This window comes from Boleophthalmus pectinirostris, unplaced genomic scaffold, assembly GCF_026225935.1.
Source record: "Boleophthalmus pectinirostris isolate CB_2022bp ecotype Guang Dong unplaced genomic scaffold, ASM2622593v1 HiC_scaffold_17, whole genome shotgun sequence".
Classification (NCBI taxonomy): Eukaryota; Metazoa; Chordata; class Actinopteri; order Gobiiformes; family Gobiidae; genus Boleophthalmus; species Boleophthalmus pectinirostris.
In genome coordinates this window covers 12,337,060-12,409,148 of record NW_026571115.1, presented here as the reverse complement: position 1 = coordinate 12,409,148, position 72,089 = coordinate 12,337,060, and the positions used below count along the sequence as shown (strand labels likewise).

Here is a 72,089-nt window from a genome sequence, read left to right as displayed (position 1 = left end):
CATGCTTTTCTTTAACATTACCTGTTCTTTTGATACGATCATGAACAATACATTTTGTGCCTTTTTCAAAAAAAAGTTATTGTGTTTCTGTTACAGGTGTTAAAAAAGAGTATAAAGTGTTATGTTTAGAAATAAATAGAGCTCTGGAATTAATAAATTACACATTCAATTTTGTTTGTTTTAAGTTATATTTTGTCTCTTATATACGTATACAGTAAGTCATAAGTGAAATTGTAAATGCAAACTTGCTGTTCATACAATGCCTTTCTTTCTTGGAATTCTGTCATTGTTTTAAAGGGTTTGGAGTTAGACGTACTTTTACTTCAGCCTAAACCCTTTCGGGTTGGAGTTTATGTTTTATTTTGTTTTGTTTTGTAATGACCAAATAAAAAACTACTAATACGTAGGGATGTAACAATAACCGAAATATCGTGATATTGTATCATCAAAGTTCTCACAATAACATCGTGGACCATCACAATATATCGAATTACAAGTCTCTTTGCTTAAATTAAGGGTTATGGTGCAGCAATAGCTAAAAAAAAGACAGAGGGAACTACACAGACCATGATCCTTTGCTCCATTTCAGTGCAGACTATAAGAAAAAATAACAATTCTAAGCACTTTTAAGTCTTAGTTCTTTGGATTAAGTCTTTTCAAGTCAATTTAAAAGGAAAAAGTAGCATATTAACAGTTTTGTTAGACTCCACAAAATATCACAATAAATATCATACCATGAGATGTGTATCATGAAAATATCAAACCAAGAGGTTTGAATATTGTTACATCCCTCATCGTGAACCTCCCAACCATATCCTGAGCTCCCCACGATATTGCAATAAATATCGCATTGTGAGGTTCATACCGTGACGATATGGTATCGTGAGACTTGGATATCGTTACACCCCTACTAACATGGCATGTTTTAGTTTGTACATATAGGCTATACTCTATTGTTTCAGTATTCCCCATAGAAAATAGTCCTACTTACTACACAGCCCTATGTTTACTCTCTCTAAGATGCTCTGTAACCTGTATCATAACTTATATATCATAACTTTTAGCCTTTTATTTACGTGGGGATCAGAATGAGAAATTAGGTCCGTCCGTTACCATAGGGATTACAAATTTTAAAATATAATTTCAAAGGGAAAACGCATATAAGAGGAAGCTGAACACCCCCGAACAGCAGCCTATAGCAGCGCCTCAAACTTCCTCCTCGCACGTGTACATCGGCTCGCCACATCAGGTGAGACCCGGGAGCGGCTTGAGAAGAGCAGCTCTCGTGCGCACCGCTAATCCACTGACAGGTCCGTGCACCGAGGCAGCGCCACACGCGTTTGGCCCGCGCCCAGGGAGAAGACGCGCGCGTTTCCCAACACCATATGACCATCACGCATCCTCACGCATCTCCAGAACCCAACTGACAACGGGTGTGGTCCGATTTCAACATTTTATCGGTCTATATCAAATTGTATGACAGCGTAGTTTTGCGTGCACTGTCAGTCAAACCCTACGTCCATCGGTGCGCAATTTAATAACGCGGATATTGTGCTGTTGTGTTTTCCGTTTGGGTAGCGGTAGCACCTCCTCGTGATACCGGCCCTCCCTGGCTCCCTCCCTCCTCTCTCCCGCATCATTCTGCAGTGCCACGCCGCGCTAACACGCGTGGCTACAGCTAGTCATAAAAACAAAACACTTAGCTGGTGGTGCAAGCGCGGACAGAAGACAAAATCCTTTACCTGCTCGCTCGGTCCGGTGTGTCGCACGTCGCTGCCCGTGTTTACAGCCTCTCCCGGGCGCAGGTCCTCGGTTCCTTGGCGCTGGTTCCTCCTTCCTTCGCTGGTTCCTCGCCGCTGTAGGGATGCCTCTTCAGCCCCATCCTCCCTCTCTCTCTCCCGGCCCCTCCCCTCCGCGCTCTCCTCTCCTGCGCTCTCAGTCTGCATCAGTGGAGGCTGATGGAGAGAATGAAATGAAATAAAATGAAATGAAATGAAATAAAATACAAATAAAGCCTTTGATTTCCAAAAGACCTTTGTAAAACTAACCTAAGTTAAAATGGGGGACGCTAGGCCCATGTTTGTACCTTTAATGAAATATTTATATATATATATACATTTCAAAGTTTTTGTATTTAAAGGGGCCATATTATGTTTCTGATATGTTTCTGATGTTATAATATTGATTCCTCATCAGAAATATACCTGGAGTTAGTTTTTGTTTCATTCACACATGTTTAACACACAAACCCTGCATGTTTAGGCTGAGTTCTTCTCTCAAACAGAAAACACTCTATTCCACTGTGTTTTTCACTGACTGTGCTGCCCTGTAGCATCAGTTGTATCTGCGGTCTGTTACCATTGTTGGTATCCTTATGTATTATTGCAATACAGTTATGTTACCAAACTATAACAGTGACTCTTTGTCCGCAGAGTAGTTTTTATTAAATATATAGTTTAATGTAAATGTCTGAAAAATGCAAAAGAAAGTTCATTCATGTGTGAGATTAGAAGAGGGGGGTGAGATTAAATACATTTTCTTCTGCCCACTCCTTTTTGGGCAAATTTTTTGTTGTTATTTCTGCTCCGATTTAAATAATGTTATATGTTCCATTTTAAAAGAATGTAAATTTATTACTTGCCCAAAATAAATATATAAATAAATAATAATAATAATAAAATCTTCAGAAAATTTATAATTATTTGGATTATTTCAGACCTGGAATTGCCAATCTCTACTGAACAAAAGGTCAAAGGAACTGTTAACTTGAAAACTACCACTTCGTGACATCACAAGGTGGAACAGAGCATTTGGATTTGCATTTGTAGACAAACAAATACTAAAAAATAATTTTAGTGAAACATGTGTGAATGAGGTATCCAGGAGGCAACATTATGGATTAAAGCTCACAAGAGTCAATTTTGCGTAATATAGGAACTCTAACTAATTTTCTATATCAACCAGCTCTTGTGACCATTACGTATAGCAATTTATATTTAACTATATATTTATACTTATTTATGTATTAGCCCATCTATTGTTTGTGTGTGTGTGTGTGGGGTTTTTTTTACCTCCTAAGTGCCTAAAAGCAGGATTTGGCCGCTCGCCTCTAAACAAATCTGCCTCTGTTTAAGTGCTCAGTGAGTCAGTGTGAGTTCACTCTTTTCAGTCAACTGCAGCCATCTGTCATAGAGAGGTTTGCTTATTACGTTTTGTTTTGTTTTTTATTCACCAAAAATGCACACACATCTTATGAACATTTTTAAAGGTGGTGCGCTAAGTTTTGAGAAGAGGATCTGCTAACTGTTTGTGTCATGAAGATGTTCTTGCTTTGCCTGGAATGTTCCCTAGTATGGCATTAAACACATTTATTTCTGTATTAATCATTTGTTTAATAACAGATGTTTTTATTGTTTCCAAAACAATTGAAAAACAGTTATTCTTACTGTGAGTGGGGTTGCCTCTCCACAGATACATGTAACATGTGACATGTAAGTTGGCCTGGTGGCATCACTTTTTTGCCTTCATGGAGATAGAGAAGTTAAATGCCATACATTGGAGCGTGCAGGAAAAGCAACAACATCTATAAGACAAAAAACCATGTTAGGCCACCAGTACAGTATTACAGGTTCTATATTACACAAAACTGACTCATGTGAACTTTTAGTCATGTTATGATGCTGTTACATCATCAAAAACATACCTGGAGTTGCATTTTGTTTCATCCACACATGTTTGAGTAATGCTGTATTATTGGTCTACATCAGGGGTCTCCAGCCTGTAGCTCAAGTACCACCAGTGGCTCTCCACCCCATTCCAAGTAGCTCGCCAAGGGAAGTCTAAATTATATGTATTGGGTTGAATAAGTAAAATTTGATTAATTACCATTGTAAATCTACCACATTAATGCCCAGTTCTGTGCACTCATAAATGGATAATGGTTTATATTTTATAGGCGTCTAACTGTTCCAAAACTGTGGCTCTTATACTCAATTTTTTGCAACTGCTAAAATAAATAGCTCTTTGGCATTTTTGTTTTGTAAAGGTAGGTCACCAGAGCAAAAAGGTTGGAGATCCCTGGTCTACATCTCCAAAGCTCAAAATGCTCTGTTCCACCTTGTGAAGTCATGAAGTGGTAGTTTTCAAGTTAACAGCTTCTTTTACTTTAGTTCAGTAGAGATTTGTGTACAATCCCTTAGTCGTCCAGGTAGAATTCATGGCCAATCCAATCCTACTGAAAGTGGCAAAAGAAGAAATTCAATTTATCAACTGCGAAACATATTCAACCAAAATAAAATTTTGTCTAGATTACAAATTGAATTTCTTCTTTTGCCACATTCAGTAGATACTGGCAAGGCAAAAATCATCCAAATGATTTTAGTGAAGGTGTGTGGAGTTTAAAAACACAGAGGAGCACTTCCTGTATTACCACATGGCATCATAAGGTGAGAAAGAGTGTTTTCAGTTTGCGAGAAGAGCTCAGCCTAAATATGCAGGGTTTGTGTGAATGAAACAAAACACAACTCCAGATCTGTTTGTGAAGAGGAAACAACATTACAGAAGATCAGAAAACAGCGTAACATGGGCCCTTTAAGCCTATTTCCATTTTCTTGCAACTTTTAGATGCTGTGTCAATTGGCAAGACACTTAAGTCATGAGAACATAACACCGCTCTCGTTTGTTACATTCAATAAGAGCTGCACATGTGAAGCTACTGTATGTATCTCCATTTCCCCTTTAGCCATTCTCAGGTCACACTTCAGTTGTTAATTCATTTTTCCTAATGCAGTGTGCAGTCACTGTGTGTACGTTTATCAAGGGTTTCCTGGCAGGCTGCAGTGTCAGTTTGCAGGTGCCAAAAGACATTGATAAAGTAAGGCCATTTAGCTAATAAGAAATGGGATCATATCTCAGCAGAATCATGCATCTATGGGTTTTAGAGTAATGAAAAACACTATAGTAATTAACCATTCAAAACTAAATATCTTTAAATCTTTTGAATGGTGAAAAGTACACAAAACGGCACCTACTTTATATGGAGAGGAGTAGAAACCTATGAATACAAATAATAATAATAGGACACATCTGAAAGGGGTTATGGCAGAGGAAGAACTAGTATTTTTATCCAAACTAAAGTCTTTAGTGTTGAATTTAATGGTGCATTGAGTGGAGAGTCTGCTTACTGCTTGTTTCCACTGAGATATCTTTGTTTTTTCTGGATTTTTCTACAGCACGGAGAAGAAACAAGCAAGAGACGCTACAAGGCCAAGTTACAGGTCAGATCTGTGGAGAGGCGACTACGCTGACAATGAGAATGCATGAGTTTAAGGCATTTTTGAGCAATAAAAATACCTGCAATTTACTTAACATAAGACAGATAGGTTTTATGGCATATTGTGGAACATTCAAGGCAAAGCAGTTTCTCCATTCGGTGGTGCACCCTCTACCTGAAAAGTTGCATAGTGCAGCTTTAACTTTTAAAGTGATAGTAGCTAGGGATGTAACAATGTCGTCTCGTCAAAGTTCTCACAATAATATCGTGGACCATCACAATATATCCAATTACAAGTTTCTTTGCTTAAATTAAGAATTATGGTGCAGCAATATCCAAAAAAATGACTACATAGGAACTACATAGACCATGATCCTTTGCTCCATTTCAGTGCAGACTACATGAAGAAATAACAGTTCTAAGCACTTTTAAGTCTTAGTTCTTTGGATTAAGTCTTGTCAAGGCATTTTAATCAGCATAACAGCTAACAGTTTTGTTACTCTCCACAAAACATCACGATAAACATTGTACCGTGAGATGTATATCGTGAAAATATCGTACTGAGAGATTTGGATATTGTTACATCCCTAATGGTGAGCTTTGCCATATCGTGAGCTTTCCCCACAAAATATTGCAATAAATATTGTACCGTGAGGTTCATACCGTGATGATATCGTATCGTGAGACTTGGATATCGTTACACCCCTAACAGTAGCTGGTCTTTAGTTCTTTTAGCCTTGAAATCAAATGTAGTCCACAGTTGGTTTTCAGTGCGTTTGTGTGGTTGTAGAGTGGACCCTGTTGAACTCCCAGAGGACCAAGTCACAGCTGCACCAGAATCTATTAACACACACAGAGTCACCAGAGCTGTCATGAAGGGCTTGTGATGTCCAACTGTTACACAACTGATCACTGCTCTGAACAATGTGATCTGGAATTGTGTACATATTATTAACATTCACGAGGAGGATCAAAAATGTGGGTGTGAACAGTGTGTAAACCAAATCAAAACACACAAAGTCAAAAGCAAAACAAAAACAGTAATACAAATCAGAACTGCAGATGATTTCATTCTGTAATATATTTGTTATTCTCACTGTTTTACCAAATCGGGAGTCACAGTCAAAACTTGATCTTCTTTGTAAAATTCTACAAACTTGTACTTGTTACTATGATGTTGTTGCTTTTGGATGTTCAACATTATGGCAATAAACATGTCCTTTTATTCAACAGTTTTATGGTTAGACACATGCATTCTTACTGTGTTTGGTCTCGCCTCTCCACAGATCTGACTTGTAACTTGACCTAGAGGTGTTGCCTGCTTGTCTAGGAGATAAATAAGTTGAATGCATAGACTGTATGGACAGAGTTTACATTGAAAAATTCACCTCTTTCTCTGTAACTGCTGCTGTCATTTGGTCTTAAAATGTCTGGATTAACCCGCTCTGTATCCTGGTGTTTTTATTTCACTATTTTGTCCAAAAATAAATTCTTATTCCTAATATGGAACCCAGCTCCAAATTCTCTCCTATAACTGCAAGCCTCGGTGAGCTTCATTTGACTGGAGTTGAACGCTATGGGTGACGTCACACTCCCTTAGTCCACTTACAGTCTATAGTTCAAACCAAATCAAGAGCCACAATAAAATGAGTTTTGCAGTGCATAACTTTTCTGATGGAGGCTCTGCCCCTTTGTAACTTGTAACCAGGTGGGACCAAGTCTCAAGTAAGTCTCAAGTCTTTGACCTCAAGTCCAAGTCAAGTCCCAAGGTAAATACAGGCAAGCCCAAGTCGAGTCTCGAGTCAGTGGCCTATAAGTCCAACTCAAGTTCAAGTCGTCTGCTTTGAGCTTCAAGTCATTTCAAGTCTTTAAACCAAAGTACCAAATATAGCTTAGACTTTTGACATTTATCTGAATTTTAAACTAAATTGTACTTAAAAAGTCGTGGTATATTTTTATATGAGTATTTATATGAGTTGTAGAAATGCTACTTTTTCCTTTTTAAATGTCTTGCCAAGATTTTAGTGTGAATCATTACGGTCAGAATAGAAAGAATTCAGAGTTAAAAGTGCTGAAGTTATTAGTTAACAGTAATTTTGTCATGTATAGTCTGTACTGAAATGGAAGGATCGTGTTCTATGTAGTTCCCTCTGTTACTGTATTGTACTGCATATTGCTGCAGTACATTTGAGGATATCACATCACAGTACTTCAGTTCCATCCAAAGTAACAAACAGAAGTGGGACGGACATGTTCCAGCTGTAAAATTAAGCACCACATTTAGCAACTGTACAGAGAAAAGTATTTTCTAAAAACATTTTTTCAGGAGAAGCATCTCAAGTCTTTTCAAGTCCCAGAGCTCAAGTCAGAGTCAAGTCCCAAGTCAAGTCCAAGTTGAGTAACACGTGTTAGTCCCTTTTAACAAATCAAGTCTCAAGTCCTAAAAATAGTGACTCAAATCTGACTCGGTCCATGTCACGACTTGCAAGTCTCCACCGCTGCTTGTAACTATGGAGGTGTTTTTGCTACTCCTGGAATTTTTGAACTGTTTGACAATAACTATCAGTCAGTCAGTCTTGCATTATTGGATTACAGATGTTTTTTATTGTTAGAGATTCAATAGACTTTCGCATTTTTACTGTGATTGGTCTCGTCTCTCCACAGATCCGACCTGTAACTTGACCAGAAGGCATCACCTGCTTGTCTAGGAGATAAATATGTTGAATGCCATACTGTCTGAGATGTATTGTTCACCAGAAAGGTTACACAGTGTATCTTTACATGTGCTTTAAAGTCTAAAATGCATGAACACAGTCTGAGGTATTACCAGATCAGTCAAACACGTTACTGGATAAATCGTGTTTTACGGTGGACTGTAATTACCACACAGACCATATGCTGCCCATTTGAACGCACTGAGTTCTGTTTGGACACTCCGATCGTTTTATTGTTTCTGTAGCCGAGTGAACACAAAGAGAGGGAGGAGAGAGGTCCCGGAGCAGATGGGGCTGTTCTGTGATTAGCATGAGAAAGAGGAGAAAGAGGAGGATGAGAGCGGTGAGGAGGGGCGCAGGGCTGTCCGGGGATGTTAAGATGCTGTCTGTGTGTAGTTACACTTCACAGGGCAAAGACAGGATCAGGAGAGGAGAGACGAGACCCAGAGAGGAGAGATGGACCGTTTGAACTCAGTCCCAGAGGGTTTGGGTGAAGGAGGGAGGGAGAGGGAGAGGGAGAGGGAGAGGGGGGTATCTGAGGACAACCACAGCTAAGTAGACCACCTGAAATTGTAGCAAAAGAGAGATGTGCTGTTATATAAAGTGTAATTTAAGATCATATTATGTTCTACTAAAAAGCTTCTCCCTCAACATCTCAGAATTTGTCATAAAGAGCCCAGATTACACTGTTTTCAGATCTGTTATAATGTTTCCTCATCAAAAACATTCTTGAAGTTGCCAACCCTGCATATTTAGGAGTTCTTTTCTCAAACTGAACTACACTAAGTTCCAATTTGTGATGTCACATGGTAATACGGGAAGTGCTCCACTGTGTTTTTAAACTCCACACACCTTTAATAGAGTAATTTGGATGATTTCAGCCCTGGAACTGCCGATCTGTACTGAACTAAAGATAAAACATCGCTATTGACTTGAAAACTACTGCTTCGCAAGGGGGAACTGAGCATTCTGAGCTTGGGAGATGGAGAAAGACGAATAATAAAGGGTCATTAAAACATGTGTGAATGAAACAAAACACAACTTAGGTTAGGTTAAAGATCACAAGAATCCATTTTGTCTAATGTAGGTCCTTTAAAATAATGTAATAACATCATATGATTTTTTTTGTTTTTATCAGATGTAACACTCAATACTCCTACAAATTCTTGATTTCTTTGCAGTCTCTCACTTTCTATTCATGATGCATCAATGAAAATTCTCTGCATAAGTGATATGAGGGACAGGGGCCTAAGTTTTGGAATAGTCTTCCATTCTCATCAAGAGAGACTCCAACACTGGCCACTTTTAAATCCCACTTGAAACAGTGGCTAAAGGAAAACCAGACTTGTGACACTTGTAGTGTAAACTGTCAATTCTTACTGTTTTTGTTGTGTTTTTGTTTTGTTTGTGGTCTCACCTACTGGCAAATTGGCATATTTACACTTCAGTGTTATAGATGTTCATTAATATGCACAGTCCCTATTAAATAAATAAATAAATTATTGTGCACGACAATCAAAAGAGGGTCAGGTGGTCACCCTAATCCCAGCCAATCACCACAACACGTCAAAATGAAACTAGTGTACTTTAAGAGTGCTTTGATTTTCTGCTTGTCCTAGTTTAGTCCTGATTTACACTTGGTTTGGCCCTGGTCTAATCCTAGTTTAATTTTGGTCCAGCCCAGATTACGTTTCTGGTCTACTCTTGGTCTATTCCAAATTTAGTCTCTGATCAAGTCCTGGTTTAGTCTTGGTCTAATACTGATTTAGTTCCTGCTTAAGTCCTAGTTTAGCCTGATATAGTTTCAGTTTTCTATTGTTTGTTGTACTGTTGTACTAACCCAGTCTTATAAAAGAAGTAAACTTGATTTAGGGTAGAGTTAAACCAGGATTAGGACTAAAGAAAGATCAACAATACTAATCCAGGCTAATACTAAACCAATTGTATACAGCTTTCGGTGCAGTATCGGCAGAATTGAATGGCTGATGTCTTTTCCTCTCCTCTCTGGTAGAGCACAGGACTCTGCTCTGTCCTGTGTCTGTGGTTCGATGCTTATTGGATTCCTGGTCCATTCCCACAGCAGCGTCTCAAATGACTGCGATGGAGAGACCTGCCATTAAAGCTCCATCAGTCTACAGTAAGGAGATGTATACGCTGCAGCGGACAGAGCATTTGACCAGAGATTTTGTCATAGAATCACTAATAATTTCTATTGTCACCCCATAAAATTATCAAGCATTTGGTGAGACTACAACTCAAAGAGGTTTAGAGGGTAGAGAGCAGAGGTTCCCTTTGAGTACTCGCAGTGTTTCTTTCTTCGTAGTGTCTCTTTACTAGTTATAAATCTGTTTCCTAGTACATTGTCAATCATAACTATTATATTTTCTTGTTTTAATAACATTTACGTCACAATTATTCTACCAAAATGTACTAAAAAGAATATTCCTCGTACCTCTGATTGGGAAATACTGCTCTAGAGTGGGCTAAGTATTAAAATAGAACTAAACTTATGCATTATCAAACAAAAATGATGTATATTTTTTGGTATTTTTATCCTCCTATAAATTTTTGCTAAGTGTTTAGCTGCTCTTTGTTCAGTGCACTTACAGTAGTGTACGGCTTTGTTATAATAAGACAGAGAGAGAGAGACAGAGACAGAGTGAGAGAAACTGAAAAAAAGAGAGACAGACAGAGAGAGAGAGACAGAGAGATAGAGAGAGAAAAAGAGAGAGAGAGACAGAGAGATAGAGAGAGATGAGAGCGAGAGAGACAGAGAGATAGAGAAAGAGATAGAGAGATAGAAAGAGACAGAGATAGAGACAAGAGTGAGAGAGAGAGAAAGAGAGAGAGAGTCACAGAGAAGGAGACAGAGAAACAGAGAGAGAGAATGAGACAAAGAGAGAGACAAGAGTGTGAGAGAGAGAGACAGAAAGAGAAAGAGAGAGACAGAGTGAGAGAGAGACACAGAGAGAGAGAGAGAAGAGTGTGAGAGAGAGAGAGAGGTATTTTTTCCTCTAGTGTTACTACATAATAAATTCTGCTAAGTTTGCAAAATGGTGTTGTGTCAGATTCCTTTTATTTTTCTGATTTTTAGTTAAACTGATCTACCAGTGGAATAAATGTGGTTTGTTTGTTTGTATGTTTGTTTTTAATTCAAGAAACATTCGGTTTTGTTTCTTATTTTAAGAGAGTTGTTGTTTTTCTTATTTTAGTTGTAACAAGATGTATTTTCATATGTTAAGTGCAAAAACTCCTGTTCCATTGGCAGATGGCAAATTTACTCAAGTCACTACCAGCTAAAAAACTAATGTTGGCAGCAGAGAAAGTGTTTGAAGCTGCGTGTGCCACTCTGCAGTGACCCAGTGCCCAAGATTAAACCCGGGCAAAGCCGGTTTAACCAAACGAAATCTGCTTTGAAGACAACTGCTCCTCCAAACGTAAGGAGACATGATTACAGGAGGTATACAGCCAAGACTCAGCCTAATAGTGATGAGAGAGGAGGACGCACAGGGAGGGGGAGAGAGATAGAGAGAGGGAAGGGGAGAGAAGAGAGAGAAGAGAGAGAGAGAAAAAAAGAGTAGTGGGAGAGTGGGAGGGGTGAAAGAATGGGGTAGGGAGAGAGAGAGGCAGAGACAGAGAGGAAGAGGAAAGGGGAGAAGAGAGAGAAGAAAGAGAAAAAGGGAAAGAAGGAGGGGGGAAGAGAAGAGAGAGAGCGTGGAGAGAACAAGAGAGAGAGAAGCGTATGCTCCAGGAAAAAGTAAATTGAAACTTTAGGATGCGATGAAACAAAACCCATCCATTGATGTTTTAGTTAACAGGCACATGAGTTTTTGTTTTTTTTTGCCATTTAATTTTTTTTTTTACACTGGATGCCCTTCCAATCAGAGACAAAGTAAACTTGTGTTTGAACCAGCTACCAGCTAAGTGAAAGATATACCTCATACTGCTTTGCAATTTCAGTAACATATTAAATTACGTGTATCGTGTGTAATTATATTAAAACTACCTTTTCTGTACATTGCTTTAACTTAATAACTTGATCTGAAAATAAATTCATACAAAATTATGAATAAAATAAATGAAATAAAATACAAAACAATACTATTTACTATTTTTATACAAAATAAAAGCATACAAATACAAAAAACATGATCTTATAGTTTTCATTTATTGCTTTTATTTGACACACACATATCCATAGTTATTTAATCTTATTTACAAAAACATTTCATCATGAGCATAAACACAAAGAAAATGAATGTACAAGTATCATTGGCACATGTGGACACACAGTAGGCTTCTTTTGAAATTCTGTAACATTTCACTTCAATCCCTTTAACAGCCCCAACAAGGGATCCAGCCCCTGTAGTCATTCAATAAAAATAATTATGAAAATACTCATAGCTCTATAACAACAATTTTCACTTTGCATTTGAGAGAGCTTTAGACAGTGATGAAGTAAACTTTGGACACACTTTAGTGCAATAATTTTAAAAAATACCTATTTAAAAACTCTCATGATTGTAGTATAAAAAAGGACTAGCTTAATTAGAAAATCAGAGTGAGCTACAGTGACATCTAGTGGTAAAAACAGCAACATTCAGCCTAAAGACATCATAAATTGCAAAAACATGACTTGTTTACTGTACACAGATCAAGTAAAACAATATGACCACCCAAGACACAAAATAGCCCATCTATAAATATAAAACAAACACAATTTTCACTACAGAGCCATTATAATGAACAATTCTATGTATTTAAGTATTTGTTTATATATGTATTATTATTTTTTTGGTGTTGTTTTGTTTTCTATGCAGACAAGAGACAAAACCAAACAATTCCATTTTAAAGGCGAACTATGTAACCTTTCTCGTGGATGGTCTGCTATGTGCTTGTCTCCACGGAGATCTGGCTGGAATGTTCGTCAGTAGGACGGTATTAAACTTATATAGCCATGGAAACAAGCAAGTGATGCCCCCCAGTACAAGTTATGAGTTACTCCAATCACAACAAGCCTATATTTTTTCACTGTATTTTTGAACAATAAAACACAAGTAATTACAAGTAATTAAAACTAAGCAAAATAAACCAGTTTAATGCCATAATGTGGAATATTCCCGATAACTTCAACTACATGGCCACAATTCAGGGAAAATTCATATTGTTATATTTGATCAATGTACAGTAACAATATAGCATAAATTAATCTCTCTGGTATAAGATGTCAGCTCAAAGTCCATATGCAAATTTCTTATTTTTAAACATAAAATGTGTAATAAATAAAAAAAATAAATCTTGCGAGGAAGATGAGGCTATAAGTTCATAGTGATCCTTTTTGATTGGCAGGTCTTATGATACAATCCATGTAAGTTTACTTTTTAGACTCATCTCCTGGTAGAAAGTACGGGTTTGCGTGTCCTTGGACTAGATACGAGTACCGTGAAGTATTTTTGCCTTTAAAAGTCTTCATATCTCCAGACTCAAGATCGTAGGAACCCGTCTAGAAAGAAACAAAGTTATAAATGTCGACTGTATCTTATTATGCATTTGCTCAAAAAACAAACAAACAAACAAACAAAAAACCCATGCAAACCTCTTTAAAACAGCAAAAAATTAACCCACAATTTAATCTGGAAAATCCACCTTTACCGGATTGCTTTATTCTCACACAGTAGAAATAAACCAAAGTTCAAACAGAATAGAAAAAAAAAAAGAAAAACACATAAAAGGTTTGCTGTCACCAAGAAACCCCAGGTCCAAATTACATGTCATGTCTAAATGTACCAGCAGGGGGTGCCAAGGCAAATCAAAAGTCTCAAAGCAAAGCTGAGCCTTACCTTTCTCCATCCTTTGGGGTTTAGCTGAAATCAATAAAGCAACACTGGGAGTCAGGCCAAGCAGGGGGCATGGGGGGAGGGGCTGTTAGCTAGTAGCTGTACTACAAATGTTAGTATGATTGGGTTCAGGGACTACTACGCACAAGTCAAAAGTTACATAACACATCACTGGAACACAAAGCACGGATATGATTGGGTTCATTCCATTGTAATATTAGTTTAGTTAGTACAGTATTAGTTAATTATTGTAGATTTTGGGGAAAACAAAGTAAATAAAAGTTACCATATTTCACTAACTTTACTCTTATGAGCTTTAAGCCATGTTATAATGTTATAATGTTGTTGTCTCAAAAACATACCCAGACTTCTGTTTTGTTTCATTCACACATGTTTGAGTAACCCTGCGTTATTAGTCTGTCTACGTCTCCAAAGCTCAAAATGCTCTATAAAGGGGTAGTTTTCAAGTTAACAGCTACCTTTTACCTTTTGTTCACTACAGAGCGGCAATTCCAGGGCTGAAATCATCCAAATGATTCTAGTGAAGTTGCATGGAATTTAAAAAACACAGTGGAGCACTTCTTGTATTACCACATGAAAAGTGTTTTCTGTTTGAGAGAAGAACTCAGTCTAAATATGCAGGGTTTGTGTGTTAAACATGTGTGAATGAAACAAAACACAACTTCAGATATGTTTTTGATGAGGAAACAACATTATAACATTGATCATAACATAGTGTAATATGGGTCCTTTATCTGAATGAATAGTCTTGCAAGAATACAAATTAGGTGTATGATGTAGGTTTTATAGCAGAGGCTCCATCACCTGCTTGTCTCATCAAAATTTATTGCTTTGCCTGAAATGTTCCAAATAATGGCATTAAACTTATTAATTTCCATGGTGACATCCAGAGCATTTTATAGCCTGGTCAGATCTGTGGATAGGCGGCTATGCTCACAGTGTAAATGAACAAAAGGAAAAAAAAGATGTTTGATGCCATACTTTAGAGCATTATAAGCAAAGCAAAAACATCACAATGGAGACAAGCGCTCTACCAGAAAAGTAACAGAGTGCTTTGAATGTAATTCTTATTCTGTAAAGCACTTTGAATTACTTTGTGTACGAACTGTGCTATACAAATAAACTTGCCTCACCTATTTGAATGAAACTATACCACAACTCACCAGACTGTTGGTTTGGTTGTTTTGTCTACCAGGGCTCTAGTGCTGCCCCCTTCTGTCAGCTCTATGGAAGGACCGGCCTTTACCAAATGCCTATACTAAAATATACAAATACCTATACCAAATACACAAACTAAAGTGTGAGTACATGGGACAGTACTAGTAGGATGCTAACTTTCAATTCTGTATCCCAGGTTTAGTAAGGCATCTCTTGTAAACTTCTATCTGAGTGAAACTATATCCCAACTCACCAGACCGTTGGTTTGGTTGTTTTTCTCTACCAGGGTTCTCGTGCTGGTCCCTTCTGTCAGCTCTATGGAAGGCCCGGGCTCCCAGTGGGTGGTGGCTCTGGGGATGGGGGTGATGTCTGTGGGCCAGGGCTGGTTTGTGTTGCTGACTGAGTACGGACTTTCAAAGTGGGGTACGCTCTTAGAAGAACAGCAGCATTTCCTGATGTCAAAATAAAGAAGATTTAATTAAATTTGTTTATACTTAAGGATACTTAGACATTTTACATTCATTTAAAATTATTTAGTCTAGATAGAAGATGCAAACACTACTAAGCTACTAAGTGTAGGTGGGTAATTATCAGGTAAGTACTTCAGTTTAGCTATTTGAGTACATTTTTGCTTCATATTGGTAGCATTACTTCAAAACAGTAAATAGTAGTACTAGTAGTGGTAGTAGTTGTAGTAGTCTAATGGGTTTTTAAATGGTTTATTAAATTATTGCTTATCTAGAATGAAGTAAATCACTACAAACTTTATAAACTAACTTAAATGTAACTTTTCGATAAAGGGTTCACCACCTGCTTGTTTCCATGGAGATGTTACTGCCTGAAATGTTACACAGTATGTCTTTAAAACTTGAGTAAAGTAGGCCACTCCACCAAGGCTAGTTACAGGTAAGTTCTGTGGAGATGCAAGTCATTTCGCTTGACAGTAAGTATGTTTTAATGTATTTTATTTACATATTTGCAATAAAAACATCTGTAATTGAATAAATGTAATACAGATTGAATTCCCTTGGGATCAATAAAGTATCTGTCTCTCTCTTAGATATGTTAAATGCCATGAGGTTGAACAGTCAGGGCATCTCCATGGAGACAACTTGGAGCGGACCCTCACCAAAGAAGTTACATAGAGCAGCTTTAAGTTTGGACACTAAAAACATCAGTTATACTAACCTTTGACCTCCAAAGCTCAGCCTGACACATTTTAACAAAACCACAGAATAATTAGCCAAGAAAAAACACCACTGAAGTACTGAAGTGCTTATGACAGGTTTTTATGATTCTGTCATTTTGACTTAAATAAGTGGGATAAAACCTGTTGTTAATCTAAATTATAGTTTTAGCCCAACCAAGAAGCAATTTGTGAAGAAAAGATGAAAGAACATGTTTACAGGAAGTGGCATCACAACAAAATAAAGGTGTTTTCTTTTTATTTTAGTTGCCAAATCATTATTTCAGTGTACATGAGAGAAGTCTGAAACCTATAAAAACTACCAAAACCAGGAAAAAGAATGAACATTTTCAGCTAAAACTTAAACATAATGATCTTAAGTGTGTTTGAGTAAAATGACCAGTCCAACCTGTCACAAGCACTTTAAAAGTAAGACTAGAACTCACCAGCAGCAGTACGCCAGCAGAGCCAGGATCAATAAGAGCAGGACCCCTCCTAACACACAGGAGATCACCACCACTGCCAAGAGTGAAGCTGAGGGCGCAGAGAGATTAACGTGGTTTAGCGGATCAATAGAAATGCATTAGTACTGCTGTTCCTGTGTACATACGCCTGTCACGACAACAACTTCTGAACTGTGATATAGCGTTGAAGAAAATATAGACAGTAAGCGATAATATTCAAGCTTATTTATGCCACTGAAACAATAACCCTTAAAATTGCACTGTGTAACCTTCTGGTGGGAGGTCCCGCCAGTTACCAATATTCCAAAGTATGGTATTAAACTTTTCAATCTCCATAGAAATAAGCAGGAGATACCACCAGGCCAATTTACAGGTGAGATATGTGAAGAGGCGACCCCACTCTCAGTAAGAATGCATGTTTTTCAGGTATTTTTGAGCACTATAAACACCCTTAATTGAATAAATGCGTCTTATATAAGTTTAAAACCATACTGTGGAATACTACAGGCAAAGTAATAGCATCTCCACGGTAGTTGACCTCCAATTTGAAAAGTTACACAGTGCACCTTTAAGTAGAACTACGCGGAAAACAAGATTTAAAACATGGTTAAGAAACACAAACGTTAAAATACTACTTAATTTGTATCTATAATGGTCAGAGAAGTCATATTCAACTCTCTACATCTCAAATCTCATTGAAGAGCAAGAAAAATAACAAAAAGACCCCAACAACTGCAAAGAAAAAGTGCCACGATAAATATTGACCCTCAAAAATTACTGTTCCATCAAACATATATTGAATGATAACTCAATATAGTATTTATCGTGACAGGTCTATGTATGTATGTGTGAGATTTGAACTTACAGTCATTGCAGTTGAAGCCAGCATAACCGAAGGGGCATCTGAAGGCGAAAAGAGAAAAAAAGACAACATAGAGTGCTTTGTTAGATCACTACCACTTGGGGGAGCCACACACTTAACTTGTTTTCATTTTCATTATGGATTTGTTCTTGCTTTATTACAGCTAATTAAACTGTAATAATTATAAATTGTTAACAGATTTTTTAGCACTCGTCAATGAAAGTGAATGATTAAAACAAAAAATCCTAAGTACATTAGTTATAGTTTAATCAATGTGTCTTAAGTTGTAGGTTGTAAGTAGTAGTAGTGATTTTGTTAATAAATCTGGTTTGGGTAAAGTAGAACAGGTTGCAAAAAAATAAGTACTTTATTAAAGTTTTTTCATTGTAGGTCTTCACTTCTTCTGCATGTACCTGCTAAATTTAAGATTACTTTAGCAAAAAATTTAAATGAGCTACTCACGGTTTACACGTGTCATCAACTGCCCTTTGACCACTGGGACAGGCTACAAAGAAGTCACAGAAAACATGTAAATTTAGAAAAGTCCCCAAACAAGAAGAACATAGGCCACAGTTATCTATTCAAATTGACATATTTTACGTTTGAATGCACACACTCACACGGCTTCATGCGGATGGTGAAGTACTGACATTTGTAAGATTTACTTTAAAAGGCCCATATTACACTATTTCCAGATCTATGTTATAATGTTGTTTCTTCATCACAAATATACCTGGAGTTGTGTTTTGTTCCATTCACATGTTTAACACACAAACCCTGCATATTTAGGCTCTTTATCTTCTCTCAAACTGAAAACACTCTGTTCCACCTTGTGATGTCATGCGGTAATAGAGAAAGTGCTCCACTGTGTTTTTACACTCCACACACCTTCACTAGAACCATTTGAATGATTTCAGCCCTGGAATTGCCAATCTCTACTGAACAAAAGCTAAAATGAGCTGTTAACTTGAAAAGTATTGCTTCATAACATCACAAGGTGGAACAGAGCATTTTAGCATTGGAGATGTAGACAGACTAATAATAAAGTATTACTCAAACGTGTGAATGAAACAAAAAACAACTCCAGGTCTGATTTTGATGAGGTAACAGCATTATAACATTACAAGAGTCAATTCTGTGTAATATAGGACATTTAAAGGTATAGTATGTAACTTTCTGGAGGTGGCAAGTCACCTGTTTCTTTCCATGGAAATAGAAAGTGAAAGTCCATGGTGAGAGAGACTTTTATGCCATGTGGAATACTGGAAACAAGCAGGAGGAGGCCATTTTCCAGGCCAAATAAGAGTCAGGTTTATGGAGAAGCAAGCCTGCTCAAATTCAGGACTTGTTTTCTATGTTTTTCAGTGAAATAAAGACAAATGAAAACTATGATTTTGGTTTTGTCTATTTTTTGGCTAAAAAGTTACAAACTGTAGCTTTAATTCAAGTATATGGACTAATGGCCAGTGACAGTCAGCTATATTTACTCTGTTGCATTTATTTAAAAACTACTACTACTACTTTTGAGAGGAAAAATAACACATTAACTTGTATTGAATGTATTTAAAGAATCATCAAAGATTTGTGGTTTTGGTTTCCTTCATTTGGATTTTTCCGATATTTTTGACTGATTACTCATCATTTACTAATTAACTTAGTGACTAACTAAACCAATATCATAAAAAAAACAGATTTATAATATCCATGTATTAATTTGAAGTATGGAGTATTGTATGAAGTAAGTATGACGTCTTTTGAAGTAACAATTTTCTTGAGTAGATTTTTTGGCAGCTCAAGCCTCAGCTGCTCATAATACACTTTTATATACTGTTCATGGGAAAATGGTGATTATAGGCTCTTGCTGCACTATTCTTTACTGTTTGGTCCAATGGCTTCACTCTTTAACAACTGTGATTCCCCCACATGTCTCCAGGGAAACGGCTGAATTAAAACGAAATAAATTTGAGAGATAAATGATAAAAAGGTCAAAGGTCGTACAGCTGAAAAGGCCGGGGATCTCGACCTCGGTCCACAGCTCACTCCCTGTTGCTTCACCGCCTTTTTCTCACACAAAACTGTTACGACAAGTCAAAGAAAATCGAGTTACTGCGCCTTTAAAAAGATATGGGACTTAAACTCAGTGGGGTCTCCAGCTTTCATCTTTAAAAGACTTTGACGATATACAGTAAGTAACAAAGTGCATTAAAGAATAGAAGACGTCAAGAGAAGATTTTAAAGGTTTCTTGTGGTCTGTAGTAAAATAGTTCCATTTAAAGACTTGTTTTAGACTGTTCTTTTGTAATTGCCGGGTTTTGGATGGCATCATAACAGTCTGTAAACCAAAACTATTCACCACTAATGGGGGAAAGCTAAAACTAATACTATTAAAATTTGAAATGCAGGTTTTTGTTGAAGTAGTAGAAATTCTGGTGTCACTTGTCACTATTAGAAGGTTAATTGTTAATTGTGGATATTAAGTATAATACATAGTCATTAATAGAGAAAACTGGCTTTTTGTAAGAATGAGGATGGTCATTGCTTTGTCAAAGCAAAAAAAAAAAAAAAAAAAAACATCTTTTGCAAGAATAAAGAAAAATTTGGGCTCTTGGGCTGACAATTTAAAACAATATCCTATCTATTCAACGGTGACAAGTCCAAAAAGTATTGTATAACAGTATAACAGGGAGGTGAACCCCATGAATAGTCACTACTGCTATAACAAACTAGAGCTAATAATTCTAGAGTCAAAGGCATTTTTTTTGTTGTAAACCAGATTGCTGGTGGTAATATTTAGTCAGTTTCCCTCAAATCTGCTACAAATGAATTCTTTGTGTTAAAACTAACCATTGTCCAATAAACAGAACACCAGTACATTTAACATTATGTCTGAAGGCCCTATATAACGCAAAATGGACTCTTGTGAGCTTTAAACAATGTTATAGTGTTGTTAGCTCATCAAAAACATACCTAGAGTTGTGTTTTGTTTCATTGGGTAATCCTGCGTTATTAGTCTGTCTACATCCCCAAAGCTCAAAATGCTCTGTTCCACTGTGTGATGTCATGAAGCGGTATTTTTTAAGTTAACAGCTACCTTTTACCTATTGTTCTTTAGAGATTGGCAACTCCAGGGCTGAAATTATCCAAATGATTCTAGTGAAGGTGTATGGAGTTTCCTGTACAGTATTACCACATTGCATCACAAGGTGGAACAGAGTGTGCTCTAACTAAGAGGAGAACTCAGCCTAAATATGCAGGATTTGTGTGTTAATCATGTACAGTGAATGGGTATGTTTTTGATGAGGAAACAACAATATAACAGGTGAGAAAACAGTGTAATATGGGCCTTTTAAATGATAAGACTCAAGATTATATTTCCTGTTGTACCTTTGCAGCTGGTGTTGCTGGAGTAGAGCTGGTTGAGGGTGACGTAGCCGCGTAAGCAGGTGCATTGGGGCTGGTCATTCACAACACCGCAGGAGGTGGTGGAGAGATCACAGGGAACGAGGACGCCCGGCTGGCACAGGTCTCCAGCTAAAGCAACAGAAAACAATGCAGAAAACTATTAGTCAATCGAGTAATATTAATCCATATAATCCATTATTTGAAATGGTGACAATAAAAAAAAAAAAAAAAAGACAGATTGTGGCCGTTCACATTTTGCTGTATTAGTTGAAACTGTAATAACATTAATCACTGCCAAAATATCATAAATGTGTGTATGCCAGGTTTTGACGAGCCTCTAATTTTAACTTAATTTGGGGATAATACCTGTTGTGAATATAAATGATAGTTTTACACAAATCAAGAAAAAACTAAAACACTGAAAAATAAAACGGAAATACGGGAGTTATATTTTAGAGCAGGTGTCTCCAAACTGTAGCTTGGGAGCTCTCCAACCCCTTTCAAGTAGCTCGCCAAGATTTCTGAATTCTATGTCTTGTGGATAATAAGTTAAATTTAATTAATTACCATTGCAAATGTATTATTTTGATCTAACTCGGTGCACCGATAAATGGATAATGCTTTATGTTTTATAAGCATCTAACTGTTCCCCATCTAAGGCTGTGGCTCTTATATTCACTCGTTCTTTGTTTCTTTCTTTTCTTTCTTTGTGACTGCTGAAATTGGTAGCTCTCTGGCATTTTTGTTTCGTAAAGGTAGCTCACTGGAGAAAAAGGTTGGAGACCCCTGTTCTAGAGATGCCATATTGATGACATTGCACTGGGAGAATATTTAGTATATTTACAATAGTTGTAATCCCACCAAATTAAGTCACAGTTAGAGAATCATAGAAATCTCCCATATGCACTTGAAAGGTGCACTGCTCAACATTTCCAGAGAAGGTTCTGCCACATGCTTGTCTCCATGGAAATGTTGTTGCTTTGTCTAGAATGTTCTACAGTAAAGATTAAACCCACCTATCACAAGGGAGACAAGCAGGTAACAGCATGTTACATTACAGTTCAGATCTGTGGAGAGTTGCCTCTATTCACAGATGGAATTACTGTATTTTTGAGCAACAGGAACACCTGTAATGAATAAATGCTACATGGAAATGTTTAATGTCCTACCGGGGAACATTCCAGGCAAAGCAATAACATCTCCATGGAGACGAGCAGTTAGCAGACAATCCACCGAAAAAGTTATGCAGGGCATCTTTAAAACTTTTATGACTTTCTAGTATTTTGGCCCTTTAAAAATGTTTTTAAGACTAGTTTTTTGCATAAAGTGAAATACCATTGTACGTTGCTGCAACCAGAAGTCCAGTGTTTGATGAGTTTATAGCTTGGTCTATGGCCTTCTGGACATCAGCTGCAGTAACAGTGGTGTCCTCATAGATGTTGTCCACAGTTGCTACGACACTTCCCGGCCTGTAACGGGGTAAATATAAATGACAATGAAATGAAGGATCTTGTATTTGCATGAAATGATTCTATTAAAAAGCTGTGTCATAAACAAAACAGTCCAAGTCTACTATATTTACATAAAGCTTTGCAACAAAATATGAAACATATGAAGGTTTGTAGACTGCATGCATGGAAATCTTAGAAAAGAAAACATTAATAAATTAACTATATAAATGGAAAGACATTATATTAGCAAACTGCATATAATGTTATAAGTTTAACTAGTTTAACTATCTGTAACTAATCTGTTCACTTCTATGTTTCTTATTTAATTTTCAGATTACTGTTTAATGTGGTTTGATGTTTAAAGGTCCATGTTAGAATGTTGTTACCTCCTCAAAAACATATCTGGAGTTGTTTTTTGTTTCATTCACGCATGTTTGAGTTATTCTGCTTTATTCGTTTGTTTACATCTCCAAAAGTCAAAATGCTCTGTTCCACTTTGTGATGTCATGAAGGGGTAGTTTTCAAGTTAACAGCTCCTTTTACTTTTTGTTCAGTAGAGACTGGAAATTCCAGGGTTTAAATCATCTACATGATTCTAGTGAAGGTGTATGGAGTGGAGCATTTCCTGTATTCCTATATGAGATCACAAGGTGGAGCAGAGTGTTTTCTGTTTAATAAAATAATTTAGCCTAAATATGCAGGATTTGTGTGTTCAACGGGTGAATGAAACAAAACACAACGTCAGATATTTTTGTGATAAGGAAACAACGTTATAACAAAGATCAGAAAATAGGGTAACATTTAAATATGACGACTTTCATACTTACGTGAGCTTAATAACGTCTGACCTAATGTAACCCTTCTGGCCTTTGAGAATCTTGAAAAGCTGGAGAGAATAAAACAGCAACAATAAATCACAGATGTTATTTTTACAAATGTTCCAATTAAACTGTGAGCTCACCTCATCAGAAATCACTCCTGCTGTACTTTGGAAAACATTTGAGGACCTGTTGCTCATTTCATTAGAAAACGTCAGTTTGGTGACTCGGAGCAGCCCAGGGACAACTTGGGCTGAAAGAGAAAAATAATGTTTTATTTTATTATCACAAACAAACCTGAAGATGTGTTTTCGTTCATTCACACACAACACACAAACCCTGCATATTAATTTCTTCTTTCAAACTGAAAACACTCTGTTCCACATTGTGATGTCACTGTGATGTCATGTGGTAATACAGGAAGTACTCCAAACTCCATACACATTTCGATGATTTCAATCCTGGAATTGTCAATCTTTGCTGAACAAAAAGTAAAAGGAGGTGTTGACTTGAAACTTATGTAATCCCATAGTCATCCAGGTGGGATCCATAGAAAAAATTCTTCACAGATTCTTAACTTAACTAAAACTTAACTGAACTGAAGAAGCTGCTTGGATGAGCAGCGAAAGGTCTTCACTCTAAAAAAACATTTTTGTCCAATTGAGATAATTGAATTTTTCTTTTGCTATTGAAAAGTACAGCTTCATGACATCACAAGGTGGAACAGAGCATTTGGACCTTTGGAGATACAGACGTAATAATAAAGTGTTACTCAAACATGTGTGAATGAAACAAAATGCAACTCCAGGTATGTTTTTGAGGAGGTAACAGCATTATAACATGCCTGAAAGCTCACAGGAGTCAATTTTACGTAATATAGGCCCTTTATTTCTTCTTACCTTTCACACATTGCCCGTTGTTTAAGTATCTGCCAGAGATACAGGCACAGGTGCCATTGAGACAGACACTTTCAGCTGGGCACGGCTTCCCCGGACAAACTGTATGCAAACATGAATTATTAGTTTTGGATATTATTATTATCTATTTATTATTATTATTATTTTTATTTTTTTCTGAATTTTTGTCCACTTAGAATAATATATATATTTTCCTTGAATACGCTCTGTACACTAAATCAAGACTGTTCAAGTTTGATGCCTGTATTTATTTATTTTCCTATAGGCAAAAACAAATACCCAAATTAGATTTTTGCTCTATAATAAATCATCCAAACTTCAATTCTTAATTTGAACCCTGTAATTGAAAAAGCATGATCCGGTAAGCTGTAGATTTCCACATACATATAGCTGGAGCTGCAGTGGTGCCGGTGCTGCCCCCTGTAGTTGACTGGGTGGTTGTACCAGTAGTCACAGTGGTCTCTGTTGCCGGGGTAATAGTCGTGCGTGTTGATGTTGAATTAGTGGTTACTACAGTACTGGAGGCCACTGAGGAAATACATATTCTAATGAGTATAGTATATATGAAGCTAAAAATACAATACAAGGAAGTAGTAACAGCAATTATCATCTTAACAATGAAAAGGTGGTTGAAACTACTATTAGCTGTTAGCCCGACTAGCCAATGTCATTTTCAGTGGATTTTTGAAAATCTATGAGACCAAATGTTTTTCTGTCATCAAATTTTTAGTTTTTTTGGTTTGACTTCTTAGCCACTGGTAGTAATCAATGCTTTGCTTGAAATTTAAAGGTGCATTGTGTAACTCTTCTGGTAGAGGATCCATCATCTGCCATGGAGATGTTGCCAGGAATGTTCCACAGTATGGCATTACAATTATGTATCACTTAAAGAAACAGTAGTTGACACCTCTGGGCCAAGTTATATGTCAGATCTGCGTGAATGCGAGCCCACAAAAAGAAGAAGCTTTTTAGGTCAAAACAAATCCATGTTCTTGAATAAATGCAAGATGGATACATTTAAAGCCATACCAGAACATTCCAGACAAAGCAATAACATTTCCATGGAAACAAGCCAGTTACACAGTGCACCTTTAAAAATAGGCTGCATGCAAATAATGGCTAGACAGGCTAAGTAGCTATACTGCTGAATATTAAAATGGAGACAATTGGGTATATGTTTTAGGTTTTTGCATTTTCCATGATAACCAACTTATAACATTTGCAATTTCATTGTCTAGTTTAGGCCTGTCATGATAACATATTTTGAAGTACAATACAAAGCTGAAGAAAATATAGATAATAATACTGAAACTGACATAATAACCCTTATGTTCAATAAATAAATAGCTGAAAATTACTTAGTTAATCTGTATCTATAATGTGTCAGAGAAGTCATTTATTCAACCCTCTACAGCTGAAATCTCATCGTAGTACAAAAAAAATATTGTTCCATAATCAGAGGTGGAAGAAGTACTCAATTTTGTTACTGAAGTAATGAAACCAGAGGAGAGAAATACTAAAGTAAAAGTAAAAGTACCATATTAAAAAAAAAATCTTCTCAAGTAAACGTATTAAAATACCTGTTTAAAAATATACTTATAGTAAAAAGTATTTCACACAGATTTTGAGGTCTTCGTTCGTATTTTTATACTTTTGTCTGCTCAAATTATGAATGTGAAAAATAAACCCTTCAGCCTTTTCAGCAGGTCTTAAACAATAATGTACAAAAAATACTTTTAGTTTTCAGTCCTGTTCAAAAATGTAGTGGAGTAGAAAGTACAGATACCAGGTCTCGAATGTAGTGAAGTAAAAGTAATACTCATCCACTGTAAAATGTACTTAAGTAAAGTACAGATACTTACACATTTGACTTAATTACTGTACTTTACTACTTTTACTTGGTTCCCTACTGTCCATAACACATACTGAACAATAACTCAGTATAGTACTTAGTATCACGACAGGCCTACCTAGATTTGGTACTGCCACTAAATACAATGACAACTTACAAATCATTCAAACTGAATTGAGTTTGAATAGCCACTTTTACACTTGTACTACTCTAACATAGGTTTACACATTGTCTTCCTTTTAATACAGAAATGTCTATAGGGATCAAAGAGTTGGTCCTACCTCCAGAGGTTGTTGCTGAGGGACTAGGGTTGGTGGTACTTCCGGTAGGGTTTATGGTGCTATTGCCTGGGGTGGTGACTGAAGAAGGGGTAGTAGTAGTAGTAGTAGTATTTGAAGTAGTAGTAAGCACTGGAGAAGGGGTAGTAGTAGTAGTAGTAGTATTTGAAGTAGTAGTAGACACTGGAGAAGGGGTAGTAGTAGTAGTAGTATTTGAAGTAGTAGTAGACACTGGAGAAGGGGTAGTAGTAGTAGTATTTGAAGTAGTAGTAGGCACTGGAGAAGGGGTAGTAGCAGTAGTAGTAGTATTTGAAGTAGTAGTAGACACTGGAGAAGGGGTAGTAGCAATAGTAGTAGTATTTGAAGTAGTAGTAGACACTGGAGAAGGGGTAGTAGTAGTAGTAGTAGTATTTGAAGTAGTAGCAGACACTGGAGAAGGGGTAGTAGTAGTAGTAGTATTTGAAGTAGTAGTAGACACTGGAGAAGGGGTAGTAGTAGTAGTATTTGAAGTAGTAGTAGACACTGGAGAAGGGGTAGTAGTAGTAGCATTGGTAGTAGTATTAGTAGTAATGACTGGAGAAAGGGTGGTAGTTGTATTGGTAGTAGTAGTGGTAGCAGTAGTAGTAGTGGTATTAGTATTGGTAGTAGTGGGTGGAGAGGGTGTGGATCCATTTGAAGTAGTTGTAAGGACAGTGCTAGGTACTGCAGTTGTCGGACTTGTAGTTGTAGCATTGAGGCTTGTAGTTGGTGAAGCTGTGGTATTACCTATAGTTGTAGTACTATTTCCTGAGTTAGTTGGTGTACTGACTGCCAAAGTAGTGTGATTTCCCGTAGTTGCAGTTGTGATCAGTGAAGCAGTAGTAGTAGTATTAGTGTTAGTAGTAGTGGTAGTGGTAACATTGTTCGGTTGGGTGACAGATGTGGTGGACTGGTTTAGAGGAGTAGTAGTTAGTGCCATAGACGTACTTTCAGAATGGCTTGTAGTAATTGTAGTAGTATAATTACTTGGGCTTGTACTTTGTGTAGTAATTGTAGAAACATTCCCAGTGGTTGTGTGATTTGATGTATTTGGGGTAGTTGAGGTTGTGATATTGCCATTACTAGTACTATGAGAACTGAATGTAGTAAATTCCGTTGTTGAGTGATTTCCAGTGGTAGTACTGGGAGCTATGGAAGTAGTAGTAGTTGCTTGTGTATTATTTGAAGTAGCTGTATTATTTCCAGGACTTGGAAGGGTGATCGTAGTTGTCAAATTTGAAGTATTTGGCGTTGTTCCCATTAAAGTAGTATGTTCAGTAATGTTGGGGGTTGTAGTAACAGTAGTAGTAATGTTACCTGGGCTTGTTTGTGTACTCAATGTAGTAAAGTTATGAGGCTGTGTGACCGAAATTGTCTGATTTGCAGTGCTTGAGGTTGTAGTACTGTGTGTTGGTCCTGCAGTAATAGTAGTAGTAATATTATTGTCAGGGCTTGTACTATGTGTACTCATTGTGGTGAAATTGTGAGACTGAGTGGTTGTCTGATTTGCAGTATTTGGCATAGTTCCCATCAATGTAGTATGTGCAGTATTATTTGGGCCTGAAGTAACGGTAGTAGTAATAGTAGTAACATTACTTTCGCTTGTACTTTGTGTGCTAATAGTAGTAAAATGTGTTGTTGAGTGATTTCCAATGGCAGTGCTAGTGGCCATAACAGTAGTCAACTCTGTCATAGCACTTGAATTTGTAACTGGAGTACTCAACGCAGTGTGATTTTGTGGTGTAGTGGCATTTGAAGTTGAACTATGAGTAGTAGTAGCAGTGGTAGAAGTACTATTTGTTACTTCCGTAGTCGCTGCCATAGAAGCTGTAGTTACAGTTGCATTTCTGTCTACTGTAGTGGTAGCATTTTCTGGCTGTGTAACTGTTGCGGATTGAGTGCTGGGTGATTCAGAAGTAGTATTAGTAGTAGTAGTAGTAGTAGTAGTAGTAGCAGTAGTAGTAGTATGTGTTCCATTGGTGGTTTTGTCATTGTTTGTGGTCAGCTGTGTTGTACTTTGACCTGTCGTAACAATCGTACTTGAATTCCCATTATTTAAGGTGGTCTGGCTTGTCTCTGGACTAGAATTATTGGCAGTTGTGGAGGTTGCATCTTGACCGATTGTGGTTGAGTTGTCAGAAGTTTGGGTAGTCCTCTTGGTCGTGGCGAGAAAGGTAGTGTCTCCCCTCAGCGGTGTAGTGGAGGCGGGTAAAAATGTAACAGTTGCGTTGGTTGAATCTTGGCTCGTAGTGGTGGTCCCGTAGGTGGTTGCGGATATTCCTGCAGTGATAAACAAAAAATAACTATATGTAATTTTTTTTTGCCGATCTACAAGCAAAATACATCATACCTTTCTTTCAAAGTGACATTATGTACTTAATAGTCAAATTTAGCATAATAAACACTAGTGAGAAGGCTGAAAGTGGATTAAAAGTGTGTAATCTTTCAAATAATCACTTTAATCACTAATAATTTGTCCTTGGTTACTTTGTGGTTAACTTTATGGCATATTCTCATTTTAAATGTTTTAGCACATTTACGGAGCAAAAATGATGATGGCTCTTTATTTTATTTAACCTTTATTTAATCAGGAAAAAATCTCCTGGCCGAGAATCAGCAACTACATAGTAACAACAAACAGGCAACAATAAAATGGCAAAACAAGTGTGCAGTACTGAGGCAATCTCTGACGCTTTCACCTTTGATTTAAAAACATTTAAGGGCAAGAGCTGAGTCACTTTTCAATCTTTCTTTTGTTCCAGGCAAAAGGAGCTGAGTGAACAAAGGCTTTCTTACCCAGCTCTGTGTGGGCATAAGGAACAGAAAGCAACATCTAGGCCTCTCATGATAACACGTTTTAAAGCACGATATATTGGTACACAGATATACTGCGATAAACGATAATACTGAAACTACTTTATGCCATTGATACAATTAAAATAAAGCAGAATAATCCCAGTACCACCTTTTTTAAACAGACAGTATCACTAAAAGGCCTGAGCTGCAAAAAATATATATCAAGTGACTTATTCAACCCTCTGCAGCTCAAATCTTATTGTATTACAAGAAAAATAGCCAAAACTCCCACTCTTACAAAGAAAATGTATCCACGATAAATATTGAGCTCCAAAATAGTATATTGCTCCAGCTTCTATGTATTGAACCATAAATGTGATTAAAGTACAGATGTAGGGAGGCAGTAGTCTGAGCATAACCTTGTAAATAAAAGTATACCTACGCCCTGCCTCCTAGATGCACTAGATGAACATAAGTCACAGTGATGCATCATAGCTCTTTATCAGTGAAACCTGATAAGAAGTGTCGATCATCTGAAGGTATGAAGAGGATGATTTCATATTAAAAAAAAAATAAAATCACCATAGTCTATTATAGTTAAGAACATTGCAGTGACACTCTTTTTTTTTTTACTTCAAAAGAAAAACACATCTTATTACGAAAGAAGAAACACAATTTAAATGTGTGATTTAAAATTGAAGTCATCGATCAAGACACCAACGTACTTATATTCATGAATCACCTCTGTGACATTCCTTCCAAGAGTGGACACTATTGGAATAGTTTGAGGCACCTTCTTAACGTTGGAAAACAAAATTAGCTTAGTCTTGTTATCAGCACTGAGGACCAGTTTTAACTGAAGAAGTGAATGCTTAACAGCAACAAAAACTTTCTGCAAGGATTCAATGGCCTGAGCAAGAGATGATCCAGGGCGTCAGAGACATTTAAACCTTTAAGACATTGATGTCAATTATAAATAGCAGTGGCCCCAAAACAGAGCCCTGCAGAGATAGAAATAATCTGAGAAACATGCAACTGGCAAAATAGTTGGTATTTTATAACAGAATGGTCAAAGGTATCAAAAGCTTTTAACAGAAAAATAAAAAGTGAAGCACAGACTGTTTCTTATCAAGTTCCACAATAATATAATTTATCACCTTCATAGTAGCAGTGATCATACTGTACTTAAAGTGATATAGTGGTAGAGTATTGGATTCATTTGACAATCTGATAAGCAGCAACAGTACAGTCTGTTTTGTTAATGTGTACCTTATATGAGGCGTTACTCAACTATTATCATTGTTGAAACAGCCTGGTGATTTTATACCAGATGCTCATTCTTTGCTTGGAATAGATCATGCTTAAGTGTCTTGTCCAGAGACCAAAAGTAAGTGCTTTGTCAGGATTTGAACCGGCCACCTTATAGTCAAAGGGCAGACTGTACCACTATTTCCCCAACAATTACCTCTATAACACTTCTTCTAAATATTCTGGTAAAATAATTAAAAGCTTTTTCCTTTTACTGTAGTCCCGTCAATGTTCACACTTAAAGATTCTCTGAGTTGTGTAATGTTTGCTGTCTTGTGAAAAAAAAAAAACGAAAAGAAAGTGTCACTGAGTTGAACTGGCAACTATATAGTCAGAGGGTGAAATCTTGACTGTACCACACCTCATATTACTATAGTAATATAATCCTTCTAAATATTCCAGTAAAATAGTTAAAGCTTTTCCTTTTACTGTAATCCCGTCATTGTTCACACTTAAAGATTCTCTGACCAAACAAAGAGTGAGTTGTGTAAGGTTTGCTGTCTTGTGAAAAAAAAACTAAAAGAAAGCGTCATTGATGAGTGGATGTGAATGTTCAAAAGAGCACTTCACAGGCTAATGGCTCAATAATGCGTTTGTGGAAATACTCAGAGCCCGCTAACTCTTAACACAGCGTAAACAAAGCTTCATGAATGATGAGGTAAAAGTGGACAAAAGCCGAGTCAATAAAAACTTCAGCTTGAAGTGCTTCCCTTTCATGTCATCTTTGTTATTCTTATACTGAGACAAAAACATGAAAAATTAGCTTTACCTGTACGTCTACTGTCTATTTCTTTCAAAATAGCCGACTTTCATTCATTGGGTTTAAAAAGAACAAAAGAACGCTTGCGGGTAAAAACAACAAAATATTTTATGTGTCTGACCTTCAAGCTACTCTGACAGCTCTAATAAACTTACAAGAGGCATCCTAACAAATGTACACAATATGCAGATACTATTAGTGAACAGAATCTCTGTCAAATTCTGGATGCACCAATTCGTCGCAGGAGAGCCAGACGGCAAATATACCCAAACTCAAATACCACACACTTTTGCATCACCATATGCACGCAGATTTCCTCCCGAAAACACTCATCTAAACACGGAATAAAAAGTGAAGACACAACGCCACTTTTGCGTCTTCTGTTCAGACCGTCATCATATAAACGTAGCCTGAGTAGGAGTGGGACAAGACACAATTTCCACAAGATGAGATGAGAAACGAGATTGGGTCCACAATTATTTGACTTTATATTTTTGTTTAGATTCTAGTGCTGCTTTCAGAACTGCAAGACGCGTAACCCTTTTTTGTACAATCCAAATGTAAACACAAGATCATTTTTCTCGTGTGCACGATTCCTAAGTATCCATTTTATTGACAACCCTACTCAATGTTACAAAATATTTATGTCTGTTCTTAGGACAAATACAAATGATAGATTGGCTTGTTGACCTGAATAAGTCAGGAAAAAAATATATCTAGCCTTATATATTACAAGTGTGATTTGAGATCTTATAATATAGACAATTCCATTTATTTGAGAGATGACAAATAATGTAACCTCAAAGAATTTAGGAGCATTTTTGTAACAGGTTTTATAGACAATAAGACCATCAGGACTCAGACATAAATATACCCAAGAAATGTTACCTGAATAACTGTGACCTTTGTGATATGAATATAAATACAAATTGGCATGCAAATTGTTTTTCCCTTGTACTCTATAGCTGCATGTGATTCAAAATTGCTATTATAATCTGTCATTAATCCATAAAAAAGGTGTGTCATATTCTTCTTGCTGTGCTGAAGTCTGTTCCTGGTTAAGTTTGTCCTCATTTAGCGTTTATAGCCTCAAACAGGAAGTCCCAGAGCGTGGAGTCACAGGAGGGGGCTTTACCATGAACTGTGAGCCTCTGCATTCAAGATCCTTTTATATCCACTTTCTGAATACACAGACAAATGCATTATGATTCAGTCACCTTTAATGGTCACTAACAGTCACTCAATTAATTTAACAATATTTGAAATTAAAGGGCCTGTATTACGCTATTTTCTGATCTATGTTATAATGTTGTTTCCTCATTTCAAACATACCTGGAATTGTGTTTTGTTTCATTCTCACATTTTTTTAACATGCAAACCCTGCATATTTAGGCTGAGCTCTTCTCTCAAACTGAAAACTCTATTCCACCTTGTGATGTCATGCAGTAAGTGCTTCACTGCGAAACTTAAAAAAACTCAAGTTATAAAAATACTGTTTGTTGTCCAAAATCTGTACTTCCTTGTGCTTATTATTACTTTAAACAGTGTATTGAATTACCTAATACAGTTACGTTTACAATAAGTACTTCTTATTTTAGACTTGCCCTTATTGTTCTGATAAAATCCTTAGAAAACTTCACACCCAGAACAGTAAGTCTGTACTGTGATATTTCTCCCACTAAGTACACATCCTGGTATTACTAATGGTTTTGTCTCTTAGTAACAGGGATGCATGAAAAATGAGTTGTACACTTTTATGAGGACTCTGTAAACACACACCCAGCGCCACATCATGATTACGTACACAGGAGCCTTATCTCATGTATTTATATGTTCTATTCTCATTGTTGTAAAAATAAGGGTTGGTCATAGTTAAGTTTCTTGTTTGGTAAACTAGTCTCAGAGGTGGAAATAACAAAAAAAATGTATCTCGAGGCTGTTATTATGATTATTATTATGTCAACAGAAAGGTGTTGAAACATGTGATTGAATGTTTTTTTTTGTTTTTCTTTCACATTTTAGCTTTAAAGAAGGTCTATTGTGCTTGTGTCTGCTATATAGGTATAATCTATGACACGAATGAATCATTATGTTATAATTTGAACATTTTAAGTCGCAATATTCATCTAAAATGACTTAAAAAAACATATCTGCTGACTTCCACTTTAGAAAACTGTGGTGCCCAATGGGAGCAGACGTCTCCGTAAATGTCATCACAACAAAGAGTCGCCATCTCCTATGGATACCTGCAGATCATACTAATGACTAGCAGATTTTTTTTTTCATTTGTAGCAAAAGAACTACGCAACACTGCTGTATTCTATGTGTCTTACAGATGAACAAAATAAACAAAGTACGTACAGAAGAGTGGTCGTGTGCTGGTGGGGGTGAAAACGGGTTGATTGTCAATATGGCGTCTTGAAAATAAATGATTAAAGATTTCTCGAACATGCACAAATCATTCCAAATACAACTTTGTGACGATAAATGAGAAGAGAAAACAGCTATAACATGGTTAGAATTTCTGGAAAGTCGATTTTGCGTGATATGTTTGCTTAAATGCAGGGTTTTTTTCTGCATTTAAGCAAATCATTTATCTACTATAAATGATTTGATATTCAAACAATATTACCCATATTAGAAGAATCTGCCCCAGATAATAAGATTATGAGATTATGAGACAAGATTATGTAAAAGTGAACCAACATAATACAATTCTGAAAAAATACCAGTGTAAAGTTTTAAAAAGTACTTGCTTATACATACACTGACCATTGAACAAGATGGAAAAGGTGACTTGCCCAAGGACACAACATCAGTACACAGATAATGAAATATAATATTATAATATAATGGTATTAATCATTCTAAAACAATAAAATACATATTACATCCTCAAAATAAAACTAATGTTAACATTATCAATGGAATAAAGCCTTTAGCCTTCAGCTTGTTTTATTATGTGACATTTTTGACATTTTTGTGTACTTTGCAAGGGCTTGTTTTATGGTGGTAAAGGTTAAATACCTTTTGCATACTGCATATTTTACATAACAAACACCCCACTGAAATTTCTGTTAAATCCACAGGTCTTTTTCTGACAGGTTGATGGACACTCTTACTCCCCCAGTCCCATCTTTGAACAGCTCCAAACTACAATCTGGTCTTTTGTAATGTCCAAAATGCTGTTGAATATAGATGTAAATCTATAAATTTTAGGTTACTTTCTGCGCAAATGTTTAAAGGTGCATCGTGTAACTTTTCTGGTGGTCAGATCTGCGGAGAGGGAACCATGCTCAGAGTTAAAATGTACATTTTTCTGAGCCTTTTTGAACTATAAAACTACCTGTAACTAAATAAATGAGAGAGCTGTTTAATGTCATCCTGTGGAACATTGCAGGCAGTCAATGAAATATCCATAGAAATAAACAGGTGATGGACCCTCAACCAAAAAGTTACACAGTGCAGCTTTAAGAAATTAAACATGAAAAGGCATAGCTCAGTAAAATGATTAAAGCCATATCACTGTTGTCTATGTAAAGATGCACTATTTAACTTTTCTGAGGGAGGGGCCACCTACCTGTTAAATACTTGATGTATGTTCCACAGTATGGTAGTATACTTATCTATCTTGTATTTCTTTCATTTTGGGAGTTTTTATATCTTAAAAATAAAAAGCATGAATTCTCACTATGAGCGGGGTCGCCTCTCCACAGATCTGACCTCTAACTTGGCCCACTGGCACCAATTGCTTGTCTCCATGTGCATATAAGTGCTTAATGCCAAATGGGGAGCATTCCAGGAAAAGCAACTCATCTCCACGGAGACAAGCGGAAAAGTTAGAGATAGAGAATATTTCATAACCACATTATTGTCCATCATGGAAAAATTCTATTCAGTAAACGAGCTTGTCAAACTTTGAACAGCTAATCAAGCAGATTTTAAAACCAAAATAATGAAATACTCGTAGATTTTTTTTTTTCTGTCAGTTCTTGGTCCAATACTTCCTGCTGTTTCAGTGTTAACATGGCAGGAAGGAATTTCATTATTTCAAGATTAGCTGTCCGCAGTGTCCAGTGGTGGCAAGAGCTGACGCACTGCTTTTGTTTTGCATGTTATATGATTTCATGTTCTTCCATTGCACCTGTCAACACACCTGTCTAGGAGAAGCCTCTGGAAAGAGGAAGAAAGAGCATAATGAGGAAATGGTACCTGTGAGCTGGAACACAACACCAGCTATCAAATGTTTTCATGTGTTTGACATTTGCTAACTTCCATTTGTCATTGTGTTGTTAAAAAAAAACAACAACAATATAATTCATCTGGTCGGTGTGGACATGCCACAGCTTTGCCTGGAATGTTCCACAGTATCGTATTAAGCTAAGTATTTCCCCATGGAGACAATGAAGTAGGTGACACTATCTGATGTGGAAAGGCAAGTCCACGCACAATGACAATGTACTTTTAGCAATAATAGGTCTGTCTAATCACCATGGAGACAAAAAGTTACACACTGCATCTTCAAGGAACAAACACAGTCAACTTTTGCTGATAAGATTATGTGACTTCTACTTTGTAATATTAGAGTAGCTATAAGCAAGTACAACTGAAATGGTGGTTTAAGTTTGTTTCTTCATCAACATATTTGAAGTTTTAAGGTGAGAGTGAAAAAACTGGAAAAAAAAAAAAAAAAAAAAACTGCTGGCAAATGCGAGCTAGCTTGTGACTGTAATGTTATTTGAGAGGGACTTGTTCAGCTCACCTGCTGCAGTTTCAACTAAGACAAAATAAAGGTTAGGGCCTGTTTAAACGAGAATGCTTGCTGGTAAAAATGACAAAATATTTTATCGAAAGTGCCTTTTGTTTAGATTTGTTTAGATGGTGATGGCGTTTTGGGGGCTTAAAAACACAAAAATATGTAAAAGTTGAATATGCTCCGCCGTCTACATTGCCCAAAACGCAAAATACATCACCACCTAGCTGCCTGGCATGCATATCTAATCAAATTCCACACACTTTTGCGTCACCGTATGCACTCAGATTTCCTCCCGAAAACACTCGTCTAAACATGGAATAAAAAGTAAAGACGCGACGCCACTTTTGCGTCTTGTGTTCAGACCATCGTCATATAAACGTAGCCTCAGATTAAAGTCAAGCTTGTGTAACAGAATTTCAGACAGAGCAGTGCCTCTAGTTAGCATCTTATTATTGTCTATATTGTTAAACAGGCACTGGAATTTTTTGGCAGTATCATATTAAACGTATCTATTTCCATGGAGACAAGTACCAAGCCAATTTACAGGTCTGATTTGTGGAGAGGTGGGCCCACTTACAGCAGAATACATACTGTTTTATTGTAAATAATAAAAATAAATAATAAGTTAATTCAATGTCACAGTGTGGTACATTCCAGGTAAATCAATCTCCCTCGTATATCTCCATGGACATAACCAGGACTTGTACATAGAAAAGTTACATAATGCACATTAAAGAAACCATGTGTTGATTTACATACATTTACATTTACACTTCTGTTTCAATGCCAGCTGAAGTTCCATTTGGCGTCACCTGTTTCTGCTGAAGCAAATGCAAAGAGGAGCAAACAAAAAACAAATGAACCTTTCTAATCTGAAACAAATAAGGTAATAACTGTTTCTAGACGACAGCGCGTTCATGATTCAGGGAGGGGGAGTAACTACAGTGAGTATTTTTAGAATTAGATTAGATAATACTTTATTGCCAGATACAAAATTTGTTTTGCAATGAAACAGCAGCTCCATCACATAGATACAATACACAGACATCACATAGAGACATAAACACACAGGACTCATCATGACATTACAGATTTTTTATATTTAAGATTTTATTACAAAGTGAAACATTTTTGTTTTCCAAATTTACTTCCTGTTTGGAAATCGTGACATCATGCTACTATTACCTAGCAACAATGTGATACACTAGGCCATAACCGATTGAATGTAAACAGAGATGATTTTTGACAAATAAAATAAAAGAAAGCAACAACATTTAAAATATTGAAGGGAAAAATTATTCAAAAACTTGGAAATACTGGCATAGTACTTTGCAATATTGTGTAGTTAGTTCCTACAATGTTCATGTAAGGAATACTTTCAAAAGAACATTGTAACTGTAAAATTACTACAAAGCCAATTCTTCCTCCTGTTTCTATGACAATATAACCCATCACATACAGACTTTTGAGTAAGTGTGTAATTAAAAGCACATTGAACCTGGAATACAATAAGCAGAAGGATTTATCCACAGTGAGATAATCCCGCACAGACACAAAGGAGATGGAGGGGTCAGGTCAGGGCGGACTATACTGGGGCTAAGGTCACCTGCAGCAGACTGGAGCCGGGAGGAGGGAGGGCGGAGGAAGGGGGAGGAGAGGTGAGGAGGGAGGAGGGGGTCCGGGTTTACCTGCTCACATCCTGTTTCAACAGCCTCCTATCTGTCACTGCACAGTTTAAGTACATGAACTCTTTACTGTAATTGAAATGTGTTACCATAGGAACGTACACACAAGGGAGAGCAAAATCCTAATCTCAAATTACACTACTGGTGGTTTTCAGATTCTACAACGTGATGACGTCAGACTCCCAGAGGTGGGACCAAGTAGACGTTTTGCAATTCTCAAGTAAGTCTCAAATCTTTGACCTCAAGTCCAAGTCAAGTCCTAAGTCAAATACAGGCAAGTCCAAGTCGAGTCTCGAGTCACTGGCCCATAAATCCAAGTCAAGTCCAAGTAGTCTGCTTTGAGTTTTAAGTCATTTCAGATCTTTAAACCAAAGTACTAAATATAGCTTAGATATTTGCTATTTATATAACTTTTAAGATACTTATACTTATAAAGTCAGATTTATATATGAGTATTTATAGAGTATATAAAAGTTGTAGAAATGCACATTTTTCCTTTTTAAATGTCTTGACAAGATCTTAGAGTTAATCATTACGGTCAGAACAGAACAAATTCAGATTTAAAAGTGCTTCAAGTCTTCTCAAGTCACAGGCCTCAAGTCAGAATCAAGTCCAAAGTCACTGACCTTCAAGTCCAAAGTCGAGTCTCAAGTCTTAGTCCATTTTATCAAGTCAAGTCTCAAGTCCTAAAAATATTGACTCAAGTCTGACTTGAGTCCAAGTCAGGACTTGCAAGTCCCACCTCTGGTAGATTCCCATAGACAAACATTGTACATATCCAAGAGGTGATTAGGATCATTTCCATGATTGACTAGATCCACTCTCATAAAAATCTGTATTTTAAAGGTGCACTGTGGACGTTTCTGGGTGGAGTACCCGCTACCATGGAGATGTTGTTGCTTTGACTCGAATTCTTCACAGTATGATATTAAACTTATTTCTATGGCAACAAGCACCAAGTTAGTTTACAGGTCTGATTTGTGGAAAGGTGGGTCCACTTACAGTAGAATACATATTTTTCAAGGTATTGTTTTATTGTGAGAAAAAAACAAAAACAAAACACATCTACTTTACATTCCTACAGAGAACAGTCTAGCCTCTCCATAGATTTAAACTGTAGCCCTCCCTGCTTTGTGGAGTTAGATAATATAAGGCCATACTGTCAAACATTACTAAAAAAGCAATAACATCTCCATGCAGACAAGCAGGTGGCAGACCTTCTAGTAGAAAAAATACACAGTGCACCTTTAAAATAAAATAATGCCATCTTTAAAATGAAATAATTCCAGTGAGGCTATAAATGATGGAATAAAATAAGATCATCCTGCTTCCTCTCTGACTATTGCTGGGATTCAGATGACATCATAACATAACATATAGGCCTAAATTATTTAACACAGAGGGGCATCAGCTAAAATAAAAATAAATGGAATGCAGATTATTGTTGTAAGACAGTGAGTTTTAATAGAAATAGTAGTAATAGAAATGATCAGGTTCAACATTTGTGCATTTACCTTTTGGATATTTTGTGAGTAAGTACACTGTAATCAATAGGGAAACCTGTCACCATGAAATATCAGAAAGGCAAATTCCTAAATACAGAACTTCATAATTTCTATTATTGACTAAACCCAAGACCATTCATTTGCCCCTAATCTGTATTAAATAATATTGGCCTATAGAATGTTGTGATGTTATCTGAAACCCAGCAATAACAGGAGCACATGGTCAGGTGACAGAGTTTCAGGGCACCTCCGTTCACCGGACACAATAGTACTCTTGTGAAGTATCTGAGTGTCAGATCCAGTTCCCTAAACGCATCTCCACTTCCTGTCTACACACGGGCCAGAATAAAGATCTGTTTGTACATGAAAGAACCCACCGCACAAAGTCAACTTCTATTATATAAAGAATAAATGGGGAAAGCAAGAATAGTCAGCCTGCTCTGGCAGTTTTAAATGTTAGGTTTATATCTTTATCTGTTTGAAAGTTTTGTAATATCAGAGCTTTATGTACACCTTCATTAGAATCATTTGGATAATTTCAGCCCTGGAATTCTCCATCTCTACTCAACAAAAGGTAAAAAGGAGCTGTTAACGTGAAAACTACTGCCTCATGACATCACAAGGTGAAAGAGAGCATTTTGATCTTTAGTGATGTAGACCAACTAATAATAAAGGATTACTCAAACGTGTGTGGATGAAACAAAACACAACTCTGGGTCTGTTTTTAATGGAAGTAACAGCATTATAACGTAACTAAAAGAGTCAATTTTGTGTAATACATGACCCTTAAAACATAACATGATAAGATAAAGGCTAAAATGTCAGCAAAGTCACATTCTAACAGAGTTTCATGTTAACTCATTCAAATAGCATGTCGATGTATCATAATCAGGAAATATTTGATTAACCGTTAAACCCCAGTTTGAGGCAAACCTTTATTACATTTTAAATATTAACCTGCTGTTTATGTATTTAATATTAATCATGAACCATAACAAAACGTGTACTTTTTTGTTAACTAAAGGCGTGGATTTATCTTTACTTTTACTTTCTGTGTGTGAGTATACATGTTTCTCCCCGTGCCTGGATAGGTTTCCTCTGAGCCCTCCAGTTTCCCCCATCAAGCCAAAACATTCTACATATGTCCCCATGAAGAACACTTGATAGCTAAGGTCAGTTAAATACAATCAATCAATGAACCTGTCCAGGGACTACAGGTGGAAATTAGCTCTGGTGCTACAACCTGGTACAATGCAACTATCCTGTTAAGGTTAATCTAAAAATTGTGCTCTGTGTCAAATAAATAAATACAATAAATAAACATTATTATTATTACAACTTTTACGTGATTGTTTGTATTCACCTGTCACTCACTCAAAGCCTTACAGCGGCTGACCAACAGGAGAAGTGGTTGGGGTCTGAGTGTTTGAGCAGACAGCTGTATTAAATGGAGAAATCTTACATCACAAATCGCAAATTGTCACATTGGATGATTTGTCGAATTGTTCACCCAGCCTATTTTGCCACACTCCCAACAATAACTTATTGATTAACCAATAAGTCTTAACCACTCCATAAACTGCATATATATATATATATATATATATATATATATATATATATATATATATATATATATATATATGTATGTGTGTGTGTGTGTGTGTGTGTGTGTGTGTATATATGTACATACACACACACACACACACACACATATATATATATATATATATATACATACACATATATATACATATATGCATACATACTAAAAATAGGCCACAATTCACCTTACATTGAAAAATTGTCACCCCTCTCTCTGTAACTGCTACAGTGAGCCCCATCATTTTGGTCTTAAAATTTTCGTATTAACCCGCTCTATGTGATCCTTTTGCTATTTTGTCCTATTGTCCCTGTAAATTCCCATTCATAATATGGAATTTGACTCTAAATTTGCCCCTATAGTCGCTAGCCCTGTGAGCTTCATTTGACTGGAGCCAAATGCTATGGGTGACGTCACACTCCCGTCATCCACTTCTTTATCCAGTCTTTGATTCAAAAAGGCGTATCTCTGGTAACACAGTCTTAAACACAGGTCGTGTGCGAGTAGAGGGACCGGCAGTGACCCACAATGAGGAAGGGCCCGGGGCCATAAGGACTCGCTCATGTGGGGAGCCTGTCACTGCACCAGCTTCAAAACACTGTGTCCACTCACACACAGGCCTTCAAAGAGGAGGGTTCAGCTACCTGCTAATTATGGGTCAGCTAATGAGACTCACATTTAGGACTTTCTTTATGGAGCTGTGGTTTTAAAGATGGCCAACGCACCCGGGACACAGTGAGGGGCTTCTTTGAGTGCGCATGGTGTTCACCTCAAGGACTGTTCTCGAGGTTTTAGTTTACACAATCACCAAAAAAGACACATGCTGACTGCTTATGGGGGGACCATTCATGTGATTACAGCTCGGTTTACCTGCAGTTAAGACCTGTGCAATTTCTCTAATCAAATTTTAATCATGAAACCAATTATTTCTGTCATCTATTTAAAAAGTATAATAAAAAACAATTACATTCTGTTCTGAATGATATGTGCGCTTATTGGACCCCTCAAACCCTTATAATCGTAAAGAACAAAAATTGTGCTTGTGTCTGGTATAATCTACGACACTGTGACTGTGGATCATTATGTTATAATTTGCACATCGTAATATTCATCTAAAAAAACTGAATGAAAACTTCGGTGCCTAATGAGAGCTGACATTGCCGTAAACATCATCCATCAAGTTGTCAGCCCCTCCAATAAACAGCTGCAGATCATGCGAGTAACATTTTTATTTGTACCCAAATCATGATGCAACGCTACTAAATCCTACATGTATCACTGATTAAGAAAATGAAACTGTAACAAAATAAACTCAGAGCAATGGGTGTATGCCACTGGCAGTGAAAACAAGGGTTGATCAGCAATATGGCGTCTTGAAAATAAGTGATTAAAGATTACTCAAACATGCACGAATCACTTGAAAAAACACTTTGAGAGGGTAAATGAGAAGGGGAAACAATTACAACATGATTCAAAGCTCTTAAAAGTCGATTTTGCATCACAGGTCTGCTTTAACCTTACAATCAACATCACAAAATGTCACACAACCTAAAAATTATAAGCACAGTCCTCCAGTCTTCATCAGGTTAACTTTTGACAAAACATGATTAACTTATTAAAAATAAAAAGATCTCATTTATTTCTTTGTCATTATCAAGCACACGATTTACCCATGACCTTTCTGATCTTTCTTTGTTAGAAATAGTGGATAATTTTTCTTTCTTTCTTCTCTCTTCCTGTTTTCCTGTTTCAGTAGAACAGAAATATTTCAATTTGGTTCTCCTGTTATTTTAAGTATCTTTTTTTTAAAAGTATACTGTGGTTTAATCTTTTAAGTGGAATGGGATTTTCCCCACACAGTAACCACCTGTGTGTCCTGTTTAATTTCTCATCGAATGAAAAGACCAATCCAAAGTCCAATCCAGAGATAATCTGAAAAGTAGAAGAATTATTGATATCTTGATTGTATTTTATTTTTGTCAATAATTATCTTACTTTAGGCCTGTGACAATAATTACTATAGCGACTTATAGTTTCATATATGAAACAATACAGTATATATATAGTTATCATGTGTACACTTTCTTTGTAAAAATGGGGAGATTTGGTACTTTTGTTGTAATAGAATAAAATTTGAGGTGTAAAAAGTTGAATAGGTTTGCCAAGGATCCAAAATATACACTTTTTCAAAACTTTACAAAGATGTCAATCTTTGAATCTCCCTGTTTTCAAATGGGCGTGATTGACAAGCGGATTAGCCGATCTGGGACACGCATGATCCAACGTATTGGAAAAAATAAAGAAAAAAATATCACATGGGGCTGAAAAACATTGTGGATTTCATCAATCAATGAGCGAAGCACTAAACTCTGTAAACCTGGGATGAGATAAAGTTGATTTCATTTGTAAATAATACGTGACTAATGAGCCCCTTCGTTTCATATGCGTCACTGAAGAAAAATAAAATCTGGTTGGATGATCATGTTTGGCTGGATTTAAGATCCAACAGAGCAACTGATAACAACCTGTTTTTAAAAAAATACAGCCAGGCAATGAATAAGTGACTTCTATGGTAAATTATTGATCAATCATAGTGCATTCTGTTATTTATTTGTTGCAGATCAAGCCTTCTGCAGAGGGAAACTAGCTATTTATAATCTGTTGCAGAACATCTCTGTTTTTTACATACATTGTACATTGTCCCTTCAAATAGAGACTTAACTAAACTAAATTACATTACAAGTTTTTATACACTGGCAGAAAAGACATCTGAATCCTCAAGGAGTTCAAATAGAGATATTTACTGTTTTTATATGCAGAACTGAAAAACTATGGACTGCTAAGAGTTTGTCAATACACATATCAGAAAATATAGTGATTACAACTGACTGTCACTGATACAAACTAGCACAATTCACAGTCAAACCGAAAAACTATATAGTGTTACAGTGGGAAAGAAATGCTCCAACTCCAGTATCTTTGTCCTTGAAACTCCCCTCTTCAAAGTTCACATTCACTCTCTCTCTCCCCACTGCTGACGAGGCAAACCTGAAGCGTGACCATACTGAACTTTTCAGAATCAACTTTGCACGAAATCTTAACCTAAAACTTCCAAACACGTCAAAGTTAATGCAATTCCCAGCTTTATCTCAAATTTGATTACATGTTTTGATCAGTAAGTCCGGGGTTAACAGTCCACTTCAGGTCTTGAGTATAAGCTTGTACAGTAGTAAGAGGGAGGGACAGATGGCTCCCTACAGTTTGAGTGCTCACTGGGCCTCTGCACATATCATATCCAATTAAAGCTCCACAGCACATGCTTTCCAATTACTGAGCCAGATTTGCAGCCTCCAAACAGGCTAATCCAACCGGCTACAGGGCTACAGCTATGAGCCAGCAACAAAGAAGATACTGCAACACAAGCACAAATAAAGAATTAGAGACAGAACAATACATCAGGTAGATATTGGCACTTTTAAAGATATTGGGTATCGGCCACAGATCTCAAGCAAGTTTTGGCTGACCTGCTGCCTAAAAAGTATGCATGAAACTATATTTGAAGACTTCAGTGTGAAAAGATAAATGCACAAAATATGTCAACACAGCGCCATACAGGTTTGTGGTTTAAAAAAAAAAAAAAAAAAAAAAAGGAGTTGTGAAAGTGAGTTTGCATATGACCACTACCAAAGAACACACTGACTTACACTTGTTTGACCTAGGATCTCACCTGCTGACTTTTGGGTTGCTAGTATGTTTTCCATGTCGAAATATGTGTGAAGAAGTGTGAGTATTGTGAGTAATATTACTTGTTTAATTGGGAATGACACAGTGGTTTACACACAGCATGTGCCCACAAACCACAATGGTGCCTGAATACACTGTTATTGTGTCACTGGCTTCACCAATATCAGCTTTTTACAGACAAAATATATGTAATATTTTATCTCTTTTAGGCAGATGACTTTTGTTATTGAGATGTATTTACCTTGACCTTACATTACCATTTTAGGTGTTGCTAAAGTGAAATATTTATGGTTGCTTGCAGTAAAAATGGCATAAAAACATCATTTAAATCCATGTAGGAATAACATATAATAACATTCTCATATTCAAAAATGGATAGGTTGAAAGCATACTGTATAAAGAAGTGGACTATGAGAGTGAGGCATCACCCATACCGGTCAGCTTCAGTCAAATGAAGCTCACCGAGGCCTGCGTTTATAGGAGTGAATTTGGAGCCATATCCATATTAGAAATAGGAATTTATTGACATACAAAATAGCAAAATAAAAACATCAGAATAATGTAGAGCAGGTTGATAGGAACATTTTAGAACTAATTTAAATTAAATTCCAATGTAAATTCAATTAGAATATTGGAGTCAATGGAGTCAGAAGTGCCCCCATGAACACTTCCTATTTGAAATGCAGAGGCAAGCGGGTTGGCTTTGTCCATTTATATAAACAGTCTATGGTTGAAAGAGAAAAGTAACAAAAGAAACAAATGACTACTCAAAATGTACTGTAAAGTCTTTGAGTGAGCAATAAATCAAATAATCCAACACTTGTACCATTCCACTCTAATGCCTCAGCTCCTGCCTGCATGCTCTTGTAATGACGCAGAAGTGACCAGGCAGACCGCAAAACACATGGAGAAGACATGATGGAGCGCATGTGGAGAAGAGGGGCCTGTCTCCAGACTGTTTGTCCCGCTGAGAGGGTCCAAAAGGGGGCAGAGAGCAGAGAGAGGGGCGTTTGGGTGAGAGGAGAGCCAGAGCAGCTGTATGCGGCCGGCTACAGCTACTTCAGAACACTCACTGTCAAACTATGTCACCCACGAGCTATGGCCATTACTCCTCCTGTTTATTCACTGGAGAATGTAAAAGTGTACTACATTAAACACAGGGAGTAAGTACAGCGACAGTAAGTGAAATTGTCTTATGTAATGAATGGACGTTTCGTAGTCCCTGCTTTAAAATGGTCAAAGCTGAGTACCTGTTAAAGAAGTGGCTTACTATATAGTTATAATCTATGACATCCCTGGATCACTATGTTATAAGTTGCATATTTTAACTGCAATATTCTTCTAAAACAAGTTAATAAAAAAAACAAATGCTGCTGACTTCCTGTGTTAGAAAACAGCAGAGTCCAGTGGGAGGATATGTCAATGGTTCTTGTAAATAACTTTTTACAGGTTTCAAAAAAGCCAAAATGAATTATCATGAGAGCCCTTAATCTTTCAATTTGATACATAGAGCTCTTCAACTTTTCCCCACCCACTCCTCCTATTGGTCAAACCATCAGGAGAGTGACAGGTGGATTTAGCCAATCACAGTGAGGTGTAAACTTTCAGAAGAAACAGACAGCTAGGACATATTTCGCCTTTTTCAGATAGTTAGTATTTAAGTGTAACATAAGTAAATCATTGTTTGACATTTTGTTGATTGTCAAATGCAATATTGACCAGTAACAAGTCAATAATAGGAATATGTCCACTTACTTCCTGCAGAACTGACATGCCCCACTTCTTCATATTTGGCATTTCATTAAAGCCAGCAGAGGATTTTAATGTATGTTCTATTGTTGAAAATATATGTGTGACATTTTGAACTTCTACATGCACTTAAGCTTTTTATTTTTTCAACTTTTGAAACAACGGTAACTAAAAACTACAGTGGGAGAGAGGGGGAGGTGAAAGCAGGAATTTACTGAGCACTCACCTTTGAATGAAGAACAATAGATGATTACTCAAACAAGCATGAATCAATCAAAATATTAAGTAGTAAGTAAGCTAATAATGAGGGAACACTGTTATAACAAGCTCATTAAAGCTGATTGTGTAAAACGTCTCCTTTAATTGCATTCTATTCAAGTTTTGGTCATTGCAAACTCTTCTTTTTCTTGTTTGATGCTCATCTTTCCTACAGACTGGTGTGTGTTTGACAACCACGCTCCACTGGCTTTCTCTGTCCATGACTTTATCTTATCATTAGATTATCACAATCTTCATAAACCATAGATTGCAACAGGGAGACACAAGATATTACTGTGTAGCCTATGATAAACGGTGTCTTCTTAGGCTCCAGACAACATAACCTCGTGCCCTTGGGCCAAACACTGAGGCTGCAGCACATGATACAGACTGTAAAGCATCGTCAATGAGAGAAACTATAAACTAGTCCCTTAAACCACAAGGGCGTCCAATGGATTTAAACTCTAATTGTCTGTACCACAAGACACAAGGGCAGTATACATGGGTTTCCGAATGATGAAAAAAACTGCACCGTTGCCATAGCAATTAACAATTCAAAACCAGATATAATTTCTTTTGAATAGTGAAAAGAACTCATGCCATCTCTAAGAAGAAAGCAGAAACCCATGGATACTTTTGAGCATTTTTTCTTGAGTTTTCAGATTATTTTAAAACCTTTTTGTCATTATTTGCTAAAGTGTGCATTGTGACGCCATAGTAACTGATGAACATTTCACCAATAGAGATACATGTAGAACACCCCCAGCGTAAAGTCACTATAAATTATCAACAGATCAAGATCATTTTACAACTATTCAGCAAAGGTCCAACTTTTTACTATTTATGTAATTATTTTCAGTATTGATACTTTCACGTACTTTTCGAGTATGCAGATATTAACTGTTTAACAACCTTACAGACACACCAAAGTTTCCAATCCAGTTTGAAAGCTGTTCCAACTGGCCACTTCCTCCAGCCTGGACTGTCCATCACAAAACCCTGAGTCAGTACTGAGTCAATGACCAGTGTTACTGAGCGGGACACAAAACACAGGGAACCCCCCTATGGTGAAGTCCCTAACGCTCAGACCCCCGTATCAGATCAGATTAGAACAAAATCCCAACAAATCCTGGATTCCTTTGCTCATCATGACTCAGAGTGGTCATACAATATTGGGAACGCTATAATGATGTGATAAACTTAAGTTAAGTAGCCTCTAATAAAAGGTAAACTCAGATAAAAATTATAATAATAATAATAACACCACATAGAGATACTTCTATTGCAGAATTCTGTTATTTTCAACAATATGGGCTAATAAACTATAGGTACGTAAGAATACAAAGAAAAGTTAAAAACAGCTAAGACAAATCATCAGATATGGATAGATAGATAGATAGATAGAATAAATACTATCTTAAGTTAGGATATTTTCAGCAATATGGGCTAATAAACTATAGGTACGTAGCCTATAACAATACAAACTAAAATACAATTTAAGACAAATTATCAGATAGAAACAGAAAGACAGAGAGAGGTAGAAAGAATAAATGCTATTGTATAATTCAGATATTTTCTTTTTCAAAACAAAAAAATGCATGAGATAAACATGGCATAAGTTAGCACACATCATAACCTCGTGCAAACAACTTTAAAGAATAGTTCAATCTGGGAAAATTCGCAACATTTAACTCCCCGTAAACCACGCATTATACCGTTTAAATTAACAAACGCAAATCTTATAAAAGTGTCGTAAAGTGCGCTAACCTCTGGCCGCAGTTCCCAGGAGAAAGACGACAGGCAGATAGGTGAAAAGCATGACTTCAGAGAGCGGTGATTGAGGCTGGAGCTGCCTGGATAACGGTGCTCTGGTCCCGCAGTTCGTCCTCCACGCTGCCCGCTACAGGTGCTGAGTCTGGGGATGACTCAAGTCTAAACGGCATTAAAAGCTTAAGCTGCGCCTCTCCTGATTGGACGAGTCGTCTGTCAATCACGCTGCTGCTGTAACGTTTAATGAGATGATTTGGTCCCGCCCACAATGCAACTTTTTACATGAAATACACGGGACGTTACGTTAATTTAGTGTGAAAACTGTAATAAGCTTGTCGTGGTCTGAATCTGAATCTGATTAATGTTTGTTTTTTTCATGAAAGTTTCTCAAAATGTGAAAAAAAAAAAAAAAAAAAATCTACTAAATTGGCTACCGTATAAAACATATGTACACCTTACAATCAGTAAAATATTTTTGATTAAAATTCAAATAGTCTAATCTTGAGGAGGAATTTTTAGAAACACAAATGCAATGTGGACACAAGAACAGAGAGAAGGGGAGAGAAATGACCACCTACTCTCCAGTTCCAGAAGTACATTTCTCATTCATTTTTCTCACAGACTTTCAGAAAATAAATAAATAAGTTATATTAAACGTTTTAAAGTTTGTTCAGCGCTAATCAGCTATATGGTAACTAATGATCACAAGACCTACACATTTGTTGAAAATCTGTTTCTGAATCTTTATAAACTGTGAAGTTACTAAAACATTTTGCAGAATCTTGCAATTTAAATTTTTGGACAACCGCGTTACGGACATTAGCTAGCACATGGCTGATTAGCCTCCGCAATATCTCTGAACTCTTAAAGTTGCACTGTGAAATATTTCTAGTGAAGGGTCCGTCCCCTAGCCAGGCTGGCGCCACCTAGTGCCTCTGCTCAATTTCATTTCTCTCCAGTGACTAGGTCAGGAACAGGAATCAAAATACACTAGACGGTTCGCAAAAACCCCGGAAGTGAAAGTTCGGGCACCAGCCAATCAGCGAAGAGCCATATATTCTGTGTTGTCAACGATTCGAGATCGAGGATTTAAAGCCGGAATAAAGAGAATGTTTGGTGAATTTCATCAAGGGGAAAGACATTATTGCCCTTCTTCCTGCGGGATTTGGGAAAAGCTTAATATACCAGTTAGCCCCGATAGCGGCGCATTACATATGTCACAACCAAATAGCAGAGATTGGTTAAATGATAAAAAGTACCCGCCTATCACTGAGTGAACGAATCTCAACACTGCGAGGTCAGTTAGTTTCTATGAAGTGAAACCGGCTGATGAAGCAGGCTATCCGTCCCCTGCTTATCTCCATGGAAATACCATGGAAATGTTAATGCTTTGTCTGGAATGTCCCACAGTGTAGATTAATCCCATCTATCACAAGGGAGACAATTAGATTACAACACTACACTACATTACAATTCAGGTCTGTGGAGAGTCACTCCTGTTTACAGATGAAATGTATGTATTTTTGAGCAACATAAACACCTGTCATGAATACATTATTGATGGATATGTTTAATGTCATACCATGGAACATTCCAGGGAAAGCAATAACATCTCCATGGAGACATGAGGGCGGACCCTCCACCAGAAAAGTTGTTGCGCTGTTAATGTTTGAATTTTTCAAAAAAGTCTAGGGAAAAAAATCTATGGAAAATTTACTTCCCGAAACAGAGCGGGAAGACTTAATATTCTCAAATGTTTTTTACTATGTAAAATGTGAATAACCTGCTCCACCCAAAACAGTACGTAACCCTTCTATTACCCCGGCTGTATCTGTACTCAAGTTTACGAATATTTGTTTTTGCTGATAAAGGAGAAGTGCTTAACTTTCAGGAATTACCGTATTATGAAGTACATTTCTTGTAAATCAAAAAACCATACATGGAAGTTCACTATAAAAAGTTCCATGTGAGCTAACTGAATATATTTAAGTAGGCAGAGTTATATAAGTGACAATCTGGTGCAATCATTCTTCTCATATTTTGACTCTTTGTTCACGGTGAGGATCTGTCAGTGACTTGAAATTTATCAAATCTCAACCCCAAAAGCAAACATTATTAAACAAATATGTTATCGGAAAAATTTCAGTGTCACGCACGCCGATGGTTTTAATTTGACCCTGTTTTTTCCGTTACCTGACTTGAACTGCGTCACCAAGATGACAGAGTTTTGATAGAGCTATAAATAGACCTATAGCAGAGTAAGATTGTGCAATAATATAATATCAGAAAATTGACAATTGTGCAATGCCATCATATTGAATTGTAATCTTTTTTGTCATTTGTTTTTATAAAGTTTAGTATTCTTTTTTTTACCTTTTTTTTTTTTTTTTACCTATTTTACTTCTTCTTATCACCTTTAACAGGCCACATTACGCTATTTTCTGATTTATGTTATCATCAAAGTCATATCTGGATTTGTGTTTTGTTTAATTCACACATGTTTAACACACAAACCCTCCATACTTAGGCTTTTCTCAAACAGGAAACACTCTGTTCCACTTTGTGATGTCATGTGGTAATACAGGAAGTGCTCCACTGCGTTTTTAAACACCATGCACCTTCACTAGAATCATTTGGATAATTTCAGCCCTGGAATTGCCAATCTCTGCTGAATTAAAGTTAAAAGGTAGCCGTTAACTTCAAAATGACCTCTTCATGATGACATCACGAGGTGGAACAGAGCATTTTGAGCTTTGCAGATGTAGACAGGCTAATAATGGAGGGATACTCAAAGATGAATGAAACAAAACACAACTCCAGGTATGTTTTTCACAAGGAAACAGCATTATAACACAACTAAAAACTTGTGTAATATGGGGCCTTTTGCAATGTCTTCATAGTTAAATTTTAATCCTTTTGTCTGCTTTGAATAATTACTTTTGCTGTGAGCCTATAAAACATTTTCATCAGTGTTCAGATGCATGCTCTGACCTCCTGTTATCATTATGCAAATACCGGCTACATGTATATTGACTGTATCTCTCAAAACCACCTCCGTTTGTTTTGCTGGAGTCCAGTGTTGACTCAGCCTTGTGCTTCTTATTTTAATACTCTGAACTCAGAAGGACTTATTATAGGAAATACAGAAGTCACTTTGATGTTTGATGTTATAAGGTGAACATTATCACACTTCCGATACAATGATAAAATAAGGACTAGTATGAAGGTCAAAAAGCATGTAAAAAGAATCAAACATGGTACCAAAATCATTTAAAGGTCCTATATTACGCTAAATTCATTCAGACTGTTGTGAGCTTTAATATGTTCCTCATCAAACACATACGTGGAGTTGTGTTTTTCATTCACACAAGTTTGAGTAATCCTGCATTATTAGTCTGTCTACATCTACAAGGTTCAAAATTGTTTGTTCCACCTTGTGATGTCATGTAATGGTAGTCCTCAATTTAACAACAACATTTTACCTTTAGTTCAGTAGAGATTGGCAATTCCAGGGCTGAAATCACCCAGATGATTCTAGTGAAGGTGTTTAAAGAGTTTAGAAACACACTGAAGCACTTCCTGTATTAGAACATGCCATCGACAGTGTTTTCAGTTTGACAGAACAGAGCTCAACCTAAATATGAAGCATTTGTGTGTTAAACATGTGTGAATGTAACAAAACACAACCAAATGTATGTTTGTGATGAGGACACATACATGGGGGCATAAATATGGGCCCTTTAATCAATTCTTTATGTATTCTAGCTGTACCTCAAGTATATTGCTGGATTTCAGCATAAGTAAACCGTATATTTATTGGAGATAGGAAATCACAAATATAAATAGCCAGCTTGTTGTAATATAGCATAGAGGTGGGACCCAGTCGTTGTTTTGTCTCAAGTAAGTCTCAAGCCTTTCACCTCAAGTCCTAGTCAAGTCCCAAGTCAAATAGAGGCAAGTCCAAATCGAGACTCAATCATTGGCCCATAAGTCCAAGTCAAGTCCAAGTTGTCTGCTTTGAGCTTCAAGTAATTTCAAGTCTTTAAACCTAACTTAGATTTTTGCAATTTATATTAATTTTAAGATAATTTGTACTTAAAAAAAAAAAAATCATAGTATATTTACTATGTGAGTATGAGGAGAAAATTCTGTTTGTCGACTGGACAAAAGTCAACTCATCCAAGCTGCTTCTTCAGTTCTGAACTGAAGAAGCAGCTTGGATGAAGTGCGAAACGTTCAACCTAACTAACTTTTGTCCAGTCGACAAACTGAATTTTCTCCTCATGGATTCTACCTGAATGACTGAGGGATTCTTCACACTTATATGTGAGTATTTACAGAGTATATAAGAGTTGTAGAAATTAATTTAGTTAGATTTTCCTTTTTAAACTTCTTGACAAGATCTTAGTGTGAATCATTACAGTCAGAATAGAAAGAATACAGATTATTTAAAAGTGCTTCTCAAGTCCTTTCAAGTCAGAGTCAAGTCCCAAGTCACTGACCTTCAAGTCCAAGTCGTGTCTCAAGTCTTAGTCCATTTCATCAAGTCAAGTCTCAAGTCCTCACCTCTGATATAGTGAATTCAAAGGCCCAGTTATGAAGAATTGTGGGTTGGATTATAGATATTTCCTGTGAAAATACCATGTGATCAATACAGAAACTGTGTCTTGACCCCAAATGGGAGTAAGACATCATCACTGTACTGAGAATCTGAAACCCATGAAATTACATTCTTGAGAAACACTGAAATGTGCAAAATATTAATCAAACTAAGTGAACAAAACATGACTCAGTTGCTCAGCATGTACCTTTCTGGAGGTGACACCCACCTGATTTTATGGACTGTGGAAGATTATTCATGGGTTTCTGCTTCCTGTTGTATAATGCCAGTAAGTCTGAGGACAGCTGATCATTCAAAAGATATAATATATTGTTTTAAAATGTTATTTGTTGGGGCAACGGTCTTAAATTTTCATCATCCTGAAACTCATGGATAGCCAAAAGAACAGAATTTCCATGGACACAAGCAGGAAGAGACTCTACTTAAGGCCAAATAAGAGTCGAGTTTGTGGAGATGCAAGCCTGCTCTTAACGAGGACCAGTGTTTTTCTCTTTTTTCAGTGGAACACAACTAAAAAACAACACAAATCATGCTTTTCTTTTAGTCTATAAAGTTCGGTTACATACTGCGGCTTTGAAGATGCACTGTGTAACTTTTCTGGTGGATGCTCTGCTACCTTTATGTCTCCATGGAGATGTTATGTTACACTGAGAACTCATTCATTTAAACTTTATACTGTATCAGTTTTTACCTGACTGTGGAGAACATGTTTGATTTTTTAACAGGACTTTGTTGCTTGGATTATGCTGTCCCTCCCGTTTATGACAGCTCGCCCTTGTTCTCTTTTTATTATCATGAGCTGTGGTTATGTCCACAATTCAATATGAATGAGTCTCCCTTTAGCGATAACAACACTCCAGTCGTCATCTCTTGATCAAGAAGGAAAAAAACGCACCAATAGTTACATCAATAGGGCGTTACTGTGACTACCTTTTCTTTTATCACATCAGAGACTATTACAAAAGTGATAGGAGAAGCATTCATACCAGTCATTCCAGTCATCAATAATAAAAAATTAGTGAGTGATTAACAATAGAAAGACTGGGATGGTCAGGGATAGAACATTGGCTCACATGACTTTGAGATTTACTTAAATGGGAGTCTCCTGTTGGTTTGAGGAAGCATTTTATAGTTTGCGGTATTTTAAGGATTTATTTGTTTGAGAAAGGCTGAAAAGTCATAAAGCTTTTGTCATTGTAAATGTAAAGATTGAAATTATAGCCTGAAATTCATCTTTGCCAACCACTCCTGGATACTTGTGGGTATGAATAATATTACATTTTGTATTTTTATGCTACTTGTTTATTTATTTAAAGGTTCACTTTGTACCTTTTCTGAAGTGATTCCGCAACCTGTTTGTATCCATGGAGATGTTAATGCTTTGATTTAAATTGTCCACAGTATGGCATTCAAATAATTTGTCTTGTCATCTGTCGTTTATTGCACAAAAATCTTAAAAAACATTCATTCTTACTGTGAGTGTGGTCACCTCTCCACAAACCTAACCTGAAATTTGGCTTGCAAGTCTCAAGCATCTCCATGAAGATTATGGCTATACTGTGGAACATTCTATGCTTATCTCCATGGAGACAAGCAGGTGATGGACCTTCCACCGGACATGTTACACAGCTCACCTTTAAAAGTAAAAAGGATTGCTCATATTTCCTACTTTAAAATTAGAATTTCTGAAGAAGCGTCTATTCAAAAGATCGTGTAGCTGTGACCTCACAAGACCTCACTTGGAGAATACTGCCTCCCCCTAGTGGCCAAAATAAGACCAGGATTTTTCAAAGGCTTTTTCAGGTCAACACAGAATTATGGGTTCACAGTAAGTCAAATATAATCTTTTTCCCTCTAGTTTTTGTCATAATAAAAACAAATATGACTTTTTTTTAAACTTCTGACCATTTTAATTGCCTGTCCAATCCAGAATGATCTCTCAGTATTTTTATAGGCTCACAGAATTTGAGTATTGAAGTGTACATTCTGCATCCCATGCAGTCATTTTAAAGCTTCAAAATAAAAGTGGTTTACAGACTGTGATATTTCAATCTAAAATGGGAAACAGAAGGTAGTTAATGACACTATATAAACAAATTTTCCAGAATTCAAATTTAAATTTGAAAACAGATTCATTCTATTTTTGATCTGGTTGAATCAATACTGGTGTCAGACCTTGCACCGATATTGAAAATATTGATGGATCACATATTGGTTCCGTGATATTGGTGCAGTTGATATCCTTTTTGGTCTATAAATGTGTAATAAGACGAGTTATTGGACAACATTGGCCCAAACACCTCAAAATAATTTTCAAAGCTGTTCTGCAGTTATTTAATGTTAAATAACAATTACATAACACATTTGTATTATATATATATATATATTTATTTTTTACCATATAGTGTGTGTGTAAAGGAAATAAATTATAGCTTACTTTAGTCTCTGGTATGAGATTCTGACACTGGTATCGGTTGATAGGAGGAGCTCGGAGTAGAGCCACTGCTCCTCCATGTCGAGAGGAGCCAGTTGAGGTGGCTCGAGCATCTGTTCCGGATGCCTCCTGGGCGCCTCCCTCGGGAGGTGTTCTGGGCATGTCCCACCAGGAGGAGGCTCCTGGGAAGACCCAGGGCACGTTGGAGGGACTATGTCTTTCGGCTGGCTTGGGAACGCCTTGGGGTCCCCCCAGAGGAGCTGTAGGAAGTGTCTGGGGTGAAGGAAGTCTGGGAGTCCCTGCTTAAATTGCTGCCCCTGCAACCTGGCCCCGGATAAGTGGAAGACGATGGAAGGATGAATGGATGAGAGACAAGCAGGTTACAGCTCTACACTATATTACAGTTCAGATCTGTGGAGAGTCGCCCCTACTCACAGAAGGAATTATTTTATTTTTGAGCAACCGAAACAACCGTAGTGCATAAATTCTAGATGGATGTTTATTGTCATACCATGGAACATTCCAGGCAAACATCTTCATGGACACAAGCAGGTAGCAGATCCTCCACCAGAAAAGTTGCAGTGCAGCTTTAAAGCCAAAGTATCAGCATTGGTATCGGAACAGAAAAAGCTGGATCAATAGATTACACTGCAAAACCATATGAAAACCTGCATGATGTATGTACAATGGTTTACCACATACAAAAGACACGACTCTTCTCTACAAATGAGAGCATTTTATTGTTTTCTCCCGAATTCATTTGCAATTCATTGGACAGTACAGTCTTGTGCAGATATCCACAAGAAAACATAAAAATGAAGGATATTTTGACTACAAAATTTGGCGGTGATTCAAAAAGGGAAAGTAACTAAAGAAATTTACACAAGGGCAAAGAATTAGGTAAAGACATACGTAGTGTTTTGTACATTTTTGTAAACAAGCATCGAGAAACAAAATGTGTTAAATAATCCATGAACACTGGCTGGTATGTGACATTTGGAAAAAAAACAACCCTTAAGCAAGAAAATGGGTCAGGGCAATGCCACATGAAGAAATGAGTCAAAAACAGTTACACAGAAAGATGACAGCATTAAATACAACAGCATTTCTGCTACAAACATCGACCCAGCGCGGGCTCGATGCGTTATGAGGTATATGTGAGGCTCGGACCGCCCCTTCACTGTATGGCATCTTATTATTTCAGATATTTCAGCATAGCATTCACTCCGCCATTTTCATGATTGCTTTAAAACAAGAGGTCACTGGGCATTCAGCACTATTGGCGTTGTGTACCTACGGAAGACAGCGCACTTATTGTTGCCTTTACAAAAAGTACAGCATAAATACAAGTATAAAATCAACAAAGTACACCTAATGCTTACAAGACAATATTTGCACCTGCACTTTACAGGATGAGGCACCCAAATTGCGAAAAGGGGGACAAATGTTCTGTTACTGCCAGCACACATGAAGGGCCTGATCAGACAATTCAATGCAGACAGTCCAAAGGACAGCCATGTTCAAGCACAAGGCTCCATCTGTAACAGCTCAGGCAATATTCAATCACTAACACGTATTTCAATAGGAAAAAGCAAAACGCTAAATTGGGGAACAATCAAAAACTAAAGCTAGGGGGTTTCATACATTTACAATAACCCGATTAAATGTGGACCCGCCCTCCCTCAGCCCCTCCCACATTAAGGAGAAAGAGAATTTATTATTTTAGAAAAAAAAACATCCCATTTTAATAATAGAACCATCCCACCCAGCTCCCAGTCCCTTCTGCATAAGCCCAAACAGCCACTGTGAGTCAGTCATGTGACCTGCTGTCATGATCCCAATGAGGCCCTTTTACTCAATGTTTTACAACGGCTCAAAGTGCTACTGAATTCTTTTAAAGAAATAAGACCGCTGAGGAAGACAAGGAGTGCAGGAAGGGGAAGGCCATTCTAGAGCTGTCCAACAGCGCCCCCTATTGGCCCAAGAAAAGCCCTAACATCACTGTGTTCTCCAAAAAATATAACCAGGACAACATTTACCCCATAGCCTGCCCTCGCCCCCTCTTCAACTGGCAGATCCCCAGAGTGATTAAATCTGTTATTTTACATTATATATATATTCTTATAAATATATATAGATATATATATGGCCCTTATTGAAGAAAATGAGTTTCACATTGACACGAAAGTACCATAATCTCTATAAAGCCAAGAAGAAAGTGTTTTCAGTGTTCAAGTGAGCTGGCAGCAGTCTGTTTATGTCACACTCATTCCACAAGTAACAAAACAAGTCCCAAATTTTAGACTTTGTCTGGGAGGGTGCCCCTGCACCCTGAGGCTTCTCCTTTGCACTTTTCCTGAGTAATACTTTAAACCTTGTAACAGGCAAAACCTTTTTGCTAGTTCAGTTCTGGGCTATCCCTGCCATCATGGTTACTTCCATTATTATTTTACAATTGTAAAGTTGATTGCTCAAACAGCACAATAACGTGTGGTGCTACTCTACACCTAAACTACAGGAGTGTGAAATCATGATTCATGAGCAGAGCCAACAGCACTACGTGACAACAGTAAACAGTCAATACATTATTAACTTAAAATAAGAGTTTAAAATGCATTTGCAGAGCCTCGCAGGCTTATTGTGGGAGAGACATGGGCACAAAACAGAGCATCATCATAATTAAAATAAAGTCCCTTAAAAAAATAACAATATTAATAAAATAGAAGCACAGAAGTGTCTCTCCCTCAGGCTCATCTGAAACTTTGGCTTGTTGGAGTTTTGGAACCTGTACTTACTGGCTCATTGACATCAGACAACAAAGTATACCCTGAGAATTCAGACACAGGCGTCCGGTGGTCCACCTCGCCAGACTCACTGCCGTACGACAGACCCTCAGACTTGAACTGGGAGCCAAAGGCCTGAGCAAAGTTCTCGATCTGGTACGAAGGCTTGGCCGAGTCCAAAGGTGTGAGCTCCTGAGAGGGCACCAGGGGGTAGACCGCAGAGCTCTTCACAGTCTGCTCCTTGGGCACGCTCAGGTCAGACGGGCCCATGTAAGAGGAGGGGGGCGTGGACGAGTGGGCTTTGTCCAGCTGCTCCGTTAGCTCCTGGGAGGGGGTGAGCTGCTGGTGAGAGGGCTCCAGGCCGCTCAGGTGGAAGCTGTGCTGAGGAGATGAGCCGGAGAGCAGAGTGAAGTGAGACTTTGGCACCGCCGACGGCAGAGAAGGAGATGCCACAGACTGACCAAAGCCACAGTCCAGAGGAGAGCTGGTGTAGATGCTCTTGTCTGAGTACAGAGGGGTGCCCGGGTGGGAGCTGGTGTATGGGCCCGACGAGGGCGGGGAGGGACCCACCGGGAAACTGGCACTGTGGCTGGTGCGCTCCAATGCCTGCAGCAGGAAGCGCGAGTACTCGTTCATCATGATGTTCTTGTCCACAGAGGGACTGGAGCCGTCACTGTGGACCAGCCCTGAGCTGTCCACGGACGCTGCCGCCAGCTCCACGTGGGCCTCGCTCATGTCAAACACTTCGTGGTGGGCTCCATCTCCCTTCTGGCTGTAGTGCTCCAGCAGACTCTGCAGCACCTCGTCTGGGATGCCCGTCCTGTCCAGGCTCAAGTGAGGGTCAGAGTCCATCACAGTGGACATGCCGGCCTGAGTGGTCAGGTGACCCACATCATACTCACTGCTGGTGGCTGTGGACACCACGGGCGTGCTGGTGTTAGCACTGTTAGCATTGTTAGCTGCATGAAGATAGCGCTTCTTCTTGATGAACTGCATGGCATCGTCATAGTTACTTGTGGGCCCGGCTTTGGGGCCATTCTCCTGCATCATGCTGTCCATGGCTCCTGTCTGCTCCATTGACCCGTGCTTGGCCTGAGCTGCCTTGTTGCGGTTGGCTTTCTTAAAGGCCATTTTAGGGGCACGGCCATGGTGCTGCATGCTGGGCCCTGGCTCTGTGGTGGAGGACACAGTCTGATTCTCCACAGCGTACTCGTGAATACTGTAGCCTCCAGACACTGCCCCCTCCAGGTGAGGGACTCTCTCTGCGTCCCCCTTCTTCTTCCTGCGCTCTCCTCCCTCGGGGTTGTTTTTAGACCTTCGTTTGCGCCCTGTGCTGCTGGCGTTTCCCTGAGTGATCCCATAGCTGCCATGTCCCATGTCCACACAGTCCATGTCCATCATCCCGGGGTCCAGCCCTTTCTTCAGCGCCTCTCCACAGGTGCGCTTGTGCTTCAGCAGCCGGTCAGTCCTAGAGAAATACTGCCCCACAAACACATGTGTTACTCACAGACCAGGCTATGTATACAGACATATAAATGAATAATGTATGTATGATTCCCAGAGCAGGGCTCACCTGTTGGCAGGTCTCACACCTGTACGGCTTCTCTCCGCTGTGTGTCCTCTTGTGGCGCTCCATGTGGTACTTCTGAATGAAGCGCATGTTGCACTGGTCACAGCTGAATGGCTTTTCTCCTAAAGACAAACAAAAGTTGCATCAGGGACTAGGTCAGATTTAGAGTAACGGATTATCATCCTAAAAAGAACTCACCACTGTGGATTTTCTCATGACGCTGGAGCAGATACTTCTGGATGAAACTCATGTTGCACTGATTGCACCTGAACGGTCTTTCACCTGAAAACATGAAGAGACAAAAAGAGAAACACTGAGAACAATGTGTCATGGTATTAAAAGCTACTCTCCTTAAAGAACAAATTTACAAGCAGTTAAAAGCATTAAAAGAGTCACTGGTAATTAGTGTTACAATACTTGACAATACTTTTTAAACTCAATTTTGATATTTAGCAATAGACTTGATACTCTACACCAATTTTGATGGCCAAATGATCACCTTTTTTAGACAATGCTGTAATTTTCAACACAAAAAATGCTATATGTTTATTATACCATGTGGTCTTATTTGACCACATGGTATAATAAAAGCCCTTTGAGCTTTTTTACAGATTTTTCCAAAGAGTTACCCTAACTGAAATAAAAGCAATAGTTGTCAGTAAAGTTGCTAACAGCTGAGAGGTTGTAAGTTTCCCTTGTGTCTCTCCTGTACCTGTGTGAATCAGCACATGTCTGCGTAGGTGGTAGGAGCTCCTGAAGGCAGCATTGCAGTGTTCACAGATGTGAGGCTTGGTTCCTGGTGAAAGACTGCCTCCGTCTGCATCCAGCATCATTGATTGCTGTGAAAAACACCAGAAAAACAAAAAAGTGTGAAATCCAAATGTGAACACCCAAGTTTCATGTTAAAATTGACTATTGCGAGCTTTTAGACATGTTGGAATCTTGTTACATCATCAAACTCATACCCGGATTTGTGCTTTCTGTTTGCGAGAAGAACATAGCCTAAATAAGCAGGATTTGTGTGTTAAACATGTCTGAATGAAACAAAAACACAACTCCAGGTACTTTTGTGATGAGAAAACAACATTATAACATAGAACAGAAAATATTGTAATATGAGGACTTTAATAGACGACTCCACTGTGCATCTGTTTGATAAGATTCACATTTTTATGAAAGGATGCTCTGAGAAATATGAAGATTTATGACCAACCTTTTCACTGCGCTTCTTTCTTGGTTTACCCTCCTGTCCATCACCATTTGACCTCCGACCTTTCTTCCCACTGGGCTCTTTTCCTAACTGACTCGGCAGCTGTTTGGATGACAAAGGGAGAGGGCGGGACCGTGAGACCAGCTATCACATGGAAATTACTTGATGGAAGGTTAAGGGTCTCCAGTCCTAAATGTCAAGCAAACTAAAAAAAAATCCATAACGGTGCATTACTAAAACTAAAAGAAGTAATATTTCACCAAGTCGGTTATAGAACTGAAAAAAAACTGCGATTTCTGCACTGCAAAAGGAAATGCACACACATATACAACCATTTTGAAGAAAAATGTCTATCTTTAGACAAAGAAGATGACAATGAATAACTGAACAACAGTAAAACGCAAGTAAAACAAAACAAAAACAGACTCAGGGGCAAAACATATTTCTTGAAACTTGATATATAAAAAAACAAATCAGTCCAGAAAACAAGCAAAATAAATATAGCCTAGTCCAAACTACTGGAAACATACAAAATATTTATAATTCAAGCTTGCTAGTATTGTTACATATTTTGTTATATTTAAATTTCTTGCTTGAAATATATTCAGTTTTGGCCATGAAAAAGACCATCTGTAATCAGGCTGATTACAGATGGCTAATCAGACAATTACAAATATGTTGTAATCGAAAATACAACAAATTGACTTGTTTTGCCACTCAAACCTCAAACATATTCTTTCAAACTAAAATACTATACATTCAAGTCAAGTTAATTCTGACATATAGAATATTTAGAAGTCATTGTATTCATTTTGAAATCATGATAATTTTTTGCATTAAAAAAAAAAAAAGAAAAAAATAATAATAATACGACAATTATCATGCTTTCACAATTATTTCGTTTGTTGTTAACTGCATAAGCCCTACTCCCAAATACTACTTAATTTCCCCATATTTGAGTTCATTATCAGTTTTAGCAGAGCCGGGGTTGTAAAAGGTGGAGCATACGGCGGCTCAGGGCTTTTATCCAGTCTTTGCAGCAGCTCATTGAGAGAACAGGCCAAACCCTTCAGTGCCATATGGACACTCACAGGGTCAATGGGAGTGCACCTGCTCTGCACTAAACCAGCCCAAATCAACAGAGTCGTCATGAGAGAGCCCAACAGAGGTATTCACTACATTTAAAAGATATGCATTATAAATGAATGTACCAAACTAAAATTAAAGGGTACAAGAAAGTACCCTGATGAATATAGGGGATACTTTTAACTAATGTTCAGTCAACCAATATCTAGGGCTGTCACGAGAACAAATTTTTGAAGCATGATAAATTGCTACAGAGAAACATTAAGATAAATGATTATACTGACACTACTTTATGCCATGGAGACAAAGCAGGATAATGCCAGTACAATGAGTTTTAACACTATGCTGTATCATTAAAAGTCCTGAGCTGCAACAAATAAATGGAAGAATGAACCAATAATTAGCCATAGAAGTTATTCATTCAACCATCGACAGCTCGGACCTATTACATAAAAATGGCAGCAAAAAAAAAAAAAAAAAAAAAAAAAAGCAATCAAACAAGAAAAATACTGAGCAGTGAAATATGTTGTTCCATCTTTCATATATTGAACGATGAGTTAATTATGGAATTGTATGTAATATCGTGACAGGTTGTTCAATTTAGTAATGTCTTTCTTGAACAGACGGTTATAATTTAAGTGCAATACAATATCTGTCCCATCCCTCAGTACACATGCCATGGTATGTTACAGTTTTACAGTTCAGCTCACATAACTCCAATTTAGTGTGTGTTTTTTTTTTCTCTGACCCAATTAAATATTTAGTATTTGACTAGAAATAGTTTATAACCAGATACTCAGTTTTATCTCAAAAACAGCAGACAGAGCGAGCTGCTATTATCCATATAACCAAGGGTGCACAGTTAATTCAGGGAGCTTTTAAATATTTTCTAACAGAGTGCCTCAATTTCTCTTTTTTCAAAAATGATAAAATTGATTTTATCTAATATATTTATAAAAGACATTTCCAAAGTGCTGCATATTGATTGCAGTATTGATTTTATATTACATTACGCATATGTAATATTTGTTCCCACCATACGGGACAGGTTCGTTTCAATATTTTAGTCTACTTTTTATGTTATTTATCCATTTGTTAATTTAATGACACCAAATCTTCCACTTTTTAAACGCCCAGACTAGTTTATAACACTTGTATTTGTCAGTAAATCAAGGTGCTTTTGACTTGTTTTTGTGCCCGGCTCTTGTGTTGAAAATGTTAAAATTGTTAATGAACAGACAGTTTTTCAGCGTGCGGGGCTCTAGACGGCTATAACTCATTGTGCTGTGTGAATATCCGAGCATCTTCAGGCGGATGACCTTTGATTCCTCCCTTTGTGGGACCTGTGTGGCTGTGTGTATTAGTATTTGAGTCACAACAAAAGCTGTCTGAAATGAAGTGCGGACCTAAACAAGACAGCTGTGTCCTTGGCAAGGCGTTCTCTTTCAGGTCCTCGTTGATGACATCACCCTCCAGCGCGACAGAGGGGAACGCGGGGGGTAAGAGGAGAGAAGGGAGGGAGAGGAGAGGGGGCTCATTTATTATTTTGCATCCAGCAGATTTATGTCACGGGCTGCACAGGCTCCGCCCCCTGCAGACATCCAGACTAAGCCCCACCCTCTTAAGGCTACGGCAGGACAAGGAGTGTTTGGGAAAGACCGATGTGGGCCAGGGTTTAGAGCTCATGTTTAATTCAATGCTAAAGGCATTTACATAAGACTGCTGGCATGAATGAGGAGTTTATCAGGCTGAAAATCTGAAGACATGGCTGCAAGATTTTGGGAAAAAAAATTAAACAGATTTTATTTTAGTATTGTGATTTATTTTTTAAGTATTGCGATTGTGTTTAGATAATTTGTTTTAAAAGTAGGATTCTGTTAAGAGTGCACATTGTAAAAACTCCATTAAGCATTAACATTTGAAAGAGGTCTAAAATATGAGCATTCTGTTTGTCTGGGTCTTAACTATGGGATTTTTCTAGAGATGGGACGAGACAATTTTCACAAGATGAGAGGAGACACAAGACTGGGTCCACGAGAACGAAAAAAGATGAAATTTTAACATAAATAATAAATGTTGTGATTCAGTCTTGGCCTCTTCATTTATGTTCTACCCAATACTTCTGCTGCTACAGCTTCTCAAGAAATGTAACTTACCAACCCTTTTTTGTCCAATCCAAATGTAAAAACATGGTGGGAAAATCTCACCATGAAGATCAGTGTTAGTCTGTGTGGACAATCTTGTGACAATTTTGTCTTGTATAATCTTTTGATACAAGATCTTGTCCCATCCCTAAATGTTTCTATAAAAACAAGATATTTTGTTATTTGCTATAGATCATCTATTATCTAAACAATTATAGCCTAGCAATTTGAAAATTGTGGAACTCAATTGCAATTTTGATTTGTGATAAATTATGACGCCCAATTTGGATTTATTAAAAAGTCTACAGATCTTGCAGTGATTAATGAAATTAGAAGTAGGTACTATATCAAATTATCCATAATACTGTCAATGTTGTTTTGAATGCTGCAAAAAGGATAGTTTAACAGTCAATCACATTTCATGCTAAAATATGTAAATAGAACTATGCCACTCAAAATAAGTGCTGCCATCTGGGCCAAAAGGAGCCAAGACTAGAAATCAATAAAGGACTGTTGAGAGTAGAATAGAGTATAGAATTGGTTAACGCTTTAATTGACAGGAATCTGTTTAATTTTGAATCGCTTTTATCTCAAGTTATGTTATTATCACGCAATAATAGCAATTTATAAACTTGGATAGTAATTAAAAGCAGGTAGGGTAAACTATGACACTAGTGTTTGAAATAATAAAATAGAAAAACATTTTATTTATAAGCGCCTTTCTAACACCCAAGGACATTTACAAGGCATAAATAAAATAAAAACAACATTAATATCATTTTAAAATATTTTTAAAAGTAACAATTAGCTTGAATTGTTGAAGAGGTCAGTAGTAGAAGAATAACAGGCTACATTTCCCCTAATATCTGACTTAATACAAAAATAACTCATGCTGTTTAACCATGGTGTGTTTGGCTGTAAACCATGGCCATTGTTTTGCTTTTGTTTTGTTCACTTTCACTTTTGTGTTAAGAGCTGGAATAAGTTAATTTCCCAGTGTGAGCCCAATAAACCCTTGTCTTATGCAAATGGTCGCTGTAAGTGTCTGTAGGTGTTTCCCGATAATTGAAAAGGCTCGAGTTGCCCCCCATAGTTCAGTTTTCTCCCCTTTGTTCTCTAATAAAGATGTGTGGGTAAAACAGAGATAATGTTACAGCAAATAAAATAATAATAATACTTATTAAACATTAATTGGTAACAATAAGTAGCTGAGGGTAAAATATTGTGTTAAACAGCGAATACGTTTCACACAAAGGACCACCCAAGAAAAAAACAGGCTCTCCAGACTTTAATTAGGTCTAGACTAGGTCTATGCCATGTTTAAAATAGAGCCAAATCAGATTTACAATTTAAGAGTTTGCTAAAACAGATCTTCATTTTGAAATATTCCCCAGTATTTTTTTGTAACCATTTTCTTTGTATATTACCAATGAATATAATATCTAGTGGATTTTTATCAAGGAGGGATGGAAGAATATTTTGATAACAGTAATATAACAGTAAAATACATTTGGTTTTTGAAAACATTGCTATACTAAGAGTAAACTGCAAGCCTCCAATGACTTATTATTTTTTTATTATCTATTTGCAAATGAACTCTTCAATTGGACAACACCATTCTTACACTTGTTCTAAACCAGCTGCTGAAGACCTTGTGTGACACCAGAAGCACTTCCACGCTTTGAGAACCACTGGTCTAAAATATCATATGGAAATGTCTATAATAAGTACACCACCAAAGAGTTGCAATCTGATCTGACGATGAGTGTACAGTGCGTCTTTCAAAAAAGGTATATATATTTCTGCACTTAGTGAAATTTACTCCAAATATTAACAATAAGTTACAAATATTTTTAGATCTTTCTGTAAGATGTTGCTAAATTATTGATACAAGAATCATACACATTACAGCATGAGCATGAATAGGTTCTAAACTGCAGACTAAGCAGATTTTATTCATAATGAGAATGAAGGCAAGGTTTGCAGAGAATATATATTGTATTGTACATATATAAACTGCCTGTTGTAGATTTGCTGACTGCGACCAAACTGTAAATGTTAACTGACATTTTTATGATAGTTGAGTCTGTCATGATAACAAATTATAAAGTTCAATATGTTGAAGAAAATATAAATGATAAACGACAATAATGAAACAAATTCATTACACCAGAAATTTTTGTATCTATAATGTTTCAAAGAGGCCACTTATTCAACCTTCTTTAGTTCAAATCTCACCATGATACAGAAAAATAACAAAAATGTGCCAACACTGAAAAAGCACCTGTGATGAATATTGACCCCTCAAAATTATTATGAGTTATTTCTAGCTTTCATGTACTGTACAATAAGTCAATATAGTAATTATTGTGACTGGCCTAGTCATAGTGATTAAACCCAGTTGTACTCACGCTGCCCATGTTGAGGTCGTGCACCATGAGGCCCTGGCTGCTGCCCACAGTCACCTCCAGCAGGTCGGCGCTCTTGCCCAGGGCTCCGGGGTAAAGGGGCAAACGGTAATCATGTTCTGACATCTTCTCCTGTTTGATCCCCATCGAGTGAACGTAGTCACCCACCCCTGAACAGTTCATGGTGCTGGTCTGTGAGAAAACATACAACAATGTACAATTTTTGTGATTGAATTACAAAAAGAAAATAAACACTCACTATTATGGTATCATGAAAAAGAAAATACTTTTTCTGTTCAGTTTGCTTTCATTTTCATCCATGTAAAAGTACCATATATATTACCTATATATTATGCAAGTCAGCTTCACTACCTCACACTGCATTCAACAATTTGGTTTAGTAATTATTTTTGTTTGTTGTTTTCCCTTTTGTTGAGTGACTGAAACACTGATTAACAAATGATTATAAAAGTTTGTCTTCTTATGTTTGTGATATCAATAAACACTAATAACTGCCTCAGATTTCTACATGTTAATCTAGGTTTGTTGTACCTGTCCCTTTCTAATAAATAAACAATAAGCAGATCAATTCAATGTCCAATCCATTCAGTCTACACTGGTACCTGTAGACCCATGCTGCAGTCTGGAGAGTCACGCTCTTTCTTTAGGATCATCTCTGCTGGTGGTAGGTCTTGCATGACGGTTTGAGCGGCGAGGCGGGTGAAGCTGGTGACTGGAGGTAGGTGACTGAACATGATCATCCCGGGGCCAAAGTTGGCGTCCATGCCGCCGTTGGAGCGCAGGAACTCGTTTCCCAGTTTGTCTTGAATGAGGCTCATGGTGAAGGATGGGCAGGAAAACTATGGGCCAAAAGGTAGTGTCATTCTGGCAAACAGAGACAAATTATATTATTGTTATATTCATTCTTTGTTATTATATTTATTGTGATGTATACTAATGACCGTGTCCAAATAAATTCCCCTGTCTAAGTTTAAAAACATTAGATTAGTGCTATACAACTGTGCCCATACCACATACTACAAATGCTGCTGTATGTTATGTAATGGCATGCTAAACTTTAAATGGTCATTTACTGTGACCAGATGTCCATATTTACCCATGACAGTCTCAGTTTTTGGCCCTGTGTCCAATGTCCTAGTAAATGCAACCAAAATGTTGATCTGTCCCTGTTTCAAGATGTCCCAGATGTCCACATTTTTGACCAATTTGGTACCGGCCAACAGCAGAGACAGCAGTATATTGTCAATAGTTTAGCCAAAATACTGAATCAGAACAGAAAAACACATTCAGCTGCAAAATCTCTCAGATTATACGGACTCACAATCAGAATCAAAATCAGAATTAAAATGTGAAAGCCAGGTCACCCTACAAATTACCCCTTTAGAACTTAGTAGCATTAATATAATATATTGTGTTTTACAGATATTCAATTGCCAATTATTCTGTGCTATAATACAAGTATTTCAAATAAGACTTTATGACCAAAGTGTCAACACAAATGCATTAGCACCATATAAAAAAGTCCAGTTATGTTGTGTGTGATTTACTTCAATATCTTTACAGTGTTGATACTAGTTCTATTATCAATCTATAAGTCTGGGTATTGATTTTTTGACAACTCTAAAAACAATATCTGACCTTTTACACGCTGTGCTACTTGGTAAAGACTAAAACTATTCTAAAACCAGATATGTTGACTTTACAATAGTATTGCAAAACAGATTAACTGGCATCTATTATATTTCGAGGTCAGTTGAACTCAGTTATGAGAAATTTGTACCATTCCATCTGATTGTAAATTGTCTCATGAGCGGATTAATCCAAGTATTTTGTAGGTCAACAAAATGCTGCAGTATTTGCTTTAGGGAAAATGTGAAACAAGCAAAAACAGTGTGCAGAAAACTCAAATTACCGCTGCTAAAGGCTCTGCGATTTACAGGGCAAAAAGGGTCAATGTTACCACAATCCTAGACACAACATGGGACGAGGAACGAGAGGATTTCAGTCGTGCGTTAATCTGTTTGATGGCTTTATGTCTACCCCAGTCATCCTATTTACATGTGCTTATCTGCCAATGAGAGTACCCATAGTCTGCATTAGCTAGACTGTTGTAATTGTGTCTACAGTATGGGTCAGACTCAAGCTAAACTGATTTTTATCCAGAGTAAAGGCATAATATATTTCGTCTGGCGCTGCGTAATTAGAGCCTCTAACCCCAAGGTTGGTTTTACGCACGGGAATTTGTAAACACACGCGCATTTTCATCTTGCATCGCGGTTTATTAAAAGTAAAAGGTATATATTAGTTGATTAGTAGTGTAGTAACGATTCAAGAGGCTAATCAATGCTAACAGACTGCTGCCAGATGCCGTGAGCTTTGATGGTACGCTAGCTGAATTACCATACGCCGCGCACACAAAGCCAACTTTTCCAAAACGTGAACACGGCTACACTAGAGCTACGTGCATCGCTACTACCTTGAAAATACGCAAAGTAGTAACAGATATGTGTAGGGTTTATAACGATTAAGCATTTTAGCGACAATAACCAGCACTATCTAGCACACGGCTAACCACTCATACGGGGCCCGTCGTCTTCTTTGTGATGTAGGATCAGCCAATAATTAATATGGCTATGCAATAAGAGACGACGATCAAGGCTCGCCAAGCTAACGCGTGCAATCTAAAGCTAAAAACTAACCACGAATACGCTTAAAAAGTGCTTTAACGAGTAAGAAAATCGCTTTGCTTTGTAGTTGTGGCGAATGAATTAAAGAAAGGTGGTTTAGCGGCTGATGCATATGCACAAGCAGCCTTTCGCTCCCCAACCTAAACAAAATCTGCGACCTGGAAAAAGCGCAAAATTGGAGAGCAGATTGACGTGCAAGAAAAGCAGGAGAGCGTAAAGTAGTATTAAGATAACTGTGTGGGTTTACCTCAAGTTTCTGGCTTGGATTTCTGACATTGAAGCGACTGTAAGTGATGGAGCGACAACACTAGGCATGACCCATAACAAACGGCCCATACAACTCTGGCGAACAATGATGCTCCGAGTGTTAGCAGAGTGTTAGCACAGCATGCTAACTAGCGCTACTAAACTCCGGGCATTTCGCTCAGAGGCGGAGTCTCGAGCCCTACTTCACTGGCTAATTTTACAACTACCTCGACAAAACCACTATAAAACGGCAACTAAACGAGCTTATTTACTGTTGCATAATGCATCAAAAGGTAGCGCTAACAATTTTTGTGTTATTAGCATAGTATACAAGAAACAAACGTAACAAACCCGATGTTCCCACTACTTGAGTGCAAATAACATGGAATAAGGTAATCCAAACTCTCTAGTGATCCTAAAATGAATCATCACGCCTTTCCTTAACCTAACCTTGATTCCGAGTCTATTCCTTACACCAGTATTTACAAGATGATAATAAAAAACGGGTGTTTAATTGTCAAAATCAACACGCATGTTGGGAAACCACGCCCCCCCCGATCGAAATGCCTGGACTTTTGTGCGTCCCGTATGCAGCGTTGAAGCGGTGCGGGCTTTGTCGTGCGTCTCATACATGGACTGTAAAGCTCTACTCCGACACAATCTGCGCCTAAATCCAATATTTTAGTGGACACTTACCGGTGCATGACAACGAGCCGCTGTTCTGGCCGTCGCAGTCCCACCTTTAGCGGTGCGTTCAGGGGTCTAGAGCCAAAACATTGTTCTCCCGCAGCAGCTGGGCTCTTCCATGTTGGCTCGGCGCAGTGGATTCTGGGTCCCGCAGGAAGGAGAGTGGAACTACTGCCCTACTACCCCACTACTCTACCAGCAGGATACTACCACTCTACTACTACTACTACTACTACTACTACACACTATTACTAACACGCAGACACACACACAGCGGCGTATGCGTGTGACATCAGGGCAGATGTAACACGTTTATATAATGGTGCTACTTTAATTCGTAGAAAAACAGAGAAAAATAAATAAATAAATGCATATATAGGCTACAAAAAATAAATGTAAAAAAAAAAAAAAAAAAAAAAAAAGATTATACTACATTATACTACATTAATGATTAAATAATACAACAATATAAACCAAATAAATAAATAAAAATAAAATCAAGATATAAACCAAATATATAATACAATATATAGTGTTTGGACTTCTCAAGTTTTTAAGTTCACAAACCAAAAATAGGATCTCCATGACTCAGATTTGCAGAATGTACAAAAGCATGTCATTTGATGGCTGTAGAAATTTATGCTATAGAATATTAAAATGATTTGTTGTTGCAGAAATTGTATGGTCATAGTGAGTTAGTAGTTGTGGGGCATAACAGGTCAACATATAAATATAATGCAACAACTTTTTTTTTTTTTTTAGATAAAAATAATTAGGCTACTTAGAATAACCATGTTTAATTGGCTTTTTGGGTTGTGCTAGTACCTGGCTTGTTTTATTTAAAGCAACATTGCACCTAAATTTAAGCTTTCATTATTTGTTTTTCAGACCTGACCCCTATTCAGTACAACTACAAGCTGTTTTTTTGTAAACCAACTTCCTGCTGCCTGTATTTGGCCATGTGGCTTCTGTCTGTGTTTACATTAGCAGCTTGTTTCTCAGGCAAAACATGCTCGAGACAGCTAAACTATTGAGACATTTATGCAAAATCACTCACAACATTTTGTCAGTTTTAGAAAACAAACAGACTCATAATTACATGGGAAGAATACTTTGAAAATGTGTTTAGTTACAGAATACTGAAAATCAAAGTTAGAATGTATCTTGTAACATATTCGGATACAATGAGAGTATTCTGAAAACTTTGAATATTTTACACTGAGTTGCATTATACTATAGTGTAAAAAAATGGCACATAATATTAGAAATAACATTATTAGTTAGTATGCAAGATGAGACAAAAAATGGCACATGCACACACAATGGAAGAGCTGAATTTTCTGTGTTTATTACTATTACTGTGCAGTTCAAAGTGAGTATTCAGATTATTTATTTTCAGTACATGTATTCAGTTACTTCCCAACACTGATCACACACTCAAAGCTCCATTATATGAAACATATGCTGACTATTGTGAAACAGAGCTCACCTTGGATGCCAGAGGTGACTATACTCTCTTGCACTGAACATAAGATCCATTCATTTTTATGGTGACATGTCTATTTAAACGTGATGCTCTTAAATCTACCATAGATGGATGTGTGCGTCAAAAATCACATTACATGTAACTCCAGCGCCCCAAGTCTTAATAACCTTCACTAATGAGCCACTTAATTCAGCGAGCAGCCTTAATCAAAGGTGGAGAGTGGAGTAACGCATAAAAGAGGTCACGGAGTTCGGCTTTGATATGTCCAAAATGACAAGACCAGCTCTCACTCTTTGAAATCTGCCTTGTCTTGTACTGTTTAAAAATGCATGGTCTGAGTGAGATAATGTCTGATCAACCACATGCAACTGTATTAAAGAAATCTGAATTAAAAAGAGAAAGACAGTTCATTCATAAATCAGTAAGAAGTCTGGACATAAAAAGGGTTGCTTTAGGACATCATGCAAAAAAAAAAAAAAAAGCTAAAAAATGAGCAAATCAAGTCTGTATTTTGTATAAGTT

General features: G+C 37.3%; 2 protein-coding genes across 7 annotated transcripts; both read right to left on the bottom strand.

Annotated features, from left to right (window-relative positions):
* Positions 1–12,140: 12,140 nt before the first annotated feature.
* si:ch211-198m17.1 (mucin-2) lies at positions 12,141–48,323 on the bottom strand. 3 transcript variants are annotated; one of them, XM_055152915.1, is made up of 14 exons: positions 48,182–48,323; positions 26,236–28,530; positions 24,487–24,630; positions 24,085–24,183; positions 23,329–23,438; positions 23,195–23,253; positions 22,252–22,385; positions 20,899–21,045; positions 17,977–18,019; positions 17,518–17,555; positions 16,635–16,722; positions 15,256–15,454; positions 13,827–13,850; positions 12,141–13,489 (listed from the first exon to the last, which is right to left on the bottom strand). In XM_055152915.1, the coding sequence occupies exons 1-14, from the start codon at positions 48,231–48,233 to the stop codon at positions 13,361–13,363; spliced, it is 3,561 nt and encodes a 1,186-aa protein (XP_055008890.1). In that variant the 5' UTR covers positions 48,234–48,323; the 3' UTR covers positions 12,141–13,360. The 3 variants fall into 3 exon arrangements, with proteins under 3 accessions (XP_055008890.1, XP_055008891.1, XP_055008892.1); XM_055152916.1 differs by lacking the exon at positions 13,827–13,850; XM_055152917.1 differs by lacking the exons at positions 26,236–28,530; positions 48,182–48,323 and having other exon boundaries at positions 24,487–26,225.
* A 7,632-nt stretch (positions 48,324–55,955) lies between these two features.
* znf281a (zinc finger protein 281a) lies at positions 55,956–70,251 on the bottom strand. Of its 4 annotated transcripts, none has more exons than XM_055152931.1 (8): positions 70,091–70,251; positions 67,064–67,325; positions 66,444–66,632; positions 60,806–60,904; positions 60,305–60,431; positions 59,791–59,874; positions 59,596–59,714; positions 55,956–59,501 (listed from the first exon to the last, which is right to left on the bottom strand). In XM_055152931.1, the coding sequence occupies exons 2-8, from the start codon at positions 67,277–67,279 to the stop codon at positions 57,990–57,992; spliced, it is 2,346 nt and encodes a 781-aa protein (XP_055008906.1). In that variant the 5' UTR covers positions 67,280–67,325; positions 70,091–70,251; the 3' UTR covers positions 55,956–57,989. The 4 variants fall into 4 exon arrangements, with proteins under 4 accessions (XP_055008906.1, XP_055008908.1, XP_055008909.1 ...); XM_055152933.1 differs by having other exon boundaries at positions 67,064–67,300; XM_055152934.1 differs by lacking the exon at positions 70,091–70,251 and adding an exon at positions 69,396–69,599 and having other exon boundaries at positions 67,064–67,300.
* Positions 70,252–72,089: the final 1,838 nt, after the last annotated feature.

Coding starts and splice junctions, on each gene's coding strand:
- si:ch211-198m17.1 (XM_055152915.1), bottom strand. CDS start 48,233: ATGCTTTTCACCTATCTGCCTGTCGTCTTTCTCCTGGGAACTGCGGCC. Junction 22,386..23,194: donor TCAGACGTTATTAAGCTCAC/GTAAGTATGAAA, acceptor ACCCCGTTACAG/GCCGGGAAGTGTCGTAGCAA. Junction 21,046..22,251: donor GGTTGCAGCAACGTACAATG/GTATTTCACTTT, acceptor CTGTTGCTTTAG/CTGGAGACCTGTGCCAGCCG.
- znf281a (XM_055152931.1), bottom strand. CDS start 67,279: ATGAGCCTCATTCAAGACAAACTGGGAAACGAGTTCCTGCGCTCCAAC. Junction 60,432..60,805: donor GAAAGAAGCGCAGTGAAAAG/GTTGGTCATAAA, acceptor TGTTTTTCACAG/CAATCAATGATGCTGGATGC. Junction 59,502..59,595: donor GGTGTGAGACCTGCCAACAG/GTGAGCCCTGCT, acceptor TTTGTGGGGCAG/TATTTCTCTAGGACTGACCG.